This window comes from Lactuca sativa, chromosome 1 (genome assembly GCF_002870075.4).
Source record: "Lactuca sativa cultivar Salinas chromosome 1, Lsat_Salinas_v11, whole genome shotgun sequence".
NCBI lineage: Eukaryota > Viridiplantae > Streptophyta > Magnoliopsida > Asterales > Asteraceae > Lactuca > Lactuca sativa.
In genome coordinates, this window is record NC_056623.2 from 49,425,019 (window position 1) to 49,497,107 (window position 72,089).

Below are 72,089 nucleotides of genomic sequence, written 5' to 3' on the forward strand. Positions count from 1 at the left end.
AATAGATTTAAAACTTAAATTTCTTTTTCGTTTTTCATGGTGGAAATTGGTAAATCGTCATTTACCTACCTTCAAATATTATGCAACTAGATTACGGCATCCCTCTTCTAGGTTGTAGAGTATTGTGTAGGATCCTAGCCTCGATGTTTCATTTGGGTGTCACATCGAGGATTCTAATAAACTTAACTTGAATTTTCTCCCGTTTTGTAGATGTCAAAGTATGACAACTATGGTATTCCCAAATCTCGTGGAACAAGCTTTCCATATGAAGATGATATTCCACGATTCGATCGGCGAACAAGAGATCATGCTTCACTTCCTCCACCTCCTCCAATTATTCTCCCTAACCCACAAGTTCGATGGCTTGAAAAGTTCAAGCTCACTCAAGCCCTTTTGGCAAGTAAACATGGAAAACCTGTGTGTGTATACGTCTTAGAGATAAAGTCACACATTGATAGGTTAAGGATGTTGGGTGTCGAGATTTCAGGTAAATTGGCTGTTGACTGGGTTCTTTGGTCGCTTCAAGAATCATATAGTGAGTTCGTTAAAGAGTACTATATGATGGATCATGACGTGACCCTCACTGATTTGACCTATATGCTTATAGCTGCTGAATCAACAATGATTTGGCGAGCTGGTCGAGCAAATTTGTCTGGTAAATCAAACTCCCAAACTTCAATGGATATTGAAAATGATGACATTGGAGATCCAGAAAAGGTAGATTCTGAGATAGTTCCATGTGCCATTCCAAAGGAATCCATTTGCTTTTATTGCCAATAGAGAAGGGGCATTGGAAACGAAGCTGCCCTATTTACCTAAGAGATCTAAGAAATGGGAGAGTCAAAACGTATGGCTCTACTTTAGGTAAAATCCATTAGCTAACTCTTTAAAGTTCCTATTCTAGATTCTTAATACATGATGTGATAAGATTACATTTGATGTTTTGTAGGATCGAAGAAAAGAAAGGAAACTTAAGGGAAGAAGTGAGCTGAATCTAATCGTGAAGAAATGGATTTCGATCGCATTACTTGAAGATTAGATTTTTGAGCTACTACTTGGAGTTGGAATAGATTGCTAAGAAATATGTATTAACATAGTTTTTCAATTGAATTGCATTGTAAGGACAAATTTTTCCGCAATAAAGTAAATTTTGATTTTATATTATTTATTTATCCTTGCAATGGCGTGTATGAAAAATTGATGTTTGAAGGTTTCTATTATTAGCAATAATGGATTTGATTCTTAATTATGTTATTTGTGGAAATGTCAAGAATTTACCAAATAGGGAAAGTTTCTCATCGCCCAAGTTTCAATTGGACAGAAACTTGGAATCATACAACTTGGTTGCATGATGAATGAGAAATTTCATATTTGGAAATTAGACTAATTCGTTGACAAAGTGTCAAGTGAAGGACTAGGAGATCGAGTACACAAAGTTGTGTGTTGATCAAGTCCACCACAAGAGTGACAAAGATATTCGTCATGATTTACTGAAGATTTAGTAAATATGATTATACTTATAAGATTAAGTGTAATTTTGAATTGATTGAAAGAGTTTCAATCAATAGCAGAACGAATAAGAAGAATCAAGTAGGCAGAAAGATAAAAGTTTCTCTATTCTAAGAAGAAGGGAGAGTACTTTTTATTATGTTTTATGATAGGTCCTAATGATTAAGAACCATATCTCAATTGATCCTCTAAGTGAGTCTTAGTGCAATTGTATGTCTGAGAAGAGGAATCAAGAATTGAAGAAATGGTTAAATCAAGAAGTCAATCATACTTTGTTCCAATATCAAGTCTTAGAGTTAAGATTGTGAATTGAGTGACAAGTCTTAAGAAGGTTTATAACATTCATCAAATGTGGAATTTGAAAAAGGTTTTCTTATTCTTGCACATTTTAAATTGGAAAGTTGTGATGTCTTGGATAAGACAAAGACCAACTAGGACCAATTCTGTGAAGTGTTTTGTCTTGATAAAAGCTACATTAACTCTTGAATATTTGTTTGTCGAGAAATGTTTATTGATAAGAGAATCTATTATGTCAAGGAGTCAGTGGGAGTCTTAATGGTCTTGAAAGGTTTCAAAACAAATTAAGAATAAACCTTATTGATCATCACTAGCACACGACTTGAGGTTTATAACCTATCGAGTTGACGTTATTTTGTTTTTGTGCCATTCCAATTGAGTTAATTATGCATGTGAGTTATATGAGTTCTCATTTGAACGCATAAAAGGCAAACACCTTGATCAATGAAAAGTACATTGATAGGAAAGGGTGAGTTGCTTAACTACTTGGAAGACATGGTGGGCATTCGTGTTACCATAAGACAAGAAATCAAGATTGAGAAAGTTCAGTCCATATGAGTTTGGATTTGTCGCAAACTTTGGTTTTGACAAATTCACATGGATAGGAACACATACACCATAAAATCTAAGTGTCATAAGATTCCCTCCTTCATGAAAATGACTGTGAGGAAATGCTTTCACTAAGAGAGATTTTAAGAAGACAGTGATTGTGAAAATTGTATTCTTGAATTCGATTATGGTAACGGTGTCCCTTTCCATAACTCGAATTGTGAGATTTGGCAATTAGTATGAATTGTTTAGACACACATATGAGCTATCTAAGGCAGAGGTGTATAAGTTTAAGAAGCTTAGATAAAGGATTATCAAAGCATTAGGTATTAGAAATACGAACTTCATAAATTCAATAAGTATTGTTTTCTGGAAGTTCAGTTGTTTTCTAAAACATGTCAAAGCTAGTGGGAGCATAAGTGTTATGCTTATATGATAATAATCATCATGCTAGTGGGAGCATAAATGTTGTGCTTGTATGATTATTAAGGCAAGTATTGCAAGTTAGCAATATTAATTATAGAAAACAAGAGTTATACTTTGCAAAGTCGTAAGGGTTGAAAAGTTGTTTTGCTATAATTAAGGGAGAGAATATTGTACTTCGTTTCAAAATCTAAAGCTTGGATTGAGAAATTTTAATAAAGTTAGTCAAAGGATACATAGTGTGTTCTTAAATTTCGATTATGATTACGGTATCCCTCTTCATAGTTCGAATTGTAAGAAGATTGATAAAGTATCATATCTTTATGTAAGACATTATGCATTGTGTCCCATACATTTCGGGTATAGGATTGATTGCCAATGCTATTATATTTGACCATTCTAAAATTTTCCAAATGTTTAGCGCATTTAGAGGGAAAAAGGACTAGAATCGGTTTTTGACTAAAATAATTTAACAACTATCAAAGGACGATCCAAAGCTCGCTGAGGATTGGTTGCTTTTGAGTAGTTGGAAGTATGGCATTGGATGACATTATTATGAATAGATAAGATTCTATTAAGAATGAATTGTCATATGGCAAATATGGAAATGTTTCCATATTGGGAGTTGGATATTGAGAATTTATGTCTAGATTAGAAACTTTTATGCAAGAAGGATGTTCAAAGGAATGTAATTTGAGTGAGAGACATCATATCTATAGAATTGTTTCTGATAGAGATTGGCCAAGTCTTGGTGATTTTGATCTATGACTTTACGAAAGAATCATTGCATAAAATGTTAGAATCTAGCATAAGTAGCAAGAACTTGATATTCTTATACTGATGATAAGGATTGGGAGTTGTGAAATGAGTATGATTGGAAATTTCATTTGATCTATTTCACAAAGTAAGGACTGTAGGTAAACATTGTGTGCATGCTGAGAGCATGGGACAAGTGTAGTAATAATTCAAGTAAGAAGTTGATTACCCGAAACAACAAATAATGAGTAATCAATATGGTGATTAAATAAAATGTTTTATTTATACCCAGAGTTTGGGGCCATATGGGATTAGTATTATTCTTGTGTTTCACTTTGCATGTTTTGACTTCCTGAATAATTAAATTGGTTCAGAACAATCAAATTATTCGAATGGACCACAGTCGTTCATATGTTGGAAGTAGGTATGAATGAAGACTGTCGTGAATTGGTGTGTGGATTGTCTAAAGTGTATTAGACTTAAGAAAATGTTTGCTGCAACGTTCATGAGTGCTTATGAATATGATTTGAGCATTGGACTAAACCCACGCTCACTTGGATCACTTCATGGATTTTATCATGAGTGATTGGTGAGATGATAATATCTTATATTCTTGAAATCGAGATGTGCGAGTTGTATCTTGCGAGTCGGCTACACATTGATAATATGTAAACGCACCAACAACTTGGTGTCATAAAACATATTGTTGTGTGTGATTCGGTGAGTGAGTGCAAGCAATCATTGAATAAAAGTTTATCCGTTCCTTTTATCCAAATTAGGATGAAAGCGATATCTGTGGGCCCCTCGATGATTTAGTGATGACACCTAAGCGCTTGGCCAAGCGGGGACTAATTTGATGTGTTCAATTGTAGTCTGTTGTCAGTCGTCATAAATCGGAAATCAGGAAAACAGTATAGAGAGAATGATTTCAATCCATGTCTCAGTCTATACGATATCTATAATGGAGGAATGTATGATCCCTTATCTAAAGGACGCGTATCTGATTAGATCAGAGTTGACAGCGGCTTTTGAAAGCTACAATTGCAGATCAGGATCTGAAGTCATATGCATAATAGTTATTAGACTTATCCAAGTGGGAGACTGTTGGATTAGTGTCTAAGTCCATAACTATTTTGGTATTTACTTGACCCGATGGTGCATGGTCCTTTTGGGGTGCCTTCACCAAAGCAACCTGATAGGATGAATTATGGAGAGAGAGAGAGGAGTAATTATGATTTATTAATATTATGAGAACAATATATTAAAGAAGAAATCATATTGTTTAATTAATATTAGTCAATAGTTAATAAGAATTAATTTTTGTGGCTAAAAGAGATTAATTAAATAAAGGAGACTAGAACTGTCAATTGTGTGATGGTTGAATATTGGGCTAATGGACTCCATAGAGGATGGAGTGGACGAATTATATGGGGAAACCCATTAGAAATCGTCCAAGGCCTCTAAGGAGGGAGTTCATGGGTTGCTTAGGGCCTAAGCAGTCAAATCAGGGTTTCCTTGTTAGATAACCCTAATAGCCTCACTATTTAAGGATCCCCAGGGCACCAAAAACGTGGCCAACTAATTCCTTAGGGTTTCTACACGTTTTTGGGTGCCTCCTCTCTTATCATTCTTCATCCTCTTGCTCTTGGTGTTTGTGAGCCATTAGAGGAGTGACACTTGTGACTCTAAGCTTTCTAAAGCCATTACAAAGGAGGATTTGAGATTGTTATTGCTACATAACAATCAAGGTAAGATCTAAACCCCAATCTTATGTTAATATGATTAATTGTATGCTAGATCTGGGGTTTATAGCTTTTGGATATTCAATTGCATGTTCATTAGACAAACTAGATCCAAAAGCTATTAGGGTTTACATGTACACCATAGGAATGATGTTTTGCTAATAACCCATCAGTACACGATGTCAAACAGCGAGAGGGACAACAAAGAGGATAAGGGAGTGACGGTTAACCTTACCGACGACTTCCTAGTCGCTTATGACCCACGTATAACGAGCACAGCTTCAAACTCCCTCGACGGTTCTCCGGTTACCCATGACATCCGACAACAAGGTTGTGGTGGTGGCGCTTCGATGACGGCGCAACAGATGGAAGGGTGGCGGTTGGCTTGGTCTCACAATTCTCGATATCGCCGACAAGGAGAGTGGCGATGGCTGGAGGGGTTGGTGTCTGAAGAGTATAATCTAGGAATAAGGTTTAGCTTGGGTGGTGCTTCTATACACGGGAGAAAATGACGGGTCTTAACTCCCGTCCCATTTTAAAACTTCACCCAAATTGACACATTCGACCCCTCTTCCTCAATTCCTTATGATGTAACTCCCCATTTTACTCTTTGGCCCTTGTTTTCCAAAAATCCATTCACTACAAGTCCCTTTGATACAATATAAACTCCAAATTCCCGTAATTATAATATTTAATTCCCATAGCTAACACTGATATATTATTATGGATCTAGGACCCCAATAAAATAATATGAAATATACTTCTCATCCCGTGGTTTATTTATTTATTTATTTATTTAATCTTATTTATTTAAATTCCAAAATAGAATTGTAACAAACACGTTTTGAAATTGTGTATTGTAAATTATAAAATTGAATAATATTATGAAATATTATGTGAAATTGAGTGTTGAGTTCTAACGGATAGTTTTTACTAGAAATGAAGTAAAACTAAGTTTAAAATCATTCAGAAAATATTGGAAGTCTTATGAAATTCCAATTAAAAGCCAAATAGTGAAATTTAGCGAAAATATAAAATTTGAAATAAGTAAAATTTTATTATTGAAAGTTGTAAATAATCTCGTTAGAAACTTGTAGGCGAAAACCTCATCGAAATCCGAGTTATAATGAATACGTTATGACCAATCGAAGATCCGCGACAAAACCGGCACGTCGCCGAATTACGTAAAAAGTGAGTTTTTGATAAACTACTTTTAGTCTTAGTGATCTAAATGAAAGTCGTAGTATTCGTTAAACCGAGAAGTTCGATAAAAAGAACGCCAAAATCTGACTTCATATGAGGAAGTTATGATTTTTCTAAGTTTCAGTCTAGCAGACAACTAAAAACTCGAATTTTAGATCGAGTGATTTTTAGCCGACACAACCTAAACGAGAATTGAAGATTTCGTCAACAGTAGTACAATGGTAAAAAGTCTGATGAGAACGGATGTCGGATGAAGAAGTTATGAATTTTTAACGGATTTTCCAGTCCCGCTCTGTTAAAAATAATAATATTAAAAATAAAGTCAAAATTAGCCGACGAAGTGTAAATGAAAGTTGTAGAATATATTCCCGCCTACGAGTGCATATAAAGAACATCAAAAACGGAGCTCGTATGCGAAAGTTATGGATTTTAGAAGTTTGTGGCACATTTTCTGAGAATTTTCGCATGGATAAGATCAGCCACGTCACCTCGCATGAACAGTAGCCGCGTGTCACTTCCGGATTCGACCGAAGTCGCAGCCAACCGGCGTCCGATGCGCCTCGCCCTGTGTTGCGTCCAAGCCTCGCTTGTGAGAGACCTGGAGACCCTCGCAGCCTGCCACCTGCTGCCTTCGCATATACGACGCGTGTCGCGTCCGAGCCCCTCGCTGGCACCGCCTCTTCTCGACCGACCTTCGGACCTCACTCCTATAAATAGGAGACCTGTGAGATCTCCCGGGTAAAGTTTAAAAATTACCATTTTTCACCCCAAATTTCATATTTTTACTATTTTGACATCCCCCAAAGCCCCGACATCAATTTTAGCACCCGAAACACGTCCCGAAGTTCCCGAGAAGCCCGAAAAATTTAACTTTTCGATTTTGAAGCTCTACCTTCGCAGAGCCCGGTTTTTCAATAAATTTCTCGGTTTTCAACAAATAAAGTCATATTTGGAGCCAAAATGCTGCTCAAATTACTATTTTAACCTTCGGTTATTTCAATGTGAGTTTAATATAGAGAAACAATTGTATGTTATGTGTTATATGTGCTATGTGCTTTTCAGTGTTATTATTCCAGGTTATTTTCCCGTGTTATTTTTATTCGCTATTTTTAATAGCAAAGAAATACCTTTGACCATGTGATCAGTGAAAGGACTTAGATTCACGTTGGTACTGGTATGTAGTCTCTGGCCATGTAGAACATGTCTCCGTAAGAGAATGATTTCTATTCTATAGCATTGGCAGAAGGTTAGACAGGGCTGAAAGCCTGAAATCTACCAAAATGTATAATAAAAAAGTGTATGTCTTCTGTGCCATTTGGGCTGAAGCTTTATTGATGTATATCAAGTATGGAAATTGTTATGTCTCATTGATTGTATATATTTGAATCAAATCAATGATTGATATGGAAAGTTTGTCACATGATTCACACATGCCCTTGTTATTCCTTGTTCCTCTTTGCTTCTGTCATATTGAAGTATATATATGGCATAACGTTATATTGTATCTATTACTGAACTCACTAAGCATCACCGCTTACCCTCTCAATGTGTAACGCCCTGTTCTAAAAGTACTTGTTTATGAATTTCTGAGATCAAGAGTAAGGGCGTTTCAATCTTTTGTGGGCAATGGGTTTCATTCGAGAAGGTTTTTGTAACATCCCAAGTTTGTCATTTGTAGTCTATGGGAATGGATGGGGTAAAGTCTTGAAGAAACTAAGGGCTAATTTGTAAATTAGGATCAGGAGGCGTACGCCGTGTGTACATAAGGGTACGCTAGCCGTAATCTTGTGTACGCTAGGCGTACTTATAAAAGATGAAAACCCTAATGTCCCGGTTTGAGAGCTATATAAGCATCCTTAAGGTTCATTTCCTCTCATCACTCTCAGCCTTCATCCTTTAGAAACGTCCCAAACCCTAGATCTTGTGTGAGAGTGTGAGTTGGTGGGTATTTTGAGCTCATGGAAGTGAAGGTGTAACGTCCCAAAATTCAAGACTAAAAATTTCTTTTAATAAAACATTACTTAAAGCAAGATCATCAAACCAAAACATAATAAGAGTATCAATTTCCAAAACACATGTTCGTTATCAGAGTAAAACATTCCTAGGTTGTCTAATCCATGGTGTGTGCCATTCGATCACCCCGAGCTCTTCCCTCCGCTACTGGAAGTACCTGAAACCAAAACTGAAAACCGTAAGCACGAAGCTTAGTGAGTTCCCCACCCTACCACATACCATGTATAGCCACATACTGCACATACTGGGCCACGCCCGCTATCCTGGGCCTCGCCCCCTGCCTAGGGCCTCGCCCGATACAACGACCCCGCCGCTCCATGCCCCGCTTGGCTTCGAGCCCCGCTCGGATACAAATCTGTTTCACTTAGGCCTCGCCCGCTAACATATAATAGCACATAAACATATCACATCACATAAGCTAAACGTATACTAATGGATCTTGTCCTAAGGCCTCGCCTGTCTCTAGGCCTCGCCCTTGTCCTGCTACTGATGAGTCATGGAACCCCGTCCATACTCCTGCTGTTAGTGAGGTACGGGCCCAGCCCACACTCACTCCTTCCCTAACTTAGGCCTCGCCCCTGATCTACTGCTAATGAGATGTGGAACACCATCCACACTCTGTTATTGGCAAGATACGGGACCTCGCCCACACTCACCTCCCTACCAGGCACATACAAGTATCACACAGACAACAAGTATAAACTATCACATAGACCATTGCTTGGGCACCCGCCCGCTATCATTGGACCTCGTCCTGAATATCGTACTAGCATACTGTGCCTAGGGCTAACCCCCATGTCTTCTACTTATAACTACATGGGCCAGCATTATGGCCGTAAACCCATTCACACAAAAGGGAAACTCACTTGCACTTGCTGGACTTGATGATAATCCCTATGGCTGCTGCCCGACAACTCTCTGAACTCCTGCTCCACTAGCTCCCCAAGCTACCAATATCAATGCAACACTTAGTCTAACTGACCCCCAAAAGTCAACTAAGTCAACTATGGTCAACGTCAAAGTCCTGGTCAAGGTCAACCCTACTCGCCGAGTCTGCCTACTGACTCGTCGAGTTCATAAGCTCAGAATCTTTCCATTCACGACTCGACTCACCGGGTCAGTCCATGACTCGCTGAGTCTACCGATTTCCGAGTCCTGACTTGTCCAACTCACCGAGTCTCCAGTCGACTCACTGATTCGAGTCTCAACTCGAAGGGTTTGGGGTTTCGCGACCTGACTCGCCGAGTCCAAGAACAGACTCGCCGAGCCAAGACAATCTTCAACCGACTCGACAAGCTGTTCATCCCACTCGTCGAGTTCCTCCTAATCTTCATGCTACTCGCCGAGTCCACTCAAAGGACTCGCCGAGTCTATTCAGATCTTCACACATGCAGAGGGCTTTTGAGTCATGCATGGACTCCAAACTGTAGATCTACCCTTCCCAAGCCTATTCCTCACGTAAAGTTGCAAACTTTACGTGTAGAGAAGGAGATCTAGGCTAAATACACCATGAACTAGTGTTTAAGGCAAGGAGGCTCTATAATCAACTCAAGGGAAGTTACTTTATGCTTCACAAGGCTAAAAAATGCTTAGATCCGAAGTATCAACTTCAGATCTGGCTTCTAACTCAAATGGATAACTAATCATGGCTAAAAAGCCCCAAAACTCACAACTATAATAGATCTAAATGAAGGAAACGACTTAGTACCTTCAATAACTCAGAAAGGTTCCACAAACTCCATATCTAAGGCCAATCCTTGAAGCTTTAATGATTCCCCTCTTTCTTCTTCCTTCAAATCACCCAAAAATGGCTTGGAAGCTTGAATGAGCAACAATGGGGCTTAGGGTTCGATATTCTGGGCGAGAGAGGTAGTAAAGGAATCCTAGGGGAGAGAATGAGACGTTTAAATAGGCTCCAAGTCCTGGATTTAGGGTTTTCCTCATTCATACCAGACTCGCCGAGTCTCCTTTGCCGACTCGCCAAGTCGGTCACTTACTCCTTGACCCGGATCCCGCTCGAACTCGCCGAGTTCCTCCTTGGACTCGACGAGTCTTCCCTTAAACTTAGGGTTTCCTTTCCTTTCCTGGCCTTCCTGACTTTGGGTGTTACAGAATGCATTGCACCAAGAAGTTGGAGAAGAAGATTGGCTTGTAGATCTGAAGTTGGTTTGTGTCTTTGAAGCTCCAGAAGGTAAAAAGCTTGGAACTTTATGCTTGTATATCATAGATCTAGCCATTCTAGCATTTTGGAACCATTTCTTGTCCCAAAAGTCCCAAGACGATGTATGTTGTGTTTTGGACGAAATGATCTGTCCTTTTAGACTCTTGATGGGGTGTTGAGTGATAAAAATGAGGTCCCAATGGCTTATGAAGTCCCCTGCAAGTAGTAGAAAGGTCTTAATGGATTAAGACCTTGGATTAAGAACTTTCTGGTCGTCCAAAGTGATAAAGTTCGAGACTTTATGAGTCCTAGGCATAATTGGTCGATGGATCTGAGGTTTGGGCTTAAGAGCTTAAGCCATTAAGCACTTATGAGGATTTTTGTGGAACTCGCGTACGCCCCGCGTACGAAGTTGTATGCCCAACGTACAGGGTCAACAGCCCGTTTTCCAGTCAACCTAAGACGGGGTACGCCCCGCGTACCAGAGGAGTACGCCCAGCGTACGCCCTATGTTGGGTTTTTGTTTTTGGGCCTTAAGTGATTGGGCTGTTATTGGGCTAGTGGGGCTTGGGCCGTGACTGAACATTATGGATGGAGTATTTTGGACTCAATAATTATTATGCACCTTGGATCTAGGCCCATTTGGTGAGGTGGGCCTAATTTAGTAAATTGGGCCAATATTGGGCTTTGCATGAGGATTTGATTTTGAGACTTGGTCCAATAAGAGGATGATGGACTTAATGAGTGTTGTGGGCAAAGTCATGATTGGACTCTAACTTGGTGATTATCATGTGATAGTTGGGAGTCCCGGTGAGTCAGCGGTCGAAGATTTGCAGGATTTCGACAGTTGCAGGGTGAGTTATCCTCACTATATCGACAGGGTCTACGGCACCAAGGCCGACCCTTTATCGCATGGAAATCCGGGTATTGTTTGTTACGTTATTGTTTTGCTAGATCTGCATCCTGGTATTTAGGATGGTGTTATGTTAGTGACCTGGTTAAGTTCGGTACCCGGGATATAGGGTAATGTTATGCTAGTGACCGGTTAGGTCGGAATCCTGGTTAGGATGTTGATATGCTATGTGATTTGTTAGACTGTTGTCTGGTTAGATATTTGTTATGTGATTGATTGTTTTATGTGCTCATGGTTGTTTGACGGGGGTTGGGTTGAGGCGGGTCCTGCTTAGTGCTGCAGGCCAACATACCTAGGGCGGACCAAATATTCCGAAGGCCCAGCTGGCGGTCCGGATAGGTTGAAGGCCCCAAGAGGGCGGACCAGACTTGCCGAGGCTCGGAGAGTGGACCAGGCCGACTGAAGGCCCGGTACGGGCGGACCAGTCATACTGTAGACTCAGAGAGTGGACCAGGTGGACTGAAGTTCCGGTGCGGGCAAACCAATCACACTATAGACTCGATGTACATGGCTAGTCTCGGAGGGTGGACCAGGTGGACTGAAGGCCCGGTGCGGGCGGACCAGTCACACAGCAGACCCGATGTGAACGGTTGTTCTATTTGTGATATGATATGAGTATGTTCTGTGTGGTTGGTATTTTGGGGGTAACTGACTAAGCTTTCAGGCTTACAGTTGTAGTGTTATGTTTCAGGTACTTCAGGAGATCGTGGCAAAGCGAAGGCGTGATCGTACCGCTCCTCATGTTTATGATTTATGTGATATGGTTCTGGGGATGCTCTGATGTTTAAACTATTTTAAAAACGAAATGTACGAACTTAATGGTTTTGAATGAAAGAAAATGTTTTAAATTTGGTTGAGATTTTCGGTTGTTACAAGTTGGTATCAGAGCCTTGGTTTGAGTGAATTGGAGGAACATTCATGTGAATCCAGTCTCAAATCAACGAGGGATTTGCAAAATAGTTTTCAAAAAGTTTTCGAAATAAGTAAAGGAGGATGCAGAGGGTACGATTAGCCAGAGCCAGTAAGTTGACCTCAAAATACCATGCAAGTGATTTGAGTATGTGATATGTTAGAACAACATGCTAGCACTAGGCTAGGGATCTTCAGGAATTGCATGATAGAATTTCCTAAATTATGATGCTTGCTAGGCTAGGGTTTCCTTGTTATGAGCTATTCAGTGTTCTTCTAGGGGTGAGGATTGAGTGCTTGTTGTGTATGTTTGTGCTTAGGGCGTTGTGGTGATACTTTAGACAAATATGGGTAGGTGTGGAAGGTAGTATGGGTCAGTACTACTGAAAGCACAGGACCCATACGCGTGTCAAGGATGTCACAACCCCTAGGTTGCTGATTTGAGGTTAGTTCTCGGTGGTTATGTGAGGGATCTAAGATTTTTATGGTGCATTCCAGTATGGCGGATGCGAGAAGTTTGGAGGCAGGATCCGGTTCGGGATCGGGATCAGGAGAGGGTGGCTGGGATGGACCCATATCACCTGAAGTCATTGGCCAAATGAGTACGGATGAGTTGGACGCTAGGATTTGTGATATCCTACATGAGGAGGTTGTTGCTATGTTCCGAGCTGAGTTGTCGGAACTGTTTGGGTTGATCAAGACCGCCATGGTTGAGTATTTTGATGAGCGCTATGCATCTCTTGCAGAGACAGCGGCCGCGGCAGCTACAACGGTTGTGGCAGCGGCAGGGGGAGGAGCCAGTCGGGGTTTTCAGTATCGGGATTTCGACAATACGAAGCCCCCTATTTTTGATGGAGTTCAGGATCGGATCGTTGCTATGAGGTGGTTGTCAGACGTGGAGGTTTGCTTATTCACGTGTTCATGCCCTGCGGATCAGAGGGTGAGGTGTGCTCTGAACCTTCTAAGGCTCGGGGCGAAGGATTGGTGGAGGTTGACTACAGGATCTTATTCTGATGCGCAGCGGACCGCGGTTACTTGGGATCAGTTTTTGGAGATGTTCAGTATTCGTTATGTTCCGCAGGTTGAGAGAGAGAGAGAGAGAGAGAGGTTGACTCAGGAGTTCCTGGAGCTGAAGCAGGATCCAGAGTCGGTGACGGAGATCACCAGGATGTTCACTGAGAAGGCGATGTTTTGCCCAAAGTTTGCATCGGAGCAGGCTCAAATGTCCCGGTATCTGAGTATGCTCAAGAGGGATATTAGACAGTTTGTGTCCACGCAGAGATGTGATACCTTATTAGAGCTGCAGGAGGCCGCCAGGCGGCGTGAGTTGGAGATTGAGTTGCAGTTGCGAGAGCAGAGGCAGGCCTTGGTGCAGTCGCAGCCGGCGACGAAACGGTTCAAAACCGTTGACTCTAGGATTGGGGGTTTGGGTAGCCACACTAGTGAGAAGTGTGGGAAGGGTCATACCGGAGTTTGTAGGGATCATGTATGTATAAATGTATAGTATCCTGGGTAGTTGTGTAATATATAACACTTTGTAATAGTCGGTTTGTATCCAGTCATTTGTAATCTCTTTATCAATGTAAAATATTGTTTTTATGAATATGCAAGTAACATGTTTGAAGTAACTATATTGTCAAGTATGAAAGTTTGGGTCTTTCAAAAATATGAAAGTGAGGGTCTTTCAAGAATGTTACAATTAAGGACCAATCTAGGACAAAGCCAAAACTTAATTGTGTTATAGTGTCATTTTTCCAAGTCTAAAATCATAAACATAGGAGATGCGCACACGTAATGCTCCAGCTGGAGCCTTCCCACAACCAGAAGCACAACCTGTAAAACATTTAATCCACATATGTAAGCACAAAACTTAATGAGTTTACCAAAATACCATATATCAACATTACACATACAATGCATACAAAAGGCTTGTAGACTACACCTTAGAGGGCCTACATGCATAAAACTATTATCCCAAAGACTAGTAGAACCTTCAACTAGATGCAATTCATATGCAACACCTCAGTGGGCCTATAGTCACATAACCATCATCTCAAAGATTTATTGAACCTCTAACTTCCATTCCAGTGGCATGTAGGCACATAACCATCACCCCCTATAATCAACACATACCAAACATATAGATTAACTAGCCCAACACATATTCGTACTCTAACAACCTATCACACTAGATATACATGTCACATACATTTTAGTGAGAAAACTCACAAGAATCAAAAGTTGAACAGATAAACACTCGTAACTCAAAAGAATTAGTAACACAAACCACCTAGAAACTAAATGGAGGTCCATACTCAGCCTATAACTCAACACCAACAAGTTTGACCAAAAGTCAAACATGGTCAAATAGTCAACATGATGGGTCAAGGGAACCCTAACCCGACTAAAAGACAAAATAATCGATTTTTAGAGTTGCCCCACGTTTCATGCCAAAACAATTGAACAAATGACTTAATCCATTATGTCAGAAATCCCAAATATCATATATGAATCTTCTTAGTGTCTTAATGGATAAAGTTTCAAACTTTAGCAATTTGGATGGTCCAAACAAATAATATATAAAACCACAAGTCCCAAAAGTGCCCAAAGTGCACTTATATTCATGCATGGAGCAAAGAGAGCCCCTGCATACACTCTTTACTCTAGCAAATGATCAGATCCTGACCCAAACCATTCATGAGCTATGAAGTTCTTCAAACTGCATGAAACAAACCTCAAAGGGACCAAAACCTGCTAAAATGGATTAGGACCCTAACAAACTCCTAAATTTATATGTGAAATAAGATAAAGCTTGAATATTTTGAACTTACAAAGGTCCAAAAAGAAAAGAGAATGCTCATTACTTTAAGTGCTATGCTCCAATAACCAACCTTTCTTGTTTCCCCCACTCAAGAACACAAAAACAACACAAAAATGGATTATATGAGAGATGATGAGCTTAAAACTCTTCAATGACGGCTAGGGTTTCACAAGGAGCGTTTTGAGGGTGATTAAAGCTTAAAATGACGAAACCTTAGAGGTTTGTGCCCCTTAAATAAACCCAAAACACTAAAAATGACATCAACCCAAAAGTAAAGGGCGCCCCACGCCTCCATCGATTTACAAAAAACATAAATTAAAGATTTAAATAATAATAATTCATATCGGAAACTCGAGTGTTATAGAAAATTTTTTCGTCACATCTATCGACATGTTTTGATAATTACGTTGAGATTTTTGTTCATAGTTGCTATTTTTCTGAATATTACTCTAAGCTAGATGCCTAAATTGATTTTTTAAGTATATCACCATGAGTTTAACATCCAACTTAATACCACCAGTCGACGAGCGAAACATCTACTAAGGTTATCGCGAACGTAAAAGAAAGAAGTTGAAAAAGCATACGAATAATTTTTACACCTTTTTGATTCATCATCTGAAGAAAAAAAGACACTATAAATTTAGAGCAATACATGACTTATAATAGCGAAAGTAAAGAATTTGGGGCATGAAGGTTAGACCTACAAAACATCAATTTTAAGCTAAAAGGACAATTTCTACACTCACTCAAAGAAACTCATTTTCAAATTTTATTCAAAAACAATAAATGTAGTTCATTGATTAATGCACTTCAATATTTTAAAAATTACAAGCCATTTAGTAATTTTGAAAGAAATTCAACGGACGCAAAATAATAAAAAGGGCATAAAACAATAAAAGACATTTGCGAGTTCTTAGAAAGATGATTTGACTATGAATTAGAGAAACAAACCATAACTTTCATGTAACGAGATGTAATGTTTCTCTAAATGTTCATAATTAAGGGGTCACAATAATATATGACATGTAAAAAGACGTAATAATGACATTTGTTTTTTTAGGCAATATTACATTTAAACCATTTATTACCGGTTACAACGATGTTTTCCGCACGTCTTGAAAACCTTAATGATATAATATGCAACCTATAAACATTAATAACATTTTTTGAATAAAACTGCAACTTTGTTTAACGTGCAAGAAAAAACATTAATAATACCTTTTTGAATAAAACTATATCTTTTTTGTGATTCTTTAAGACATTTTCCTCAATAGATAATCAAAATATCTTAAGACTTTTATTGATATTTCGGTATTGCCCTACCAAAATGCCAATCCAGGGCCAAATTGTTTACAACAAGATCAGTCGACAAGAAATTAACGCTGAAAGCTGAATGAATTCATTATTAAATACGAAAACAAAAATAGATACACCACTTCACACACTTCATCGCACCGCCAAGGCCCCTTTGATTTTTCGTTCCCCCCCACTCTCTCTCATACAACCGTCCGCAAACTCTGAAAAAATCACAAATTATTCCATCATTTTTTTTTGTTTTTATTTTTTTTTTATCAGAGGCCACATCGAGGTTCCTAATTAGAACTTTCCTTTATCAGCGATTACCTGAAATTTTGGATTCATTTCATATATGATGCTTGTTCTTATTGATACGATCTCCATGGAGATGTGGTTCCCTATTGATTGAATCCGTGCCCTAAGTTATTCGCCATGTTCGAAGCGCACGTAAGAATTTATCTCGGTTTATTTCTTACATCCACAATATTTATGAATTCGTTTATGTTAATTTACGTTTACTTTGTTTTTTTGATGCTAATTCGAACCTATCATATCTGCTCCTCTTCCTAAGGATGAGCTACGCTTTGACTTTGGATGCATAACAAGTTTCTTGCCAACTTGATTTTAAACTTTTATTGATATTCTGCTAATTGCATTTGAACCTTGATAACAAGTAGAAACAGACAAATGCTTCTCTAATTTGTAAGAAAATCCGTATCTCTTGATTATTAAATGTTGCAGGCTTCACATTGTAAATCCAAGTGCAGCTCTTTATTTGTAATGGAAGGAGGATCAGTTGATACGTTTGTTGTTGCATTTTTTCTTCCTTTTGTTAGCTCTTTTTGAGTCCTACGTGAAATAGTTCCATCATGATATATTATCCCTCAGCTCCGTGATAGACTTTTAACCAGAAAAATGATATGGAGTCGTTAAACAATTGCAACATCTTGATAGCTAAGTTTGAGCTTGTAGAAAGCATTAGGACTGAAAAGTCAGGCTAAGATCTGAAGTAAATCCACATCAATTAACTTTAAAAGAATTAGGGTTGGCATTAAAAGTCACAATGCATCTCTTTTATCTAATATTTTGTTTTGGAAGATAGGTAGTCTTAATTGATGCATTAGATGGTCGAAGTGAACAGGTAGTTAAGAAGCTTGTTCCACATGCTTGATTGCTGTACAACAGCCACACTGTAACCATGAACTTACATTAGACCTTGCATTTAGTCTAGGAGATGTCCTCAAATGATATCAACTATCTTGTAGATGAATCACATTGTGCTTCTAATGGAAGTGTTCTTATTGTGTTATCTGGATGAATGTCTGTGTACACCTTAGAATGTCATGAAAGAAAGAAGTTGAAAGTTTGTTCTATAGTGAGTTATGGAAATTGATGGATTTTATTTAACATCTTTATGCTTTTAGGTATTGCATTTGCTTCGACGATATTTGGGCGAATATGTCCATGGACTTTCGTCAGAAGCCTTAAGAATCAGTGTCTGGAAAGGTTTGTTAATAATTTATGTACATTTCCTTAATAATCTTTAAGGATGGAGGAAGAGGTTGCTTAGTATTTTCAATTGTTGGGTTGAAATTCTAATAGCCAGTTATGTCTTCAGGTGACGTGGTTCTAAAAGACTTGAAATTGAAGGCAGAGGCACTCAATTCATTAAAACTTCCTGTTACTGTAAAAGCTGGTTTTGTTGGTACCATAACATTAAAGGTACCTCTTTACACAATAAAACTTGTTTTTTGGACCTCTTTATTAGATATGAACTTCTGATCCCTATTGCTTTAAATGAAATATAGGTTCCTTGGAAAGGTCTTGGCAAAGAGCCTGTGATAGTTCTTATAGATCGTGTGTTCATTCTTGCTCATCCAGCTTCTGATGGAAGGTCTCTTACGGTATGAAGAAATGTGTTCTTAGTTCACATGGTTCATTTCTTTCAAAGTTGATGGGTTGATGTTGATTACATGATTATTTGTTTCTTAAATTTACAGGCTGAGGAGCGGGAAAAGATTTTTGAATCGAAGCTTCAACAGATTGAGGTAAATATATTGCTTTTTCTCCCATAGTATCCTTAATATTTAAGCTGTCTCTAGTGAACTGTTGGTTAACTTTATTAAGTCTGGGCTGCTTACTGAATATTCAACTGTCTTGCAGGAAGCCGAGACAGCAACACTTGATGCAATATCAAAAGCAAAGCTTGGAAATGTATGTGCTTAAGTCTTATTGTGTTTAAAGCATAAGTCTTTATGTTGCTCAACAGCTAGTCTCTTTACATTAGTTGTCTTCTGAATGCTTTGTTCTCTGGTGTCATCTTCTGAGTGTGCCATCTTTTATTGTTTGTAGGCGCCTGCTGGAAATTCATGGTTGGGTTCTTTGATTGGTACAATTATAGGAAATCTTAAGATCTCAATCGGAAATGTCCATGTCAGATATGAGGATCCTATTAGGTTGGTGTCATTTTCCATCCCTAATTTAATGAAAGCTTCTTAGTCCATATTTCTTCATCTGCTTGATTTGAACAATGTTTTTTTTTTGTTCAGCAATCCAGGACATCCTTTTGCTGTTGGTTTTACTCTGGCAAAGCTTGCTGCTTTTACAGTGGATGAAAAGGGGAATGAAACATTTGACACCAGTGGTGCACTAGATAAATTGCGAAAGGTCAGTCCCATTTGCCATCTTTTGTATCCTGCTTTTCCATTTAAATATTTAGTCATTGACACCTTTTTAGGTCTTAGGAACAGGAAAGGAATTCTTAACAAAGTTCAATTCTTTATATCTTTTCCATCACTTACCGAAAGTTTGTTAATGTCTTTTTGATATCTCACATGTTTTTTCAGTCATTGCAACTTGAAAGGCTTGCTATGTATCATGATTCCAACCGACCTCCTTGGAAGGTGGATAAGAAATGGGAAGATCTCAGTCCTAAGGATTGGGTTGAGGTATGATCCTTGTTTCTTGCATATTTAAACGGTTGTTATGGAAGTAGTAAGTACCCATTGATGTGCAAGATTTCTAAGCTTCAGTTTTCATGAATGTTAGATATTTGAAGATGGAATAAATGAACCTGCCAAGGGTCATGCGGTTTCTGCATGGGCTCGAGATCGCCACTACTTAGTTTCACCAATTAATGCTCTTCTCAAGTATCACCGCTTGGGGAATGATGAGAGAACTGATCCAGAAATGCCTTTTGAGGAGGCCCATCTTATCCTTGGTGATGTTTCTCTGACACTCACAGAGGTGACAAGAACCTTGACTTTTGATGGAATTGTTCATGCTCTTTTAGTTTCTTCTTTGAAGTTGTTTCTAATTGGATAAGTTTGATATATTGTTTTACAGGCACAATATCATGATTGGATTCGCCTTCTTGAGGTCATATCAAAATATAAGTCATATGTTGAGGTGTCACATTTAAGGCCTGTGGTGTCAGTTAAAGAGGGTCCTAAACTGTGGTGGGATTATTTTGCTCAAGCTGCATTGCAGCAGAAGAAAATGAGGTATTCCATACATACATACATATCTCTTAATACTACCGGTATCTACTTGTTATATGATTTGGTTTATTGCTGTCCATAGCTAATAATTTGTTAATGGTTGTTGATTCAGCTATAGGTTATCTTGGAGCCAAATTCAGCACTTCTGTTGTCTTCGTAGGCGATATATTCAGCTGTATGCTGGTATACTCCAACAGTTGAAGGATTCTGATGACCCAGAAGCTAGAAGTATTGAGAGAGATCTTGATCCAAAAGTTATTCTTCTATGGAGGTTTGTGTTCTAGTTGCTATGCTGTTGATGGTTTTAGTTTTGTTTTTCCTTTGTTCTTTGCAACCCCTGATGGTTATTGGAGAAATATGTGTATTTTAATTGGTTCTGTAACTTTGGGATCGGTGAACAGAACCTCACTTTATTGTGTTAGTGGATTTAAGGATTGTTTCCCTTTTCTCCCATTAAGTCAAGATGGGTAAATGATGTCAGTGGGGGGAGCAAGTGCCAAACTGTTTCTTTTTTGGACCGAATAAACTGTTTGAATGTGAGTAAATGACCATTTTCCCTTGTAATGCTCCACAAACAAGTTTGACCATATCCATTAAATCAAAACAATTCAACAAATGAGCCAACCAAATCAAAATCGTATCAAACAAAAGTTAATTTACCCATATTCATTAAACGGAAATTATTTCAACAAATTAATGAGGAAACCAAGTCAAAAGGATATGCACATGCTACTGTTTTTGTTCTAGTTACACATTTTTCCAAAAGTTATTCTTCTATGGAGGTTTGTGTTCTAGTCACACAAGACATGCTACTGGTTTTTTGGTTTAATAATTAATTGTATCTTTTGTAATCTCTGATTGTGAGCTTTTAGAGATTTTGTGTTCATCTTTCAGGTTCCTTGCACATGCAAAAGTTGAATCTGTGAAATCAAAGGAAGAAGCCGAGCAGAGGATGAAAAAGAAGGATAGCTGGTTTTCATTTGGATGGTCTGTTACTGACTTGTCTCCTTTTCTTCTGGTTTATGCAACTGTTTTTATATTTTGTTTTACATGATCATTTATTATTGTGCATTGTTGGACTATCCAATGACATCCTGCTTTCCTTTAATTCAGGAATGGGTCAGAGCAAGATGCTCTTGAGGGAGCTCAAAGTGCTGAGAACGGATTGAGCAAAGATGAATGGCAGACGATTAATAATTTTTTGAGTTTCCAACCAGATGAAGAGATGGCAACACAGTCAGGAAAAGATATGCAAAATATGACACAGCGTATGATACTTGTGTCCGTTGGTCAGGCTGCTGCAAGGATCATTAATATAAATGAAACTGAAATTGTGTGTGGTAGATTTGAACAACTTCAAGTCTCTGCCAAGTTTAAACATAAAAGTATATATTGTAATCTCACTTTGAAGTACTATGGAGTTTCTTCCCCTGAAGGTTCACTTGCTCAGGTTTGTTAACGTTTCCTTTGGCTCCATTTACATTTTTATTTACATCTGAGTCACCGTTTGGATTCTGCTTTGAATGTTCTTCTATTTGCAGAGTGTCTGCAATAAGCAGAAGGCAAATGCATTGGGTGCTAGTTTTGTGTATTTACCTGCTGGAGAGAACCTAGAGTGGAGGGCTTCAGCAACAATATCTCCTTGCCATGTCACGGTATTTTATTGCAAATAACTATAATCCTTTTAATGTTACAATTTATTCGGTTTTCTTAGTATAATTATAATTTGGTGATGGCTTGTTATTGTCTTGAACATTATTTTTATATTTACCCCGTGGTCTATCTTTCTCTTCTTTACTTCTTCCTCTTTCTTTTGTCTTTTATTCGACTCGTTTTATGTCTGATTTATAGGTCTTGATGGATAGCTGTAACCGCTTTCTGGAATTTATGAAGAGGAGCAGTTCTGTTAGCCCTACAGTTGCTTTTGAAACAGCAACTGCTTTGCAGGTACAGTTAGATGAGCTTTAATAGTTTCAGCTATATCTTTGAGAAACTAATATCTCACTCTTTGATAATACAATTACAGAATAAGATAGAAAAGGCGACTCGTCGAGCTCAAGAGCAATTTCAAACAGTTTTAGAGGAGCAAAGCAGGTTCACTTACAGAATAAAGATAGAAATATTTTTGAACACATTTATCGTTCATTTGGATTTGCTAATTTCCTGTATTTCTTACTTGCATTGCAGATTTGCTCTTGATATTGACCTTGATGCTCCAAAAATCAGAGTTCCTATAAGATTAAGTTCCTCGTCAGAGTATAACAGTCATTTTCTTTTGGATTTTGGTCATTTTACATTGCGAACAGAGGTATATTTCAATTACTCTTTGGGATATTTTCTGTTCCCTCAATGTGATTTGAAGCTAAACACACCTTTTGTTGCAGGAGGACCAGCCTGATGATAAGGGACAAGCCTTGTATACCCGTTTTAATATTTCTGGAAGGGATATAGCTGCCTTCTTTACGGATGGTAGCTCTGAGATTCTTGAATCTCTGAATAATAGTAGTCAGCTTTCTGCATATCCTGTTGTGGATGGTGCTTGTGTTTCATATTCTCTGGTTGATAGATGTGGGATTGTTGTTATCGTTGAGAAGGTATTTTTTTTCTTCTTTTAAATTTTCTGATGGAATTCACCTATTACACACCCTGTTCTAAAGCTTTCTTTTGTGCCTGTCAACTAAAGATTAAAGTACCTCATCCATGCCATCCATCAACTCGTGTTTCTGTCCGAGTTCCTACACTTGGTATTCGCCTTTCACCATCAAGAGTCAGCCGGATTATGGAACTCTTGAAGGTACTCTCTGGTACCATAGAAAGTGGGACAAAGCTTGTAGAAGAATATCAAGCTGAACATACCCCATGGAGTTCCTCTGATCTTGCAAATGATGTTCAAATACTTGTTTGGAGGGTACGTGTTCTTTCACAAATTGGTAAATTTATCGAATCGCATCTCCTTCATTTTTTTAATAAAATTTTGTTTGGTTCAGGGGATTGGCTATTCAGTTGCTTCATGGCAGCCCTCACATCTTGCTTTGGCTGGATTGTATCTTTATCAGTTGGAGTCTCAGACATCCACCAACTATCAGCGGTGCACTAGGTTCACATAGCTCTCCCCCTTCACTTCTTTCAGTATTGTTGCTGCTCTTTTTAGTTTTTCTAGTCAAATAAGGATGTAACTTATGTTTGTTTGGCTGAAAAATGATGCAGCATGGCTGGTAAGCAAGTCTATGAAGTACCCCCCGACAGTCTTGGCGGTTCTTCTTCTTGTGTTGCTGTGTATAATAGAGGCATGGACATCCAGAAGGTAAATGATGCATGCTTTGAACTTTTCCTTTCTTGCTTACAGAGTATAGAGTTAAATAGCAACATCACCTTCTCAATTCCTTATGGCTAATTATGGTGCTAACATATATCTTTTTGGTGATATTGTGGCACTTTTTTAAGGCTTTAGAGTCTTCCAGTACGTTGGTTGTAAAGTTCCAGAACGAGAAGGAGAAAGCAAGTTGGCTTAGAGGACTTGTACAAGCAACCTACCGAGCTTCTGTATGATGCTAACTTGTCATATTTGATCCATTTTAATATCATCTTGTTTAGCTACAAGGTATGATGTTTAATGTACATGGTGTAGGATACTCCATCAGTTGATATGCTTGCAAAACAAGGCGAGGGTGTTAGTGATATTGTTGCAGAGACTTCTGAACCTACTGAACCTGGTTCTACTGAAACGAACGCAGCTGATCTTGTTCTTCATGGAGCTTTGTTGGAAACAAAGATCACAATATATGGGAAGGTTAGCTGTAGTTATTATCTTAGTGTACATTTAGTACGATGTTTCTTTCCTTCCTATTTCCTAATTCCTATCCCATTCATATATTATTGTGTGTAACAAATATATGCAAACATTGTTCAACCTTGCAGATGGAGACTGAGGGGCATGAAGTTGTGGAGACTCCGTTTCTTGAGATTCTTGCTGCTGGAGGAAAGGTTTGTAAACTAAAAAGATGATCAGTTTTTCTGCATGTAGTTTGTGATTATTGTACTTATAACTATATCTTTCAGGTGCATGTTGAATCCTGTGAAGGGGATCTAACAGTGAAGATGAATTTACACTTGTTGAAAGTCAAAGATGAACTTCAAGATTCTTCATCAGGCCCATATTATCTGGCTTTATCCGTTGTGGAGAGTTTCCGTCCCTGTCCTACAAACCCTCCTCAGGTGGAGGAGATATCGGCAGGCGTGGCCGATGATGACGATGATTTCGCAGATGCCGAAGATGATTTCCTTGAACCCGTGGTTCATGAGAAAGATCGTGGAGCTGGAGATGAATTTTTTGAAGCAGAAGGCATTGATGAAACTGATTTTGTGTCAGTTACCTTCTTGAAACGGACCCCACAATCCCCTGATTATAACGGGATAGATTCTCAGGTAAGTTGTTTCACACAGTTTTGATCTATGCAATGAATGTAATATAAATCAACAAACTTGATGATTTTTTAATTTCTTTTGTTGTTTTATATAATTGTAGATGAGCATCAGCATGTCAAGATTTGAATTTTTCTGCCACCGCCCTACTATTGTTGCTTTAATTGATTTGGGCATTGATATGGGCACTGCAAGTAGTGGGACAAGTGGTCCTGCTCCATCGCAGGAAGAGGATGCAACTTCAGTGCAAAAAGACAAAGCTGAAGAAAATGAGCTAGCAAAAGCTGATGAAAATGAGCAAGCAAAAGTCAAGGGTTTATTGGGACATGGGAAATCCCGAACTGTATTTTCCATGGCAATGAATATTGACAGTGTCATTGTATATCTTAACAAGGAGGATGGATCTCAACTTGCAACGATTGTGCAAGAAAGCTTCATGTTGGGTCTTAAGGTCAGGAACTACCACCCTTCTCTTTATTTTTTTTTCTCACTATTTTGGTACATATCTAAACACTTTATTTTACAGGTTCACCCTGGTTCTATATCAGTTGAAGGTACATTAGGAAATTTCAGGCTGTGTGATTGTTCACTAGGTACGGATCATGTTTGGGGATGGATTTTTGATATACGTAATCAAGGAGCTGAATCTCTTATCCAGGTACTTTTTTTATAGTTGATGTTATGTGTATAACTATAAAGGTTTACTGATTATTTACTTTGCCCTAATCTCTCTTTCTTTATATGTGTGTATATATCAGTTCTCATTTGAGTCCTACAGTCCTGAAGATGATGACTATGAAGGATATAACTTTAGCTTGAGTGGCAAACTTTCTTCCATTCGTATTGTTTTCCTCAACAGGTTCATTCAAGAGGTTAGTTTTGACTTTCTTTCTCTTCATTTCAATTGAATGACTAAGTAAACTCACTGTATGTTGTCTATGTGTATGTATTTTATTACTAAAATGAAGTTAATTCGTGTTGCAGCTCGTTACATATCTTGTGGCACTGGCGCCTCCAGTTTCAGAAGAAGCGATCAAGTTTGTTGATAAAGTTGGAGGGTTTGAATGGTTGATTAAGAAGTATGAGATGGATGGAGCTGCTGCAATGAAGTTGGACCTCTCATTAGAGACTCCAATAATAGTGGTACCACGGGATTCCAATGGCACAGAGTTAGTAGTTCTTCCATTCCAACTGCAGTTTGTTCATAATCATATCATATGTGTTGTGAAAATGGTTTCTCAGTGTTTCTTTCATGGATGCAGTTTCTTGGAAATTGATCTAGGCCATTTGAAAGTGACCAATGAAGTTAGTTGGCATGGACCTGCGGAAGATCCGGCATCTGTTCATCGTGACATTATGCATGCACAGGTACTACATTCTGGGATTTCCTTTTCTTCCTACTGGAATATAACATTAACATGAAGTAACGTGTTGCATATATATTATATACTGCTTCAGATCTTTGGACTCAATATGGCTGTTGGAGTAAATGGTATTGTAGGGAAGCCAATGATACGTGAAGGCCGTGACTTTCATATCTTTATCAGGCGCAGTTTAAGAGACATTTTCCGCAAAGTTCCAAATTTTGCCTTGGAAGTGAAGGTTTGGGCTTCAAATTAAACCCACTGTCACAGTTTTCTGTTTTTATATCTTTTCATAATATGATGGAACTCATAAACCCACTGTTGTAAACAGATAGGCTCATTGCATACGGTGGTGTCTGACAAAGAATATGGTATCATCACCAACTGTCTTGCCATGAATTTGGGTGAACAACCTAACCTCCCTCCTCCTTTCCGTGACATAAACTCTGACAACTCGGATACAATACGCCTCCTGGCTGATAAAGTCAACATGACCAGTCAAGTTTTCTTGTCACGTTCAGTCAACATAATGGCAGTTCAGATGGATCATGCACTGCTAGAGTTGTGCAATGGCATTCAAGAGGATACACCTTTAGCACATATCACTGTAAGTAAAGCAAAACATCAGACGTCATGTCCCTTTGTATATGTTTTCTGAAATCTCGGTTATTTGTTTTTGTTTTTTCAGCTGGAGGGCTTGTGGCTTTCGTATAGAATGACTTCTTTTTCAGAAATGGACTTATACATCACCCTTCCCCGGTTTTCGATTTTGGATGTTCGTCCAGACACCAGACCTGAAATGCGGTTGATGCTTGGGACAAGCACTGATGTTCTCAAACCAGCTTCTACTAAAGGTGGATTTGTAAGATGTGAAACTATGACCACCAACGTAGATGTACCACATTCAACCATGGTATTGATGGATCTCAGAATGAGGGCAGCATCTCAACTGCTTGTGGTTCGGATTCAACTCCCTCGAGTTCTTGTTGTTCCTGATTTCCTTCTTGCAGTTGGTGAGTTTTTTGTCCCAGCTTTGGGAGCCATAACTGGAAAAGAGGAAGTCATGGATCCTAAAAATGACCCAATCAGTAAAAACAACCCGATAGTTCTATCTAGCACAATGTATAAGCAGACTGAAGATGAGATAACCCTCACACCAAATCGACAGCTAGTAGTAGATGCTGCAGGAGTTGATGAATATACTTATGATGGATGTGGAAAAACTATAATTTTGAATGAAGATCTTGATCAGTCGCAATCTTCAGAATTCCGACCCATTATTATTATTGGAAGGGGTAAAAAACTGCGGTTTGCAAATGTCAAGATTAAGGTAATGCGTAATATATTATATAGTTGATGCTTATGAGCTTATCTCCAGTATGTGATATCTTATATAACTTTTTTCTTGATGTCAGAATGCTAGGCTTTTGACGGATTACACATACTTGAGTAATGATAGCAGTTTCTCGACCTCTGCTGATGATGGTGTAGAAATTGTGGTTCAGGACATTGTTGCTTCAATCAATGAGAAAAAGAGTTCAGATAAAGCTGAAAAAATCTTAAACTCCTCAAGTACTTCTGAAACCGCTCAAACCGAAACATCTAAACCTAGTATCAGTTTCGAGGCCCAGGTAGGTCAATATAATGGCCCCACCCCTACATCACATGTGTTGTTTTGATATTGATTTATTCTGTGTATATTCTATTTATTCCAATACTTCCCTAATCTATGTTCCATTCAATGTGTTAATATTGCATTATACTTTTGCTGATCTCCCAGGTGGTGTCTCCCGAATTCACTTTTTATGATAGCAGCAAACCATCCGTTGATGGTTCCTTTAGTGCTGAAAAGTTGCTTCGTGTAAGAATGGATTTGAGCTTCATGTAAGACTCTGCTTTTTGTTAAAACTGAAGTATATTTCTCCTTTTCCAAATGGAAGGGTAATTTAAATCTAATTTCTTCTATGCTCTTGCTGTTTTCAATAGGTTTGCATCAAAAGAAAATGATACATGGGTTCGAGCTCTTCTCAAGGATTTGACTGTTGAGGCTGGTTCTGGTCTTAGAATTCTTGATCCAGTGGATATCTCTGCCGGATTTACTTCTGTAAAAGATAAAACAAATATATCATTGATTTCTACTGATATTTATGTCCATTTATCTTTAAGTGCCATCTCCCTGATTCTTAATCTACAAAATCAAGCGGTCAATGCCTTGCGTTTTCAGAAAGCTGATCCTTTGTCTCCTTGTACCAACTTTGATCGCGTTTGGGTGTCTCCAAAAGGTGTTCTCTTCCTTCCCCTTTACACTCACTTTTCCATTTTTGCCCCTTTATTGTCATGCCACCTACTTGTTAGTTGTCTTAACTCTTTAACAAGAACGGGAAATTACTTTCTTTTGCAGTGAAAGGGCATCAGAATGCCATTACATTCTGGAGACCTCGAGCTCCCTCCAATTATGTCATTTTGGGAGATTGTGTGACTTCCAGGTAATCATTTTTTTATATATATATTTTTAATGTTTAAGCAGTTCTCTTTAGTTGTGTTTAATTAATAATCAACTTGAATTTAGGCCTATTCCTCCTTCACAAGCTGTTATGGCTGTGAGTAATACATACGGGCGTGTAAGGAGGCCTCTGGGGTTCAAGCTTGTTGGGTTATTCTCTTGTATCCAAACACCTGAAAGACCAGAAGATTGTCCAGGTGTTGATTCCGACTGTTCTCTATGGGAACCAATTGCACCCCCAGGATACCTAGCTGTAGGATGTGTTGCACATATTGGAAACGAACCGCCACCTAATCACATCGTCTACTGTATCCGTGCTGACCTGGCAACATCCACAGCGTATTCAGCATGCATGTTCAACGCTCCCCCAAACAACACATATACATCAGGATTCAGCATATGGCGACTGGACAACTTTGTTGGATCATTCGATGCAAATCCTTCTATTAGCTGTCCCCCACTCGACAGATGCTATGATCTTAACCTTCTTCTTCTTTTGAACTCGAGCTGGCGTCGTCTCTCTGGAAGAGAACCCAAGTCCGATACAAATGTTGACCAGGAGACTACAAACCAACAAACCAATAACAACAAGGATACAACTTTATCTTCATCAAATACGAAAGCTAGTTGCTCCATGTCAACTCCAAATTTTGAAAGAATCTGGTGGGACAAGGGCTGTGATACCCGCAGGCCAATGTCCGTGTGGCGACCTATTCCACGTCCCGGATTTAAGATTTTAGGTGACTGCATAACTGAAGGGTTAGTTAGACCTCTTTCTTCTCTCATATATTTCATTTTCTCATTGCTTTCTGAAAATCTTTATTGGTTAAGCATTTTTTTTTCTTCGCCTTCTCAGTTTGGAGCCACCTGGGTTGGGGATAATTTTTAAGGCTGACAGTGGTGACCTCTGTGCAAACCCTGTTCAGTTCACTAAAGTTGCTCATATTATAATCAAAGGTGTGGATGAGGCCATTTTTTGGTACCCAATTGCACCTCCAGGTTATGCTTCTATGGGCTGTGTAGTTACTCGTGTAGATAAAATGCCAAAATTGAATATCCTTTGCTGTCCAAGGAACGATCTTGTTACCCAGGCTAATATTCATGAGAATCCAATATCCAAATATCAAAGTTCAAAAGTAAACCAAAGCTGGAGTATCTGGAAAGTTGATAATCAGGTCTGGATTTATAATTGTTAAAATTGGGCATTAGATTCTTTTTCAGTATTTATTAACCGTTTTGTTTTTTTTTGGATAATTTTAGGCCAACACTTTCCTTGCACGGTCCGACATGAAGCAGCCTTCAAGCCGCCTGGCGTTTACTATTGGTGATTCTGTGAAACCAAAGACACGAGACAACATAATGGCAGAAATAAAATTGAAATGCTTCTCTCTAACCATTTTAGATAGTCTGTGTGGAATGGTATATTTTTCTTGTCTATTTTCAAAAAATTTATATGCTCTTATTCACTCATGTTGCATGCGTTTTTGCAGATAACACCTTTTTTTGATGTTACTGTCACCAACATTAAGCTTGCGACACATGGCGGAATGGACTCCATGAATGCTGTGCTGATATCCTCGATTGCTGCATCAACTTTTAACGCACATTTAGACTCATGGGAGCCCATTGTGGAGCCATTTGATGGAATATTCAAGTATTACCTTACCTATATTTTTTATTTCATTTTGGTCGTAGTACACTGCCTTTCATTTACTCTTCATTTCCTTTTGAAGATTTGAGACATACGACACGAATGAGCACGCAGGAAAAAAAGCTCGGATTGCAGCTACAAGTGTCCTTAATGTAAACATTAGTGCTGCAAATATTGATACTTTTGCTGAAACCATCCTTGCTTGGAAAAGACTGAGAGAACTAGAACAAAAGGAAATCAAGTCAAATGAGGTATGTTATCAGTTATCTTCAACAATTTCTGGTATTTCAATTACATAAATTTGATGTTTAATGTTTCCCTTTTCTTTGTGAATAAACAGGAAACTAGCAGTCGTATCATTGATGAAGATGATTCACTTTTTTCTGCATTGGATGTGGACGAATTCCAGACAGTAACCATAGAGAACAGACTTGGATGTGACATTTACTTGAAGAAGTTTGATCAAAGTTCTAATGCAGTTAGCCTGCTGCACTATGATGACAGTGCTTCTGTGTGGATTCCACCTTCAAGATACTCGGATCGATTAAATGCGGTTGAGGATTCAAGGGAGGGACGATGTTATGTTGCAGTCCAAATAATCGAAGCCAAGGTTGTATTATCAACATTAATGTCATGAAATATGTCTGAACATGATTGCTAATACTCAAACTTTCAGGATCTACCAACTGTTGATGATGGAAATAATAATACCTTCTTCTGTGCACTTCGGCTTGTTGTTGATACTCAAGAGGGAAGTCAACAGAGGCTGTTCCCTCAGAGTGCAAGGACCAGATGCGTTCAGCCATTGATTTCCATAGCTAATGATCTTGGCAATGCCACATGGGATGAACTTTTTATCTTTGAAGTTCCTCGCAAGGTATGTTGAAATTTCACAACTTATAGTAATTATTTGTTTATAATCCTCGAAAATATGTCATTTGGTATTGTTACAGGGGATGGCTAGGTTGGAGGTTGAGGTGACTAATCTTGGAGCCAAAGCAGGAAAAGGTAATTTAACTTTTAAAATTGAAATGTGATATATCTACATTGTGGTTTCCAGTATATCCACAAGCTGATATTATTTTGTTTTTCTATAACCAGGTGAAGTTGTGGGTGCTTCAACAATCTCAGTTGGACATGGTGCAAATCCCTTAAGAAAATTAGCCTCAACTAGAATGTTGCAACAGGCAACTGGGGGTCAGAAGGCCGCCACACACCTTCTAATGAGAAGGGTTAGTGATTTGTCATTTTCATTTTCATGTTTTTATCTGTTTTGAACTTTTGATATCTAATAATCTGCAACTCATGATGTTATTACATTAGGGTCAACAAAAGACCGATGATTTGCCTTTTCAAGGGTGTCTGGTAGCCTCTACGTCCTATTTTGAAATGAATACAGGTTCAACCCTGCAAAATGAAGAGGAGAAAGACGCAGACAACGATGTAGGATTCTGGGTGGGACTTGGTCCTGAAGGTGTTTGGGAAAGTTTTAGATCATTCCTTCCACTTTCAGTCATGACAAGAAAACTGGACAATGAGTTCTTTGCCATGGACGTAATCATGAAAGATGGAAAAAAGCGTGCAATTCTGAGAGGTCTTGCAACAGTCGCAAACGATTCAGACATTAAGTTGGATATAAACGTATGTTCAGTTTCCAAAAGTCATGATCCTGATCAGCCTTCTGAATTAGTTGAAGGCAATACTGCCATTGAAGAAATCTTTGAAAACCAAAGGCATAGCACAATTTTGGGTTGGGGTAACAAGCGCAGTTTCCGTGGGAATGAGCTAGGTCGTTGGAGCAACAGAAATCTTTCATATTCAACCAATGTAAGATACAAGTCAATATTTCTTTTTTTTTTTTTTTTTTTTTTTTTTTTATTTAAATTTCAAAAACATAAACTGATGTTTTCCACGTCAGACTTTCTATGAACCACCGCTTCCACCTGGATGGGCATGGGTGTCAGCATGGACAATCGATAAATCCGATTCTGTTGATGTGGACGGATGGGCATACGGGAAAGATTACCAAACACTAAAATGGCCTCCAACTCCTCAAAATGCTTTAAGAACAAATCAAGATAATGTACGCAGAAGACGTTGGATTCGTACAAGGCAAAAAGATGGTGAACAACAGACATCAAACACCGGTTCTGCTATCCGTGTCTTACAACCTAATTCTTCTTTAGTATTGCCATGGAAATCCATGTCCAAGGATTCCGATAGTTGTTTACAAATTCGCCCTTCTGCTGACCATGTTCAAGGGCTGTACACATGGGGTTGTCCTGTTGGGTCAGCTTCTTCTGGTCCTAGTGGGTCGAAAGAGAAAGACAAAGACAAAGACAAAGATCATTCTTCACATGACTCTAAAGACAATTTATTGAAACCAGGGAAGAAAACGAAGAGTTCCTCAATGAAGTTGAATCAACTTGAGAAGAATGACACACTTTGGTGTTGCCCTACGAGTGAAGGCACACAGTTTTGGCTTAGTGTAGGTGCAGATGCGTTAGTTCTTCAGTCGGACCTAAATGCCCCTGTTTATGATTGGAAAATTACGGTCAGTGCCCCTTTGAAATTGGAAAACCGACTTCCTTGTCCAGCACAGTTCACGATATGGGAAAAGTTGGGAAATGGAAATACATCTGAGAGACAGCGTGGCCTTATACAATCACGTGCTGTAGTCCCCATATATCATGCTGATGTCCGAAATCCTCTATTTCTTACATTATCAGTTCAAGGTGGATGGACATTGGAAAAGGTATGTCATTAATTGTTTTCATCAGAAATTTGTATTTAATTTTAATCAAAGATAATTCAGAAACGTTTTCTTCTCTGTCTCTCTCTCTCTCTCTCACACACACTCTTCTTTAAAACCAGGATCTTGTTCCTATATTGGATCTTTCAACTAATGCTCACGCTTCCTCATTTTGGATGGTCCATCAGAATAAAAAAAGGTTTGTATTTCCTGTATATTTATGATTATTTTCACTTGTTCAAAGTCTATGTATTTGTAAGAATACATATACATCTCTTCCATCTAAGTAGCAAAAAAATTGAATGAGATTGTTTCTAAGAAGATATTCTATTTGTTCATCTCATAATTGGGTATAAGAAAAGGACAATTGCGAGAAATAGCAACATACTTTACTCTTGCTACTGATATGGGCGTCGTACTCTAAATTTTGTTAATCCACAATAGCAACATACTTATATTTCTTTATAGATAATAGCAATTTACTTCACTTTTTACCAATAATAGCAATGTAAGTACATTTTGCTACCAATATGGGCATTGTACTTTATTTGTTATATATTGCTATTATTGGTCAATAAATGCAAGTATATTGTTACTGTGTAACAAATTGTGTGTATGTTGCTTTTATGGGTTATGTATTGGTATTAACAGTAAAAAGTACATTGCTATTATGGGTAAACAGATGAAGTACATCACCTATAGGGGTAAAAAGAGTAAAGTACATTGCTATTTCCTGCAGTTTTTCCTATAAAAATGCCAATTAATTTACATGATACAGGAGATTACGTGTGAGCATCGAACGTGACATGGGAGCAACTGCCGCTTCTCCAAATACCATAAGATTTTTTGTCCCATATTGGATAAGTAATGACTGTTCTATCCCCCTTACATATCAAGTGGTAGAAATCGACCCTTCAGAGAGTGCAGATGCAGATCCCTTACCAGTTACAAAACCTGCCAGATCTGGAAAATTTAGCTTTAGGGGTACTTTTAGTCTCTCAGAGCCAAAATCAACTGGCTCAAGGAGGAACATCCAAGTTCTAGAAGCAATTGACGACACTAGCCCTACTCCCAGCATGTTTTCCCCACAGGACTATGTGGGACAGGGTGGCAATATGCTGTTTTCATCTCGAAATGATGCCTATCTTTCACCTCGTGTGGGTATAGCTGTCGCCACTCAGAATTCTGATGTGTTTAGTGCTGGACTATCACTTCTTGAGCTCGAAAAGAAGGTGAGTCGCATTTTCTATTCTTGAAATAATTTTATCACCTTCACCTTCACCTTCTCACTCGAAAATCGATTTAGCTAATGGTAATGTCTCACTTTTTTCCTCTCATAGCAAAGAGTGGATGTTAAAGCTTTTAATACAGATGGATCTTACTACAGCCTTTCGATTCTACTTCACATGACATCCGATAGGACAAAAGTAAATTTACACCTTTTATGGATTCTCATTTTAACTTTACAGTTTAGACTCAAGATCTATATTTAACTGTACGATTTAAATTACTTAATACAGGTTGTCCATTATCAGCCACACACCGTGTTTTATAACAGGGCTGGATTAAGCTTATGTCTGCAACAATCTGGTACTCAGTCACTTACTTGGCTTCATCCTATCGATACTCCAAATCTTTTTAAATGGCAGGCATCCGTCAAAGTTGAATTATTGAAGGTCTGGATATGAAATTATGAATATATTATATCTCTAATTAATCCATCATGTGCTTACTTTTCTTTCATGGTCAAAATTTAGTTGAAAATCGATGGATACCAATGGAGTATGCCATTTAGTGTGGCAAATGAAGGCTCCATGCGCATTTCCTTGAAAAACGAAACTACTGGCAAATATTTATATCTGAAAGTTGAAGTAAGAAGTGGAACAACAAGCTCACGTTTTGATGTCATCTTTCGTCCCAATTCATTTTCCAGCCAGTACAGGTAATTTTGAATTTTTTTTTCTTGATATATGAAATAGAAATTGAATAAATCAAAATCTTGATAAAAACTAAATAAAACTGGGTGGATCTACATGGCAGGATTGAAAACCGTAGTATGCTTTTACCCTTCCATTTCCGGCAAACTGAAGGCGGTGATGATTCATGGTGTCGTCTTCCTCCTTGTTCAACTGCTTCATATTCATGGGAAGATCTTGGTAGACAAAAAATGTTGGAAATACGTATGGATGATGACACGAAAGAGCCAACTAAATACAATATTGATGATATTCGTGATTATCCACCTGTTCAAGTGGACGAGGGACCCACTAAAGCAGTGCGTGTTACTATAATGAAAGAAGAAAAAATGAATGTGGTTATGATATGCGACTGGATACCAGACAACAACGAATCCAAAGAAGATACAAGCAAAGCCATTGTTGCAGCATCTTCATCACAACAAACAAATAGTAAAGATCTCCAACCAGAAGCTACCACGTCAGATTCTGAAGTCCATCTTACTCTTGAACTCATAGAATTCGGATTATCAGTTATCGATCATACACCCGAAGAGATACTGTATTTATCAGTGCAGAACCTTCAATTGTCACATTCATCTGGTTTGGGCTCTGGAATCTCCAGGTAATTAATGTCTTAACATTATTAAATACTATCACTCCAATTTGGAATAAAGATTGGCTGTATTCTATTGCTAATCCCTGAAACTTCCATGTTCTGATGTATTTGTAGGATGAAACTAAGAATGCGTGGGATCCAAGTTGACAATCAGTTGCCTTTGACACCAATGCCTGTTATCTTTAGGCCACAAAGACTTGGAGTAGAGGCAGACTATGTATTGAAATTTTCCATGACACAACAATCTGATGGATCGGTAGATTTTGCTGCTTACCCTTACATCGGTTTGCAAGTAAGTCCTTTTTTCTCTTGTAGCAAATACTTTAATAATAATCATACTTATTTAACACCCTCCGTACATTTTGTAACAGGGTCCTGAAAACTCTGCCTTTGTGATAAGTGTTCATGAACCAATTATCTGGCGACTTCATGGCATGGTCCAGCAGATTGACTTTAGTAGATTCGGTGATAATAGTGAAACAACTGCTGTCAAAGTGGACCCCATCGTTGACATCGGGTATGCACTGTTCAACTTCAACCCCTTCCTCATTTCCCACCTCTTCTCTTGTATTAACATGTTTTTCAATTGCAGTGTTCTAAATATCTCAGAGTTTCGATTTAAATTCTCCATGGCCATGTCGCCAACTCAGCGCCCTGTGGGTGTACTTGGGTTTTGGGCTTCCTTGATGACAGCTCTTGGGAACACTGAAAATATGCCAGTAAGTATTTAACTTTTTCCCTAATCTATCATAATCATCTGATTAACAAGAATAATAATAATGTATGCATGCTGTAATTGCTCACAGATTCGTGTAAATCAAAGATTCCTGGAAAACTTATCTCTAAGACAAAGTGTTCTCATCACAAATGCCATCTCAAATATCACAAAAGATATCCTGAGCCAGCCTCTTCAGCTGCTCTCTGGTGTAGACATATTAGGAAACGCCAGCAGTGCATTTGGACATATGTCTAAAGGTGTTGCTGCTCTATCAATGGACAAAAAATTCATTCAAAGTCGCCAGAGACAGGTTAGTTTTGTTATTTTCAGTTGTCTTAAATGATAAAAGTAGTTATTTATTATTTAAAATAAACATGCAGGAAAACAAAGGGGTTGAAGATTTTGGTGATGTGATCAGAGAAGGTGGAGGGGCACTAGCAAAAGGTCTATTCCGTGGAGTTACTGGCATTCTAACAAAGCCTCTAGAAGGTGCAAAAGCATCTGGAGTTGAAGGTTTTGTTTCGGGGGTAGGTAAGGGTATAATAGGCGCTGCAGCACAACCTGTAAGTGGAGTCCTTGATTTATTATCAAAAACAACGGAAGGTGCAAACGCAATGAGAATGAAAATAGCAGCTGCCATTACTTCAGAAGACCTCCTTCTTCGCAGAAGACTCCCTCGCGTTATCAGTGGTGATAATTTACTTAAACCATACGATGAATACAGAGCACAGGGACAGGTATATATATATGGGAGTGGGACCCACAACATAAAAAAATGTTGAATGACAGCATTGCCCCTTACACATCTTTTTTTTTTTTTTTTTTTTTTTTTTACACAAATGCAGGTTATACTTCAGCTTGCGGAATCGGGTTCGTTCTTTTTGCAAGTGGATTTGTTCAAAGTGCGTGGAAAGTTTGCGTTATCGGATGCTTACGAAGACCATTTCTCACTACGTAAAGATAAAATACTTCTTGTGACACATAGAAGAGTCATGCTCTTACAGGTATTATTTGTTATTAGTCTTCAAAAAAGAGTAAATTACAGCTTTGGTCCCTATGTTTAACTAATGATCCAGGGACCAAAGTTGTTATGAAACATAAAAATAAGGCAAACGGAACATTATACTTTGTTGTTAATTGAGAGTGTTTTTGGGGCAGACATCCAACATTATAACACAGAAGAAATTCAATCCGGCTAGAGATCCGTGCTTGGTGTTGTGGGATGTTTTATGGGAAGACCTGGCAACCATGGAACTAACAACAGGGAAAAAAGATCACGCGAATGCACCTCCATCGAAGCTTATCCTGTACCTGAAATCCAAAACATCAGATAACGATCAGAAACGCTCTGTAAAATGCTACCGTGATACCAAACAAGCAATGGAGGTTTATTCATCTATTGAACAAGCAATGCGTACGTATGCCCCAAAAGGATCATTAAAGGTATGGATCATCAGTATCCTATAAAAATCTATTTCTTTAGTGTTTGTATCCTCCACAAAAAGCGAATGATTTTTTTTTTTTTTTTTATAAAAAATATTATAGGAAGCACATAAAAGAAAAGTGAAAAGACCGTATGCTGCAACAACGGATGTATCGACTGCTGAAGCAGTTTTCTTAAAAGAAAGGCCGTGGACTTCAGCTCAAGTACCTGCACCACTTCCTCCAAATTCAACTTTTGGCAGCAGCAGTGCCGGTGATGCCCCGTCTTAGACATATGTCCGTTGACTTAATTATTAAGTCATCTCTATAAAAGGTAAAGGTATGTTAATACTCCATATTTTTTCTGACTACCTTATCAATATTCTTTTGCTAATACACAAAATATAAAATTTGTAGAGGATTTCCATCCTTGAAGGTGGAGAGAATTTGGAAAGAAAGGTGCCGATTTTTGCTTGTACAAAACAGATGATCCATCGTTTTATTTTGGAAAAGAGTAGGGATGATGGTTTTTGGCGTCACTGGTCAGTGCTACTTGTGGAGAGAGAGCATATATATATAGAGAGAGAATAGATGCAAATATATATATGATTATGATTATATAAATATATATATATAAATTATATATATAGAGGTGATGGACATGGACATGTTTCCATCCATTGGTGTACTGTACAGATTGTAAGTTGATGTTGTATAGCTTTCTTTCTTTTCACATTCAAATGCAAAATCTCTACTCTTTATCATCAACATTTTATTACATAAACAAAATGACTTCATGATGTCATGTGAACAACATTCTCAAAACTAATAGTAGTAATACTTTGCTACAAAGTAATAATAAACTTGTATCAAAATGTAACAAGAAAAAAGGTACATATATATAAAATAAGTGAGGGATTAAATATAAAATAACGACAATAAATAGAGATACATTTTCCACTCAATGCTTTAAATTTTACATGTTAATAGATATATATGATGAGGATATGAATGATCATTTTTTCACAAAATGATTAATTTTTCAAAACTACTATGAATACTCATATATTTCTTATGCACTTATTATTATTATTATTATTTTTATCCTTCGTAAAGCTCTTTTTGCAAATGAAAGGCATTTTATGTGTTGCAATAATGAATGATAATATTGTAAATAATAGCTGTAAAAAAAATATGATCATTTATGATAGTCTTTCTATTATGGTGAAACGTTAAAAGTGAGGAGGGAGGAGGGTTCCCTCCCAACCCATACCCATGTCACATTAGTTTTGTTTTTGTTTTTTTTTTTTTTTTTCATCTTTTCCAACCCACAACATACGAAAATTCTATTTTTGTCAATCCATTCAATTAAAAAAAAATACAAAACTAAGGTATAAGTCTTAAAATACATGGTGCAAGAGAAGATGAGAGAGAGAGAGAGAGAGAGAGAGAGAGTCGATTAGTGAAACCAATTAAACAACCCACTGAAGAGGGAGTGATATTGGTGGTAACTCTATTCCTAATTAAAATTTTACCTTGATTGATTTGTATTTTTTTTAATCGAATGGGTTGAGTGGGTTGAAAAAGATAGAGTTTCCGTATGCGTTGAGAAAGATAAAGAAAAATGAAAAAGAAAAACTATTGTGAAGGGGATGACTCTCTCCTCCCTAAAAGATATATTTGAAGTTATTTAAATGGGATTTCTAGTTTTCATGAAAATGAACGCATCCCTAACCTTAAGTAAGTTTATGATCATTATTGTTGCCTTGTGCCACGTACTCTTACCATTTCATATATCTATCAACCTCAACCACAAAACTAAAGGCATTTTGCTTTAACTCTTTTCCATGTTACACATCTAAACCATGTTTACTTTTTTGTTTTCGTTACTCTATTAATGCATTCTTATTTATTTTGCCAAACAAAACTCTTACATCAAACCTTTTACACACCGCTATTAATTATTTATATCCTATAACTAATGGTATATTTTAAATATTATTTTTGATATCACAAAAGAATCTATAAATGTGTGGTTAATGGCTTTTTTCTTTTTTCATAGTTTGTCATTCTGTTAGACTTAGTTTATGTGGAAGAGAAATCATATTTCATAGTTCATATCACCTTGGTTATAAATTTGATTAGTTTCCCTTTCAAATCAAATAAACATAAAAAAACGTCCTTGTTTTAAAAAAAAAAAAATACTAATAGTTACACTAATATGTTTAGATTTTTGAACACACATAAATCATAACACTTCTATGTTGGTCCCGGATATAGACAAATTAAGTTCTAGAAAGAGGTTGAATCAAGAACATCAACATATTCTAGGATCTCATAGTAATAAGGTAAGGAAGAGCTAAATGTAGATGATCCAGCCTAAACCTAGGGTAAAACACAGATGTCCTTCGACATAAAAAGTATACGCATAAGACAATTAAATACATATGATTATATTTATTATAAATTTAAAAAAAATTCAAATTTCAAATCCATCCAAGGGGTAATATGGACATTTTGCCTATCATTATTTTAGGCAACACAATAATCAAATCCAAATTTTGAGGAATTGTTTTATTTTTTGTGTGTGCAAAAAATACAAACATTTTACGAAAACATTTTTGAAAAATTATACATTCTTGACTGATTACATTTTCATTATTGAAACAGATGAATTTTGTTAGAGCAAACTATTATTAAAAGAATATCAACTGAAAAACAAACAAACACATTCCTCAAAACAATTATATCAGAAACAAAAAAAAACCAAAATAAATCTAGAAATCATTCTTTAAAGCTGATACATTCATGAAAGAATTACATGCAAAAACAAACACTGTCACAACTAGCATTTTAGCTAGGAAATTCTATTCTCGTGTAATCATTCAACTATTGTAAAACGTATACTCTAAGTAAATATCACTTAGTGCTTATTTAAATTCACCTCTCATGTTCAACAAAGAGTCTGAAAACCCTAAGAATCCCGGGTTAAGTTCATATTGGACAAGGATTTCCTTATTGGGCCTAATGGACCAATAAACATTCAATTCAACTATATTGGGCTTAGAAACCCTATTTGGATTCTAAATGGACCCAATTTATAAATCTATAACATTTTGGACCATTTGGGTCTAGAATGATTCACTCTAACCCTAATGGGCCTTATTGGGCCAAAACAACTCCAATAAACCCTAATGGACCATAAAACCCATTCTTTTATACTATTTGGGCCGTGAACCATCAATAAGGGCCTAATGGGCCGAAAACTATTTATTGGGCTTCACAAACTCGAGCATAACCAAGAGTGGGCCAAGCTAATTCAATTTCATCCACCTTAAGCCCAATTCTCGGCCCATGATAAAAAAAGGGAAAACAAAGGAAAATATTATGGTGCCACCTCACTAATACATGGAGGTAATCCATGCAAATTACCCCCTAAATAAATACCAAATCCCATACATCTATGCACCTATCACATCTTCATCTCTCTTCCTTCTCTCTTTTCTTCCTCTCGGCCGAAGGTAAGCACACACACACACACACAACATCAAACTCTCTCAAACACTCACAAGAACACTCCTTCCTTTCTTCTCAAATTTTCGAAGATCTAGGGTTGTTCAAGAAGGTTTCCACCAAAAATCATCATTTTCTTGGTAAGTCCTTACATATCCAAGTTATATAACTTCATTCTCATGATAAATCACTCCTTCTAAGCAAATTTTTGGTGATCATACTCCTAGAAACCTCCTAAGTTCTAGATCCACTCAAGAAAGCTTGCTAGGACCAAAAAATCTCTTCATCTCTTCTTCAAAACCGAAACATCAAAGCAAAGGTGAGTTCATACCCCCTTATTTTTGGTTTTCATATGATTTTTGGGGGAGAATACAAGTAAAATGTGTAGATCTATGTGTTATATGCATGTCTTGTGTGATTTCTTAGTATATTTTGTAAAAAATGTGTTAGATCTTAACATATCTCGACATCTTAAGCAACATTGAGTAAAAATCCATGAACTAAGACACCTTATACATCATATTATCAAGTTAAAAAGTGTTTATATGTTTAAGATATAAATAGGTCCTACTTGTATAAAAAGGGATTTTTATGATAAACATACTTTCCAAAGGGCCAAAAATGTAAATTTTAGTTTAATGGGCTTAATATTTGGGCGTCATGGTTTTGGGCCCAAATTTGCAAAAAAATGAAAGTTTTGGGATTAAAAATGTTATTTGACAAAATTTTGAGTCATAAATGTAAATAAACCAAATTTAGGGGTGAAAATAACATTTATTTCTAAATTGGACCAAAAATGTAACTTTTATAAAAATTGGGTCGAAAGTGTCATTTTTAAAAACAACGGGCTGAAAATGTAGTTTTCTGCAAAACTAGGCCATAAATGTCAAAATATAAATTTTTGGACTAGATCCGTAAATTTCTAAACATTTGAGGCGAAATTACAATTTTTTATAAATTATGGACTAAAGTGTTATTTTACAAAACTTTGGGCCTTAATTGAAAATTTGAGGCTTATTGGCCAAGAACGTCGTTTTTACAAAAAGAAGACTTTTTATATTCAATTTGGTAAACATCGAGCTAAAGCAAACAACGAAATAATAACGAATGGACGAAATACATCGATAACAATTTTATTGGGCCTAATATTCACATTACATGGCCAATGGGCCTTAAGGGCCTATTCAAGTGTATATTGAGCCCAATATTTTCCATGACATGTTTATTGGGCCTTGCGACCCATTTACATGTTAATTTGGGCCTGAGTTATGGGTCTCATGTTTGTTGGGTCTTGGTGGTCCATTTACATGCCTATTGGGCCTATATTATCCTCTTACATGTCATTGGACCTTTGTGGTTCATTTACATGCTAATTGGGCTTGGACTGAAATGCACATGCATAGTAGATCGTAGATATACCTTTACATAATTATTGAACTTCGTATACTTATATATGTACCTTTTGGATATGAAAACATACAACATACACGTAAACATTAAAAATGGTATGAAAAGTTGAGAATCTAGTGAGACTTGTCGGTTGGCACCTTGAGTGTACAATCGTAGCTTGTAGTTATAACCAGAGTTTCCTGGAGGGAGAGTAAGAGTTTGTGTATAGATCTATACGGGGTGACCCCCTACGCTTTAGTTGTTCGCTACAGCTAGACTAGGCCAGTCTAGGGCGACAAAACCTTGAGCAAATACCGGCGTTTGGAAAATGCCAAGACATGCAACCTAGTCATTATCATGTATGGTTATAACGGCCTATATAGAGATTCAATACCAATTTAACATTTCGGAGATTAACCATTCGATTGTGTCAATACAAAACAACTTATTTAATGATACAAGAACCTCGACACTATTATAAATAAGAAAATATCGGATTTTCTAGGGAAATATTAATATTCTATTATCACTTACTTACAATATAAAGAAATTTAAACTGCATTCATATATGTTGCTGCTATGAAATTCACACATGCATTTATACTCGATTTTCACATCATTTTCAGACATTTTACAGAAAATATCGGATTTTCTGGATTTTACAAAAGATGCAAAGGCTTTTATTCAAACATACTTATGAACTCACCAACATTATATATGTTGACAGTTTTCAAAATAACTTGTATTCTCAGGTAATCGTTAACAGAAAGATTTTCAAGTGTGTATGGATCTATTTTGTGTAATATCACTCATCGTACTATTAATACTTTGAATTTATGTAATCTATAACAATGTACTTGATGTGAACAATGCTGGTTGTAATATGTAATGTTGGTGATGAATGTGTTATGTTTCATGTATATTCATTGTGATGATAATTCAATTGTTAGTCACACAAGCCCCCGGACGTTTCCGCCGTATGGTTCGGGGGTGTGACAAACACTCTTTTAACAGTGTGTTATTATTTTTGAAAGAATACAGAAGAATCTACACATTCATTATTTTTGAAAGGATACAAAAGAATCTACACATTCTACTGAAAGTTTAACATCAAAACAATAAAAATATATAAAATTTTATCCAAAAGAATGAGTATTACTGAATGTAAAGCTTCCATTAACCGTTAATTCTTGAAAGAACGTCTAGTTTATCATCTTGAAATGAGTCACTAATGTTTGTCTCATTCGTTTCTATCGAGTAGTGCAAGTGATGTTTGAATAAAAACGAAAAAAAAAACTACCTTTTTCTATGTGTACATACGTCCAAAGAAAAACAAGCATTTTTTTTCTCTTTTATGTTCTTACAAAACCAACACATAAAAACGTTTTTTTTGTTACTTGTCTTTGAATAAAAAAGAAAGGAAACCACATTAAAATATACCAAAACATAAACACATTTTTTTTGTTATTGTTGTCGGATCAAAAGAAAACAAACTACATCAAAATATTGTTGCCACTCTTCTCTCCATCCACACATAAAAAAAGCTATTTTGTTTGTGATCAAGGGTATAACCTTAAAGAAAAAGAAACAATCATTTTTTCTTTGTAAACAAACCAATTTGGAAATCGATGACCCATGAGCCTTAATTTACATTCATCATTTAATAATCATCATAAAATTTTGAAAATTAGAATAACAACTATTGAGGATTAACAAAATGACTAAATTGACACTGAATAATTAATTCAAAAAATAGTTAATGATTAGAAGTTGGTTATACATTGACACACTAATTGATCATTTACGAATGAACCTAACTCACACATTATCACCAATATATATATATATATATATATATATATATATATATATATATATATATATATATATATATATATATATATATATATATATATATACACACACATTTTCACCAATATATTTTTGTATTTACTATTTTTTTCACTAATTTAACTCATTTTTTATTACAGTATATTTCTAGATTGTATACTAAAGAATCTACAAAATTTAGTTAATAATGTTTTTATTTTAACAGAAAATGGAAAATACTATTAGTTATAAAATAAATTACTAGATCATGGTGTATATAAACGGCTAATCGGGTATATAAGCAAAAAGTTGGAATTTTATTTTAGAGTAAATTACATGAATGGTCCCTATGGTTTGGGTAATTTACGTGTTTGGTCCCTAACTAATTCTTTTAACTTAGAAAGTCCCTACTGTTTGTTTTTGTTACATGTTTGGTCCCTATTATTTGTTTTTGTTACGTGCTTGGTCCCTATCTTACCTAAAATTACTATTATTTAAATAGGGAAAAATGGTGAGATAGGTAAGGTAAGGTGAGGGAATGGAGTTCGGGGTGTGTTTATTTAAATAAATTAAAAAATCAATGGCAAAATAGTCTTTTTAGGTAAGACAGGGACTAAATGCGTAATAAAAATAAACTATAAGAACCTTCCGAGTTAAAAAAATAAGTTAAGGACCAAACATACAAATTATCCTAAACCGTAGGACCGTTCAATTTACTTTTTATTTTATCAGGAATCTGAAATCTAAATGTATCCACCTAAAAACTGTGGGAGTAATGGGCCTCATGTCATCATCCAACTATCATTTTAACTCTTAAGATTATATAATTACCTTTCACTATCTACAAATTTATAAATTACTTTATAACTTCTTTAGATTTTTTTTAATATCATGTTAGTGCTTAATCTATTTTTTCTATGATAATTAACTTTCGTCTTTCATATAGCAGATTATAATTATTAAACTTAAAACAATTATATATGAACGGATGTAAAAAAGAATTAAAAAAAATAAAAAAATTATACGAGAAAAATATATTGGTATAGATGTCGATTTATAGTATAAAAATCATAAATGTTGATATATTCGATTTATTTTTGAAAAAGGTATTCAAAAATAGAAAGACAATATTCGTTTTCACGCTTTCATTCAGGACAGCACATAAGATTTTATATTAGGGGTGACACGAAAAATCTAAGTGGTGGCACAATAGTATAAAAAAATCAATTTTTTTACATTATGTACGGACAAATTAGGCGTTGCCGCTGCCATAACGGACACCATAATAAAACCTCCCATGCTCTCATTTTTTATTTCTTTTGTGTTAACGGAGGTGGTGGTAAAGGTGGAAGAAGTGGAAGTGGGGAGGTGGCGGATAAGAGTGGACATGGTGAATTTATATATGAATACACGTAAATTTATATTCATAGATGAATATTATATTTTTACCTTCGTGTCTGTACTTTGGAGGGTTTTGCGGCAAAATATAAATGAATGTTCATTCTCAACCTATTTTTCTTAGTTTTAATTACCATTCTCTCTCTCTCTCTCTCTCTCTCTCTATATATATATATATATATATATATATATATATATATATATATATATATATATATATATATATTCCCAAAACCTTATAAGAAAAAACCTTTAAACTATTAGTTAAAAAAAAACAATATTATTACCCGATGTCTTTCAGGAAAACCTATTGTAGAATAAAATATCAACTTGTCTCAAAGATATGATGGTAGCTTTAATGACCCAATCTAAAAAATTAGTCATAAAATTATAATGATATAATAATGTTTATACCTAACATTATCTTTGCATATGTCATGATGAAAACCAAATCTGTAAAGGTACTTGAAGCACAAAGCTAATGATATAATACTCATTTCACTTTTACATTGTCCTAAACTAAATGATAATATATATATATATATATATATATATATATATATATATATATATATATATATATATATATATATATATATATATATATATATATATATATATATATATATATATATATATATATATATATATGTGTGTGTGTGTGTGTGTGTGTGTGTGTGTGTGAGAGAGAGAGAGAGATACATTGAGAACTCATAGTTTTTCGAGAACCCGAAAACTAAATGTGAAACGTTTGATTAAAATCAACTTATTAAGGACATGATCGTCTTCTTACCAATTTCATTTAATGTTTAATTTTTGTGTTATTAGAAATGTTAATAAAAAGTTCTAAAAATTCACATAACAAATTAAATATACGGATTTTTTTAAAATAATAATTTTTAATTTTTGAAAAAAATGCAATTTTTTTAAATGTTTTAGAAATCATGAATTTTCAAAAAATTAAAAAATATATATATATATATATATATATATATATATATATATATATATATATATATTTAAAAAAAATGCAAGTTTTTAAAAACACTAAATTTTTAAAAATCAACTAAATTTTTAAAAATCAGTAAATTTAAAAAAAAATATAATATTTATAAAAAAAACTATAAGTTTTTTTACCAAAAAAATCAACTTTTCAAGTGTATATATGCATATTTTTTCAAGTGCATATATGCATATCTCTTCTACTATAATATTTGTAAGTAATTCATAAAAAAATCAATTTTTATTACTAATCTATAAACATAATAGTACAAGTATTTTGTTCGATACAAAATAAAATATAAAAAATAAAAAATACTACAAAATTTAAAAGCATTTTCATGTATTCATGTCAAGATTTTCATATATTTATCATTTTCACCTCTTCAATATTTTTCACAAATTTATCCAAATCTACAAGAAATTTAAAAAAAAAAATAACAATAATTAATGCTAAAACATTCACAAAAATGCATATGTATATATCATGTAAGATTCACATTTGATTATATAATGTAAGATTCACATGTGGTTATATAATGTGGTATTCACATGTGATTGTATCTTTTAAAATTCAAATGTGAAATTCACAAGAAAAAAAAAATTAACAAAAAACACTCACACAAATGCATGTGTGTATATAGATGTTATTCATATGTGATTCACTTGTAATTTAAATGTGAATCATATGCAATTCATATATGGTTCACTTATGATTTACATGTGAATCGAATATGATTCATATGTGAATTACAAGTGAATCACATTTAATTCATATTGAATTACATGTGAATCACATGTATGTAACATCCCGAGTTCAGGAGTGCAAGTTCAGGGTTCAAAGTGTAAATGTGAAAGGGCAACTCGGCAAGTCCATGGGTGGACTCGGTGAGTAGAGTCGCGACTCTGGTCGCGTGTTAAGTGGCCAACTCGGCGAGTCGGCGGCTGGACTTGGCGAGTTGGTGCTGTGTGGAGAAAACCCTAATTTCGGAGGATGAGCCATATTTAAAGGACATTATACCCTCTCCCCAACCTCTTTACTCTTCCTTGAAGTCCAGAAACCCTAATATTCGCTTATGAGTGAATTAGTGAGCTTTGGGGCCTTGAAAGAGTGTTTGTGGAAGAGATTTTTGGAGGCTAAGAGGCTTGGAGCAAGGGGCTTTGCAAGGATTCAGATTTCTCTTCTGTTGGAGCTTCCTTTTGAGGTATTATTTCGTTGCTTGGGCTGTTATTCATCTAGATTCATCATTTTGGAGCATTTGGAAAGAATAGTTTGTGATATTTTGAGTTTGGAGGTTAGATCTGAGGTTGCTACCTCATATCTGGAATGGAGAAGGTCTAGAGTGCATTAAAGTCCCTGTTCTTGAGTGATTGGTGAAGCCACTTTGTCCCAAACCCTAACCCTAGAGTGTTATATGCCTAGATCTCTTTGGATTCACGTAAAGTTTGCCACTTTACGTGATGGATGGGTTGTAGAAGGGTAGATCTATGGTTTGGATCATCTGCATGGCCTGGAAAGCTTCTTTATGAATTAAGATCTAGGGGTACTCGGCGAGTCACAAAGGTGTACTCAGCTAGTCGCTTGAAGATGGGCAGGAACTCGACGAGTTGGAAGAACAACTCGGCGAGTTGGTTGAAGATAGCCTTGGACTCGGTGAGTCTGTTCTTGGACTCGGCGAGTATGGTCGTGAGGACCTAACCTTCTTCTGGTTGAGCCGTGAATCGGTGAGTCAAGGGAGGACTCGGTGAGTTGAGTGCGAGGGGACTCAGAGTTGTGGGACTCGGCGAGTCTCGGGGTGACTCAGCGAGTTGAGTCGCGAATTGGGGAAGTTCTGAGCATGGGGACTCGACGATTCATCGGGTTGACTCGGCAAGTAGAGTCAGTCAGGAGGTTGACTTTGACTTTGATTTTGACCAAGGGTTGACCAGTTGACTTCCAGGGGCATTTTGGTAATTGTTGGCATTTGTTTTTGATGGGTTTTGGTCATAAGAACATCCTATGTGCTCATACAAACCCTAATGCTTGGATCTAGGTTTCTCTGTTGTACATGCAATTCATCCAAGACTATAAACCCTAGATCTAGTGTACAAGTAATCATATTAACATAAGAATGGGTTTAAGATATTACCTTGATTGTTATATAGCAATAACAATCCCAAATCCTTCTTGTATTGACTTTAGAAAGCTTAGAGTCACAAATGTCACTCTTCTAATGGTTCACAAACACCAAGAGCAAGAGGATGAAGAGGAGAAGAGAAAGAGGCTGCCCAAAACATGTGGAAACCCTAGAAGGAAGCTTGTCCTCGTTTTTGGGGCATAAGGGCTCTTTAAATAGTGAGGCTATTAGGGTTATCTAACAAGGAAACCCTAATTTGGATGCTTAAGCCCTAAGCAACCCATGGACTCCTTTAAAGGCCTTGGACGATTTCTAATGGGTTTCCCCATAGAATTCGTCCACTCCTTAATATAAGGCAATCCATAGCCCAAATTGCAATTATCTTATAATTACAATTCCAGTCCCTTAAGTTTAATTAATCTCTTTTAGTCACAAACTTAATTCTTATTAATTCTTGACTAATATTAATTAAACAATATGATTTCTCCTTTAATATATTATTCTCATAATATATTAATAAATCATATTTAATCCTTTCTCTCCATAATTCATCCTATCAAGTTGCTTTGGTGATGGCAACCCAAAAGGACCATGTACCATCGGGTCAAGTACATACCAAAATAGTTATGGACTTAGACACTAATCCAACAGTTTTGAGTTCGGTGTTGGTGTTGGCTAGTGGTGGGGATCGTGTCAGTGGTCGGAGCAGCTCGGTCTTATCTTTTCAGTCGACAGTTGTGAGGTGAGTTATCCTCACTATATCGACAGGGTCTACGACACCAAGGCCGACCCTTTATTGGATTGTGATCCGGGTATCGTTGTTATGTTATTGCTTTGCTATGTTTGCATCCTGGTAGTTAGGATGGTATATGCTAGTGACCGGTTAGGTCGGTATCCTGGTTAGGATGATGTTATGCTATGTGATCTGCTAGATCGGGTGTGAATTGTTATATGATTGAATGTTTATGTGCACATGGTTGTTGGACTGGGGTTGGGTTGAGGCGGGTCCTGCTTTGTGATGTAGGCCAACATACCCAGGGCAGACCGGTTATCCCGAAGGCCCAACGAGCGGTCCAGATAGGCTGTAGGCCCTAAGAGGGCGGACCAGACGTGTCGAGGCTCGGAGAGTGGACCAGGCCGACTGAAGGCCCAGTGTGTGCGGACCAGTCATACTGTAGACTCAGAGAGTGGACCAGGTGGATTGAAGGCCCGGTGCGGGCGGAACAATCACACTGTAGACACGATGTATGTGGCTAGACTCGGAGGGTGGACCAGGTGGACTGAAGGCCGGTGCGGCGGACCAGTCACACAGTAGACCTGAAGTGCATGGCTGTTCTGTGTTCTGTTATGATTTGGCGTGTTGTGCGTGTATGGTATATGTGGTTTGTATTTTGGGGGTATCTCACTAAGCTTTCGGGCTTACAGTTTTGGTTTAATGTTTTTCAAGTTCTTCGGGAGACCGTGGCAAGGCAAAGGCGTGATTGTACCACTCATCATGATTTTGTTTTATGATGTGGTTCTGGGAAGACTCTGATAATAATTGTATTAAAAACCTTTGTGTAATAACTTTATGAAAATGGGTTGTTTTTGAAAAGTTTAAATTGTTTGAAATTTTTAGAGTGTTACAAGTTGGTATCAGAGCCTTGGTTTGAGTGAATTGGAGGAACATTCGTGTGAATCCAGTCTCAAATCAAGGAGAGTTTTCAAAAGAGAATTTAAAATGGTTTTCAAAATAAGTAAAAGAGGACGCGGGGGTACGATCAGCCGGAGCCACTAAGTAACCCCAAAATACCATACATGATATTTGTTTTTGAGCTATGATAGAACAGCATGCTAGTACTAGGCTAGGGATCTTCAGGATTTCATGATAATGTTGCCTGATTTATGATGCCTGCTAGCCTAGGGTTCTTCTATGGGAGATTTCCGATGTTCCTCTAGGAGTGAGGGTTTAGTGCTTGTTATGTATGTTTTTCACTAGGGTGTTGTGGTAATACTTGATACAAATATGGGTAGGTGTGGAAGGTAGTATGGGCCCGTACTACTGAAAGCACAGGACCCATACGCGTATCAAAGAAACCATGACCTCTAGAGTTGGGTTGGGGGTTGGTTCCCGGTATAGTGGGAAGTATCTGAGATCTTGCGGTGTTTTTCAGTATGGTGGTTACGAGGCATGCTGGGAGTGGATCCGGATTGGGATCGGGAGCAGGAGAGGGTGGGTCAGTACCGCCTGAGGTTATTGGTCAGATGAGCACAGGCGAGTTGGATGCTAGGATTCGTGAGATCCTGCATGATGAGGTTGTTGCGTTGTTATGGGCCGAGTTTCCGGAACTGTTTGTGTCGATCAAGACCGCCATGGTTGAGTATTTTGATGAGCGCTATGTGGCTCTCATAGAGACGGCTGCCGCGTCGGCTATGGCGGCTGTAGCAGCGGCAGGGGGAGGAACCGGTCGAGGTTTTTAGTATCGGGACTTCGATAATACGAAGCCCCCTACCTTCGATGGAGTTCAGGACTCGATTGTTGCTATGAGATGGTTGTCGGACGTGGAGGGGTGTTTCTTCACGTGTTCATGCCCTGCTGATCAGAGGGTGAGGTGTGCTCTGAACCTGTTGAGGCTCGGGGCGAAGGATTGGTGGAGATTGACCAAGACATGTTGCAATCTGACTTGTTTCAACATTTTCTAAATGCTAAAATGTGATCAGAATGTCCTAAAAAGTGTTTGACAATAATTGCTTCCAATATTTAAGTATTATAGGATAGATTTCTGTAATAAACGTAGCTTATATTAGCATGCAACAAAAACTCTCAATAACTGAAATGAACATGGAAAAAGAAATCTAAGAATTTTCAAGAGACTACCTGCATTTACTCATTAAAATCTCTAAAATAAGTATATTATTCAACATCTAGACTTTGTGCATCATTTTCAGGTATAAAGCTTATAACTTGGTTAGTGTTCTTCTAGATCTCTTTAGTTTAAGATTTATGAGCTAAAAGTCCCAAAGTTTGGACTTTTTTGAGTTTGGGGCTCTTTAGAGGGTTTAAGTTGTCCTTTCATGCATGTTAAGACATCTAGATTGATAAAAATGCTTCCTTCATCTTCCTTTTTGACTCATGCATGAGCAAAGTAGTATATAATGGATGAAATGATGCTTTGGGCCTCTCCTAGCCATGCAATGGCTTGAAGCCCGCAACTTTATGGATTAATAAGCTTTAAGTTAGTCAAATGTATAGCTGTAACAGTTGCATTAACGGATTAAGACGACAAATAGTGGACTTGGAGATTTTTTTTTGGAGTACACCGTGTGTACTCCTAACTATGCACAAGGTAGTCTGATTTCCCCCCGACGCATGCTGATCCAGTTGTACGCCCAACGTAAACTATGGTACGCCCAATGTACTCGTTGGATGTTGAATTTTGCTGGCTTTGACCTTAGTTCAAAGTTTAGGATTTTGGACCAAGGGAAGGGCAAAATGGTCTTTTTTCCCTTAGTAGCTTTTGTCGTGGGATTTGGACTCGTGAGTGGTTTTGGACGTTAATTTTTACTTAAGGTTAATTATTTTGTTGACTAGGCGGAGTCTAGATCTGACAGTTCGGGTGCTAGGTTTTTCCTGTCATCTGTATCAAGTGATTTTCCTCACTTACTCTTACAGGTATGGTAAGGTAGTTGTATTATGATGAACAGTTGGGTCTAGCTGCTATGTTATCTTATGATATGATAATTATATGTGACTGAGGCTGCTGATAGCCAACCAGGGTTGTTGATAACCCTTCGAGCGTGCTGTTAGCTCACTGAGATTGCTGATAGCCCTAGGGTTGTATATAACCCATATTTGTTTAATTATGTTGTGTTATATGTGGTATCTTGGGGAACCCACTAAGCTTTATGCTTACAGTTGTTGATTTATATGTGGCAGGTACTTCGCAAGACCGCGGGAAAAGTGAATGTTTGATTGTACACACGCGCTGGGGAATTTACTATTGGGGACATGTTTTTTATGTACTCTGATAATTATGATACTTGTTGCTTTGGGATGATCCTACATTTGATAACTTGGTTGTGAAACTATGGGGTTTTTTTGTAATTTAAAAATGAAAAATTTGGTCTAAAATTTGAGGTGTTACAATTTGGTATCACAGCCCTGGTTTGTGTAACACCCATAAAATTCAAGCCAAATTTAAACTTTTGAATACATTTTAAAACCATTAAGTTATTACAGTTTGTTTTCAAAATGGTTCAAACATCAGAGTATCCCCATAATCAATCATGAAAATATGAGGAGGTGCACGATCATGCCTTCGCCTTCCCGCAATCATTAGAAGTGCCTGAAACAAATCAACAACTGCAAGCCCGAAGCTTAGTGAGTTTCCCCAAAATACCAACGCCATACAAACATAACCATATCATATAACCAGTATAGAACAACATGCATAATGGGTCATCAGTCTGACTGGACCGCCTCATAGGCCTTCAGTCCATCTGGTCTGCTCTTCGAGCCTTCGGCACGTCTGGACCGCCACGGAGGGCCTACAGCCTATCCGAACCACTCGTCGGGTATGTTGGCCTACAACACAAAGCAGGACCGCCTCAACCCAACCCCCAATCAAACAAACATGTGCACATAAATATCATACGCTAGCTCATTTCATATAACAGTCAAACTGATCTAACAGATCACCAATCATAGCAACATCCCAATAACCGGGATACATACCTAACCGGTCACTAATATAGCATCATCCTATAACCAGGACAATCATGTGCACATAGACATCATATAACACTAGCATGTGTATATATAAAAGTCAAACCGATCTAACAGATCACCAATAATAGCAACATCCCAATAACCGGGATACAGACCTAACCGGTCACTAATATAGCATCATCCTATAACCAGGACAATCATGTGCACATAGACATCGTATAACACTAGCATGTATATATAACAATCAAACCGATCTAACAGATCACAAAGCATAGCAATAATCCTATAACCAGGATATCGACCTAACAGGTCACTAACATAACATCATCCTATATACCAGGATATCGACCCAACCGGGTCACTAAAGCATAGCATATCACCATCCTAACTACCAGGATATAAATCAGTAAGCATAACATGCAATAATATGAATACAATCCATAAAGGGCCGGCCTTGGTGCCTTAGACCCTATTGATATAATGAGGAGAACTCACCTGACACTGCTGAATTCCTGCCGATAAAACTCCAGCTGCTGGATGACAGATTCCCGAACTGTCAACATCAAACAACACCCAATTAATAATTGGGTTCCAAGCCCAAAGTCCAACTCACACACTAATGGCTCAATAGTCAAGTAATGGGCCAAAGTCCAACATATGGCCCAATTTTCCAAATTAGGCCCAGACCTCTTCATGGTCTTTCCTTAAGGCCCACCCAATTATTCTAATATAATTCCCAAGGCCCAATAGCACATAATCATAAGGCCCAAATATGGCCCATCAATGGCCCAATTTTCCAAATTGGGCCCAAGACTCTCACATGGCCTTATCCCAAAACCCATATAACTGTTTAGTCCAAATTGCTATTCTTGGAAGCCCAATTCAAGGCCCAAGTAAGATTAGGGCTTTCACATGAAATGATGATTAGGGTTAAGTGTTTCTTACTTAACCCATTAAGGACTTAATCTATTAAGTCCATTGTTGCTTTCATTAATTTGCCAATGACTATTATTTTTATATTTCAATTTGTTAAATAATTCTCGTGTGCGTGCCGATCAATTCCCAAAAATTAGGGTTTTTTCCAAACCCTAATTAGGGTTTCCCAACCCAATACTATCCCATTAATCCATTGATTGGGATTTTAGGTCACTTTGGGCCTTATTGGGCTCATTAGGGTTTCAAGCACCCCAACCGAGTCACACAATGAGGCAAGGCACACCGCCACCCGACACGGCGGCAGGAGGCGGCAGCCACCACCTTACGGTGGTGGTTTGGAGTTTTCTTACTATTCCGATAAGTTCCAAAATTACACATGATATCTGATACACACAACACACACTACATCAAAAACACAACCACCACCACGCGGCGGCCGGTGGTGGCAGAACAACGAAAGCAGCAATAACCACCATGGTTGGCAGCCATAGTGGTCTTCCATGGTTTCCGGCCAAACACAAAACCGATCATGAGAACACAGCAAGAGACCATATGCATCTTGGACCGAAAAGAAACCCAACACCCACCTGTGGTGGGCGGCGACGACAACAACAATACGAAACGGCGGCAACAACCCTAATAGCCACAATCGTGACTAATGGCGACAGCTAACGGATGGCGGCGGCGGTTACGCCTTGGTGACAGCGACATTGAGACCCACAGCAACCGGTTCAACCTCATGACTAATTGTCTCCGACGGTGGCTCACGGATTCAGTCTCACCGTGAGACTCTTCATCGTTGACGAATGAAGAAGGAAAAGGGAAGGCAGCGGCAGCAAGCTCCGTCGACGGCTGCTCAGCGATGGCGGTCACTCAGCATCTTCGATGGCGATAATGGGCTATCATAGTTTGCATCCTCGAGTTCTTCGGTAACCGGGGCAGTGAAAGCTCACGCTATGGCGGAAGGATGGTAGCAGTGAAATCATGAAGAAGATGGTGGCGGCTGGACATAATGAAGTAGGGTTAGGGTTTACCGGTGATACTAGGCTTATATACCCGGACCCTTAAAATCTATCCCATAATTACAGAAGTGGCTCCTCCTCCTATATTCTTTTCAAATAAAGTCCGAAATTTACACTTCAACCCCTGACTCCATAAAATTCTTTCAATATAAGTCCAAAATTTACTCTTTAAACCCCAATCATTTAAGTCCTTTCAAATTAAGTCCATTATCCTTTAACCCCCGAAACTAACATTCCAATAATTATTAATTGATTTTGGACTATGAAAAAATATACAACAATAATAAAATTACTTTCTGAGACTCCTGCTTTATTATTTAATTACTCCATTAAAATTGGGATGTTACAGTTTGAGGGATTTGGATGAACTTTTGGGTGATTCCAAACTCAAAATAAAGTTCTGAACATTTTTTTAGAACTTAACAAGAAATGAAGACTTGATGGGCATGCATGACCCATGCATGTCCTTAACCCAACCTAGGTCAAATGGCAAGAAAATGACTTAAAACTCATGTAAGATCCACAAATCACAACCAAACTTCAGATCCATACAATATGATGCTCAAGGGAAACTACAGAGCAATAAAGTTGCCAACTTTATTCTATCCATTCACTCTAGTACTCTTTGTGAACCAAAAAAGGACAAAAACAACCTAGATCTAAGAGAATCACTCAAAAGGTAGAGACTTGAATCGTTATAATGGCCCAGAAAGTGATGATAATTTTGATTCCTTGCAAGCTGCACCAAAAGATCACCTTCTTCTTCTTCTTCTTCAAGCCAAGATTTAACGCCCGTAGATCCGGGCTAGTCAATTTAGAGATAATAGGGGTCGAAAATGACTTTTCGACAAAAGATTATTTAGGATAAATAATCTTAACCAAGTTGTAGAATATGTCTCAAGGGTTCCGTACATATAAAGAACGCCGAAATCCAAGTTATAACGAAGAAGTTATGGCCCGTCGAAGTTTTTCGGCAAAACCCGCACGGCACCGGGAGACGTAAATAGTGAATTTAAGATAGAGGACTTTTTGGCCTTATTAATCTAAACAAAAGTCATAGAATATGTTAAACCGATAACATACAAAAAAGGAACGCCCAAATCTGACTTCGTATGAGGAAGTTATGATTTTTCAAAGTTTCGGCTTAGCAGTGTACAGCCCGAAACTCGAATTTTAGTTCGAGCGGTTTTTGGCTTATGTGACCTAAATGAGAGTTGAATATATCATTAATAGGAACTCAACGGTAAAAATACAGACGAAAACGGAGTCTGTATGAAGGAATTATGAATTCTTCGCGGCCATTTAGCAGTCTAATCTCCTCCTACTGTTAAAAATTAAGATCGGTCAAGAATTAGCCGACGGAGTCAAAATGAAAGTAGTAGATCTTTTTTTTACCTACGCGTGGATATAAAGAACGTCGAAAATGGAGCTCATATTCAAAAGTTACGGGGTTTAGAATTCGACAGGGTGCTGTTGCAAAAGGGGTGACGTGGCTGAATATGGGCCAAGACTTTCTCCCCAAGAAAAGCCATCAGGTGATGAAACGTGGAACCGACTCGCCGAGTCAGTGAAACGAATCGGCGAGTCCATCAAGAATTCAGCCTATAAATAGAGGTGTCGGGTTCCTCCATTTCCCACACCTTTCCCCACTTCTTTCTCTCTCTAAACTCTCTCTCTAAGCCTCCCTAACCCCCGAAAGCCTAGGGTAACTCCCTACCACGAGGCGGAAGCCCCGGAGCGCCTGAAGGCTCCGACAAGAAGAGCCATCGGCTCAGAAACTCTGCTCTGGCAGAGCCCGGTTTTCGAGAAAACCCGCTGTAAGTGAGTTATGCCTACCCTATCTTTAGTATAACATATGTTTCAATATAGTAATGTTATTAGGGCCTTATAAGGAGTATTTGGGCTATTATTATGGGTTATATAAGTATTGTTTAATGCTTATATAATACTAATAATAGCTAGACTATTAATTAGTCTCAGTGAATATTAGACTAAACCCTAGTGGTAATGATACTAGGTTTTGTCGAAGGAAATTGTTTTAAGAGTAACGAAGTGATGTCCGAGTGTCAAGTCACCACCTTCTCAAGTGAGTGCATAGTTACTTTCATCTTACACATAGATATGAAGTATTTTATATAAACTACGTGATATGCGTGCATATTATCTGTATACTTGCTATCTATGTTGGATGAACGAATTTATACATGTTTTAAATGATTTAAATTGTATATGTATTTTATATCTACAAATTTGTTGGGTATGACATGGGTAGATGAATAATGAGAGATAAAAGATGATGTGAGTAAACATTGACAACTATAGACTTAGTGCCTAATAAATAACATCGGCAACTATGGACTTAGTGCCTATTGGACAAACACTGATAGCTATGGACTTAGTACCTATTAGATAAACACAGGTGGCTATGGACTTAGTACCTGTTAGGTGATGGTAGCTATGGACTTAGTACCTGGCAGGTATGGACTTAGTGCCTGTTAGATAAACGTTGGTAGCTATAGACTTAGTACCCACACTGGTAGCTATGGATTTAGTACCTGATAAATAAACTTTAGCATCTATGGATTTAGTGCATTGGCAGCTATGGAATTAGTGCCTGTCTTATAAACCCTGGAAGCAAGTGACTTCAAAATGAACGAATGCAGGATAGATGACTCTTAGGGTAGACTCTTAAGAGTAAGGAAGATAATGGGGATGGATAATTTGGTTGATTGCTTGATTGTTTAAACATAATAATTATATTATTGTGGGTTGAAAACCCTATGTACTTACCGGGTTTCCCAACCTGACCCACTCAGTTTATTCATATCACAGGTGTTGATATGAAGTCACATTACACTGAGAGATTAAGGAGATATAAATCACTAGTGATAATGAATGTAAGTTCTGTTTATGCTTATGTTTTTGTATTGACGATGACATCCCAATCTTTTAAAAATGAATATAATACATTTCTTCGGAAATGCTTTGATAACGTATATATCATGTTTTTCTGGGAACAAATTCCGCAACATTTTTATTAAAAATAGGTACTCTGACTTTTATAAAGCCTAAACAAAATCGGTCTTTTCTGGCCATAAAATGGGGATGTCACACAAGAAATCCCTAAAAGCTCAAGAATCAAACAAAGGATGGAGGCTAGGGTTTTTCTGAGGTGGAAAAGGTCTTGGAGGCTGAGAATGAACCCTAAAATGGGTTTAAAATGTTTAAATACAAAGGGATCCTTAAAAGAATGACGGACTTGGGCTAGAATAATTGCCATGCCGTGGAAACTCTTGGCCACATCGTGGTGGCTAAAAAATGTGCATGCCATTTATCCATTGCTATGCCGTGGGCATCCTTGCTCCACGCTGTGAAATAGATTTTTTCCCAAAAAACTCCATCTTTAGCCCTAGATAATAAAAGCCAAACCCTATTGGAACATGGGTGTTACATTGGCCGATTTGAAATTCGATTTTTGTATCGCAAACTGTTACGCTTAAACTTTGAAGAGACATAACTTCTTCATATGAATTCAGATTTAAGTGTTGCTTATATGTACGGAATACTTGTCACATCTACTATAACTTTGGTTAAGATTATTTATACTTAATAATATTCTATCAAAATTATGTATTTATTGCTTGTACGATGAATAATTATTACTTATTATATCTTAAATGTATAGCCCAAATCTGTGTGCTTTACACTCAGATCCTCTAGAGCGTAGCTAAAAAATTAAATTTTAAAGAAAATTTCAAACCAAAGTGAAGGGAATTTTCAGAGGAGGATTAGAATAGGTGTGAGGATGAATGAGGCTGAAACCAACTATTTATAGCCAATAATTGAGAAAGGCATGCCACGTCTAAACCAGAAGCGTGTTGCGCCTATGTACGCGCGACATCGATGAGAAATTTCAAAAAATTGTATCTTTTGCATACGAACTCCATTTTTGACGTTCTTTATATCCACGTGTATCTATCGACGGGTACTACAACTTCCATTTAGACTCCATCGGCTAATTCTCATTTTATTTTTAAAGATATATTTTTAACAGACTTAAACTATTTAAGTATGTATAACAATCATAAATCTTCTATACGGCATCCGTTCTTGACTGTGTAACACTTGATTCAAGGTATTTTCATTTTGACCCTTGGTATGTCAATACTTTGCAGATTTGGTTCCTAGGGGCCAATTTTTCCATTTTCGGAAAATTTGTAGTACCCGGGGTGTACGCATGCAGAGGGCAAACCGTAAATTTTAGGGTTTGGACCCTATTTAAACAACATTATGAACCTTGGACCTCTCATTCCTCAGCCTCTAAAGCCTTTTTCAGTCACATTTCGAAACCCTAGCCCCCTTTTGAAGAGATTTGACTCTCTTGTGTGTGTTTTAGTGTGTGTTGGTGAGATTTGAAGAAGAAGAACTTGGAAAAAGGAGCCTTGATCAAAGGAGAGCTTGTAGATCCATATTTCTCACATCATTTACAGCTTCATTGAGGTATAAAGCTTGGAACTTACTCCTCGTTTGCTTAGATCCAGTCTCTATAAAGTTTTGGTCCTATTTTGGTCATATGATGAGATCTAGTGGATTCCTTCCACTCCACAAGTTAGGAGTTGCTTCTCTTGATGTTTTTAAGGTCCTTAGTCCATGAAGTTAGCATCTTGATGGTTGTGGATCAACCATGCATGAGTTTAGATCATTATGGTGAAAATAGAATGCAAAAAGTGAGGTTTGGGTCCTTTTGAGCCATGCAAAGGCTCCAACTTCATGAATTTATGGATTAATACATTTAATAAGACTTGGATTTGAAGTTTGGGCTTTTGGTTGCAAGTATTAAGCACTTAATGGGAAAAGCTCTTACGTTGGGCATATGTATGTGTTCGATGCGCGTACACTGCCCGGTCCCCCGATCATGCTCTTTTGCTAATATGTTGGGCATACCCAGCTTGTACGCAATGCGTACTAGGGATCCTTGTAGAACGTTGGGTGTAAGCCTGAGTACGCCAGGCGTACTTAACTGCCGTTTACTTCTGTTGACTTTCTCGGTTTGGACCACTTTTGTGCTAAAAGATTTTTGGGCCCTATTGGGCATTAGCATTCTGATTTTTGGGCCATTTCCACGCCTTGGGCCTTCTTGGAATTAGGACCATGATAGGTTTTGGGCCTAATTAGGAAGTTGGGCCATATTAGGCTTTTTGGTGTTATTAGATTGGGCCTCAGATTTTGGGCCAAGTTAGGAAGGGTAAAATGGTCTTTTATCTTGAGTGTTGGAAAATTCGACTAGGATTCCAATTATGGGTTGTAACCTAATTATTGATTGGATATTATTTGATGGTATTAGCACGAGGATTTTTTTTTCCGGATTAACAGTCCGAGTTTTTATTTGAGAGATACAACAGTTTAAGGTGAATTTCCTCACTGTGCTTGGTGGGTCGAAGACACCAATGTCAGACCATGATTTATTATGATTAGGATGCTAGTTGTCTGTGTGACTCTTGCATGTATGGTATTTGATATGTATACCTGACAGAGTGCGATGCCAGGTGGGGCCTGATGAATATATTGTATGTTATTTATCTTTGTGATTCTTGCATGTGATGATGTATTTATATGTACACCGAGCGGGACCCGATGCTAGACGGGGTTTGATAAGTGTGATGAGGCGGGGCCTATCTCATATTTCTTATAGATTTGTTCCGAGCGAGGCTCGATGCCGTGCGGAGCCCGTTATATGTTTGATATGTATGGTATGTGGTATTTTGGGGAACTCACTAAGCTTCGCGCTTATGGTTTTCAGTTTATGTTTCAACCGTTTAGGTACTTTCGGATCTAAGGGGAAGAGCTCGGGGTGATCGCATCGCACACACCACATTGTTCCACTTTCTATTTGACTCGGATGTATTTCGATGTTTTGGTTATACTTTGGTTCTATTATGGTTTTATGAACATGGTTTTATTATTATTAAATTTCAAATTTTTGGACATGCTTTTTGGGACGTTATAGACTGTCTTTATATCGACAGACTCCTATTTACGAGATCTTTAATTCTTGTTTAGATTGTTTTGACTAACAACCGACCGATTCTAGTTTTGGTTTCTGTGTCACACATTGCTGTGCCGAATCTTTGAAAATCATAATTTCCTCATATGAAGTCAGATTTGGACATTCTATCTATCTCCGACTCACTATTTACAACACATATAGCTATGTCTGTTTAATTACGCAATTTTCAAGAAACATATGTAACATCCATAAAATTCGAGCCAATTTTTTTTAAATCATTTAAAACCATTCAGTTATTACAATTTGTTTTCAAAACAGTTTAAACATTAGAGTTCCCAGAAATCATAATCACTAATCAAGGAAGTGTACGGTCACGCCTTCGCCTTCCCGCGGTCATCCGTTGAACCTGAAACAATAAACTGAAATTGTAAGCTCGAAGGCTTAGTGAGTTACCCCCAAAATATCCATACACACAACAATACACATACAATAACAAACAACATACTATGGGTCCAATCATCCATCGGGATGGAATACCCCTGACCCTCAACCATCGGGTTGGAATGCCCACATACTACGAGTCCAATCATCCTCGGGATGGAATACTCTCGGCCCACAACCATCGGGTTGGAATTCCCACACACAATACATATATAACAGATACTATGGGTCCAATCATCCATCGGGATGGAATACCCCAATCCCTCAACCATCGGGTTGGAATGCCAACATAACCAATCAAACATGTGCATCTATATCAGATAATCATATAACAGTCTATAAAGACAACATACTAGAGTCCTATCATCCTCGAGATGGAATACCCTCAACTACTAATCAATCATGTGCACATATAACATGTAGTATCCTAGCAGCATATAGACAGTCAGACCAAACTATAGGTCACTAAGCATAACCACATCTGATATACCAGGATACCGATCTAACGAATCATACTGGCATATAACCATCCTATTTACCAGGATACCGATCTAACAGATCATACTAGCATATAACCATCCTATCTACCTGGATACCGAGCTAACATATCACAATAGTAACAATCCTAAATACCAATTCAAAGGGTCGGCCTTGGTGCCTTAGACCCTTGGGTACAGTGAGGATAACTCACCTCGCAATGCCAATCTGAGCTAAAGAGTCAAACTCCCGAATCGCTATCTCACCGGAAATCCTAAACTATCACATAATAAATACCAAGTCGTTACACAACATAACAATCTTGACTAAGGATCCACACAATCCATTCTCTTTATTGGGCCAATGCCCAATGCCAAGTCTATAACCTTGAAAGTCCTTATGTAAAGCCCATTATTGGCCCAATTTACCAAATTGGGCTCAACTCCATAATTGGGCCTCATTCTAATATCCATTATCTAAACTTAGCCCAAAAAATTATATTCATAAGGTCCAACAAAGGTCCAAATCCAACTAGTCCATAGACAACCCAAAACCCGAAGCCCAATTGTCAAAGGCCCAACAGAGGACATACGCAGGGTGTACTCACCTGATGTTGACCACCATCGGGGTGGTTGACCCAGTATGTTGGGTGTACTAGATTTACGTTGGGCGTATGCAGGGTGGTTGACCCAGTGCGCTCGACCAAATGTGCCATAAGAATATAAAGTCTCGAACTTTATCACTTTGGACGTCCAGAAAGTTCTTAACACATGGTCTTAATCCATTAAGACCTTCCTACTTCATGCATGAGACAAATATAGCTATTGGGACACCATTTTTATCACTTAGGACCTCTTCTAAGGTCTGAAAGGACAACTCATTTCATCCAAAGCATAACATGCACGATTTTGTGACTTTTGGGACAAGAATGCTTCCATAAAGCTAATATGACTAGATCTGTCTCATAAAAGTATAAAGTTCCAAGATTTTTACCTTCTGGAGCTTCTAGGGCACAAACCAACTTCAAATCTACAAAGATGATCTTCTTCTCCAACACCTTGATGCAACTCAAGGAGATGGCTAGGGTTTGGGGAAAAAGACTCTAAGCAGTGGAGGCTGGGGTAAGGGAGGGTTTTGTGCTCATAATGTTGCTTATATAGTCCCCAAACCCTAAATATTAGGGTTTCCTTCTGCCATGAGTACGCCCATTGTACACAAGTTTACGCCCAACGTACTAGGGCGCGCCTAATACGCTCAACGTACCCTTATGTACGCGTAACATACTCCTCCTTATCCCAAAATTACAATTTAGCCCTTGGGCTTTTCATAGCTTTACGCTTCTATCCCTAGGGACTATAAATGACAAATCTTGGGATGTTACAATTCTCCCCCACTTAAACTAGGCTTCGTCCTTGAAGCCTGCTACGACGAATAATTCACGATAATGCTCCCGCATCTTGGACTCTGGCTCCCAAGTCTTCTCGGATCCTTTCTGATGTTGCCATTGGTTTCCATACATAGTTTAAGTGCTCTCCGACTTGAACATCACCCAGCGATACAACCGCCTACTCATCTAATATGTGCCTTTGCAGCTGTCAAACGTGAAAAACGATGTGAATTCAACCGAACATTTTCAAAAGGTCTAAACTACATGCCACTTTGCCAACCTAACAAAAGAATCTTGACGATCCAAAGTATCGGAAACCCAACTTTCCCTATTCCTGAAGCGAACCCTTTGTGCTAACAGGATAATGCGTCCTTCAGCTCCCAAAATATCATACAAAATCAATCCACTAATAAACACGAACACTCATGCCTAGCCCAATCAGCCTTGGGCTGGAATACCAGGCATGCCTACAACGGGTCCAGTCATCCCTAGGATGGAATACCCTCATATCCCACACATGTTTGGCCCAATCAACCCTCGGGTTGGAATACCAACATATCAGGTCTAATCAATCATAGGGTCCGGTCATCCTCAGGATGGAATACCCTAGATTGGAATACCTCTATGAACATAACTCGGGTCTACTCATAACTTGAGATCCAAGGATCTATCCTTGCGTCTCATCCACAATCCTCTGATTCGTCAAAACCGAGTGCAATTCCCCCGAATCTCTTCAATACATCCACTCCGAACGCGCTCCTACCATAGACATAACCAACACAATCTCTATGACCACAACCTATGACTGGAATACCCTTACATGGTCCTCAGCATAGGTCTGGATTGTCTCTGAGCCAACAACATGAGTCTGGTATGCCCTCTACGACCCTCAACTCTTGACTGGAATGCTCCTGATAACCTATCGGCACCGCTGTCGTCACTCCAGATGTCCAACACTCCATCTTGGAAGTACTCACCTCCTCCATTGCCCAAGAAGGCCTAATCAATGTCCTTCACAACACCAACAAGTGTCACAATGCTGAAACCTCACCCTACACTATCCACTTGCAGAACAAGTTGCTACCCCATAACACACATATACTTAGAACCTGCTCATATAACTAACAAAACCCATACAAAGTCTTCAACATACTCCATCAACATGTTCAATACTTGGGGACAGACCTACTGATTGCTATAGCATAGCAACATACTCAATACCCGCACATAGATCTACAAACACATACAAAGTCTTCAACATGACTGGACCGCCTCACCAGGCCTTCAGTCTATCTGGACCACTTTCAGAACCTTCAGTATGTTTAGACCGCCTCTCTGGGCCTTCAGCTTGCCTAGACCGTTCTAAACGGTTGGGCATCTCCCTGGACCACCCCTCCTGGTGATTTTTCCTATGCTGACTGTTCTCACTCACTTGGGGTTCCGAACTCCTGATCCATTCTGTGGACTCTAACCTCGGCATAACCCTAGGCCTCATGTCAATCGTCCACCCTCTCGGAAATCCGTGGTCTGTTCCCTGACCCGCGTGTCTACCACATATGCTAAATAACCCCCATACCCGTGTTGAAAGTACTGCTGAGCCCTAACAGCTAACAAAACCCTCAATCTATCAATCTAAAAACCCTCAGAGTCGAGCACACCCTCGACCGAATACTCAAACTGAACTCAATTCATGAATAGAACTCCAACTTGTTTCCCCAAACTTCTGCTATCAAGCACCAAGAAGACGTGTTTCTTATGCTCGGGAGTTTTACCGAACCCCCAACCAACACAACCCTCAAACCATGCAGCCACTGGGGGCCTTCATTCTCCCTGTTGGGTTATGAAACTTGTCCCCGTTTCAAAACCTCTCCCGCTTTTGCATCCCAGGGTAACTCTCCCCCACTTAGATTCGACTAAGCCTTCACAAAACATGAAAATTAGAGGATTCCCAATCCTTCTCACTTCCCAACGATCGATCCGATGGCAATCAACTCTTTACAACTAGGGCTCCATTACTAGCCAATCCCAATGGATCCCACACTTCTAAGAACAAGATGAACATTCCTGAATCCCAGTAAACTCGACAATCTCTAATGCTTGAATGATCCCACACTCAAATCTTGAAGACCAAAATACAGATACTCCAACTAATACCTCAGCAACGAGCTACTTCCTTTGGCGCCTTCACCCACCAATCAATAACGGTTACTAAAACCACTGATTCCTGATAATGCCGAATAACCATCCTGTGGAACCCTGTCTGTAGACCTCCCACATAATACCCATCTTACCAAGATGCTCCAAACAAGTCTCCCACTCTCGAGTTCTAGAAATCATTTCATTCAGGGTTCGCACCCTGTCTCACTCACCCGCTCAAACATCCCCAGCTGAATTGCAGTAGCTGAAACAACCTCTGCCCTAAACCGGGCTACAAAATACTCCCAAGACATAGTCTACAATCCCAAAAGTGCAATAGTTCACATAATCAATCCTTACCGCTTGATACAAGAGATCCAAGGAAAACCGGACCTCACAAAATACTTATTCCACATCGACCCACCTGCGCTCACCGACGCTGAAATAATGTCGCCAATCCCCGCAACCAACCGACCCCGAGCTGGAATACAACCTGATCATGGGGTCACAAGCCTGCTCACTCCTTTGAACTCGATAAACTAAAAGGTCACAATCCTTGCCCTAAAAAACGACAGTCCAATCCTTCACTTAACCATTCTACTTCTAGCTACAAAACTCTAGCTGAACATAATCATCACTCCCTTCCAAAGTCCCCGCGACTCGCATTTTGGCCTCGAGGAAAACCCTCGAAGCCTCAATCCAGAAACTCCTGTGATAGCCACTCCCGCTCAGCCCGCAGAATGTAATGAAGTACATAATATCTCCCTGGTCCCAAGTAACTGCAGCCATCTGCTCATCAGAATATGTCCCAGCAACAAGTCCCGGTACTGGAAAGCTCAACCAACTCATCCTTTTTCCATCGTTACAGCTACTATAGTTGCCACGGAAACCGTCTCAACAATGGCTGCATAACGCTCATCAAGATACTCAACCATGGCAGTCTTAATAGACCCAAACATCTCCAGAAACTGTCCCCGTACAACGCCGATTACCTCCTCCCGGATGATCTCACTGATACGATCCTCTGAAGATGTTGGCCTATCCTGGCTGCCAACTCCCGATCCTAACCTGGATCCGGTCTCAAGACGTCTCGTAACCACCTTTCTGGTAAGACACCAGAAAGATCTCTGATAATCCATATAATGACCGGGGACCAACTCCCAACCCAACCCTAGGGGCTGTGACTTCCTTGCTACGTGTATGGGTCCTGTGCTTTCAGTAGTACGGGCCCATAGTACCTTCCACACCTACCCATATTTGTCTCAAGTATCATCACAACGCCCTAACAATATACATAATCATAGCGAGCGCTCAATCCTCACTCCTAGAGGAATGCTAAATATCTCGTTAACTGGCCTCCTGGCCGCACACAACCCACCCATCCATGAAACTTCCACCAACTCTGCAACACTAGTGTATGCTAGCCATACATAACGTTGGACCCTATAGACTTTCGAATATCTGATCCTAACCAAAGCCCCTAATCAACAAGAACAGAACATAAGGCCAAATCAAACATTCTCAGGCTATAAGATCTTAATTATGTACAACCATGATACATACACAAACAATCAAAATAATGATGTCAATCTCATATAAGGAAAACCCTAGGCTAGCAGACATCATTTAATCAGGAAATTCTATCATGCAATTCCTGAAGATCCCTAGCCTAGTACTAGCATGCTGTTCTAACATATCACAATATCAAATAACTGTATGGTATTTTGGGGTCTACTTAATGGCTCCGACTGATCGTACACTCTACATCCTCTTTACTTATTTTGAAAACCATTTAAAAATCATTTCGAAAATCTTTTTCCTTAGTTTAAGACTGGAATCACACGAATGTTCCTCCAATTTACTCAAACCAAGGCTCTGATACCAACTTGTAACATCCAAAAAATTCGAGCCAATTTAAAACTTTTTAAATCATTTAAAACCATTCAGTTATTACAATTTGTTTTCAAATAGTTTAAACATAAGAGTTCCCAGAAATCATAATCACCAATCGAGGAAGTGTACGGTCACGCCTTCGCCTTCCCGCGATCATCCGATGAACCTGAAACTATAAGCTCGAAGGCTTAGTGAGTTACCCCCAGAATACCCATATGCACAACAACACACATACAATAACAAACAACGTACTATGGGTCTAATCATCCATCGGGATGGAATACCCCAGGCCCTCAACCATCGGGTTGGAATGCCCACATACTACGAGTCCAATCATCATCGGGATGAAATACTCTCGGCCCATAACCATCGGGTTGGAATGCCCACACACAATACATATATAACAAATACTATGGTTCCAGTCATCCATCGGGATAGAATACCCCAAGCCCTCAACCATCGGGTTGAAATGCCAACATACTATACATATATAACTGATACTATGGGTCCAATCATCCATCGGGATGGAATACCCCAGGCCCTCAACCATCGGGTTGGAATACCAACATAACCAATCAAACATGTGCACCTATATCAGATAATCATATAACAGTCTATAAAGACAACATACTAGGGTCCTATCATCCTCAAGATAAAATAACCTCAAATACCAATCAATCATGTGCACATATAACAGGTAATATCCTACCAACATACATACAGTCAGACCAAACTATAGGTCACTAAGCATAACCACATCTGATCTACCAGGATACCGATCTAACAAATCATACTAGCATATAACCATCCTATCTACTAGGATACCGATCCAACAAATCATACTAGCGTATAAGCATCCTATCTACCAGGATACCGAGCTAACATATCACAACAGTAACAATCCCAAATCACAATTCAAAGGGCCGCCCTCGGTGCCTTAGACCCTTGCGTACAGTAAGGATAACTCACCTCGCAATGTCGATCTGAACTGAAGAATCAAACTCTCGAATCGCTATCTCACCGGAAATCCCGAACTATCACATAATAAATACCAAGTCGTTACACAACATAAAAATCTTGACTAAGGATCCACAGAATCCATCATGTCCATTCTCTTTATTGAGCCAAGGCCCAATGCCAAGTCCATAACCTTGAAAGTCCTTATGCAAAGCCCATTATTGGCCCGATTTACCAAATTGGGCCCAAATCCTTAATTGGGCCTCATTCCAAGATCCATTATCAAAACTTGGCCCAAAACATTATATTCATAAGTTCTAGCAAAGGTCCAAATCCAACTAGTCAATAAATAACCCAAAACCCGAAGCCCAATTGTCAAAGGCCCAACAGAGGACGTACGCGAGGCGTACTCCTCTGGTACGCGGGTCGTACTCGCCTGATGTTGACCACCATAGGGGTGGTTGACCCAGTATGTTGGGCGTACGCGGGGCTTCACCAAAACCCTAATAAGTGCTTAATGGCTTAAGCATTTAAGCCCAAACTCCAGATCCATCGACCAAATGTGCCATAGGGCTATAAAGTCTCGAACTTTATCACTTTGGACGTCCAAAAAGTTCTTAACACATGGTCTTAATCCATTAAGACCTTCCTACTTCATGCATGAGACAAATCTAGCTATTGGGACACCATTTTTATCACTTAGGACCTCTTCTAAGGTTTGAAAGGACAGCTCATTTCATCCAAATCATAACATGCACCATTTTGGGACTTTTGGGACAAGAGTGCTTCCATAAAGCTAAAATGACTAGATATATCTCATATAAGTATAAAGTTCCAAGCTTTTTACCTTCTGGAGCTTTTATGGCACAAACCAAATTCAGATCTACAAGCTTGATATTATTCTCCAACTCCTTGATGCAATACCTTCTTCTTAAAACACTCAAGAACTCTCCAAAAGCTCAAACACTCAAGGAAACGGCTAGGGTTTGGGAAAAAGAATCTAAGCAGTGGAGGCTGGGGTAAGGGAGGGGTTTGTGCTCATAATGTTGCTTATATAGTCCCCAAACCCTAAATATTAGGGTTTCCTTCTGCCATGAGTACGCCCAACATACTAAGGCGTGCCTAGTACGCTCATCGTACCCTTATGTATGTGCATCGTACTCCTCCTGATCCCAAAATTACAATTTTGCCCTTAGGCTTTTCATAGCTTTACCCTTCCATCCCCATGGACTATAAATGACAAATCTTGGGATGTTACAACATAACTTTTTCATACGAAGTCGGATTTAAGCGCTCCTTATATCACCGAGATAGTCATTACGACTACTACATCTTTAGCTAAGATTATCTATTTTATATTAAATGTCTAACCCAAATATACAGGCATTACAAAAACACACAAGTTTAAAATTAGCTAAATGTCATTCATCATATCATATGTTCATGTCCAGAGAGGGCATGTTTAACAAATAGAGACCAATTCAGTTTGAAGATCGATTGTGGTGTTGGAGGGTGTGGGTGTGATGGGTTTGTTGGTGACACTGTGACACTGGTCCATGTTGTAGAGGTGAGATTGGAAGGGTTGCGTTGTTGGATGGTTGTCGGTGTTATTAAAGTGGAAGGGGGGATCGACGACATTAGAGTGTGATGAGTTATCATGCTAGTATTGACCGACCCCCGTTTGAGATGTTGTATGAACAAAAGTGCATGACTCTTGTATGCTGGGGTGAGGTAGGGCATCGAGTCATGGGAAGCATCGAGGTGGTGCTCAAGACTACCGAGTTGATCTAGCAGGTGTGCGACATGTTGCGAGTCGTGCAGAGCCATCAGAATAGTTATGCTGACCAACGCCGATCGGATCTCGAGTTTCATGTGGGAGATTTCGTCTTACTGAAAGTCTCACCATGGAAGGGTATCATTAGGTTTAGGAAGAGGGGCAAGTTGGGGCGCCGATTTATTGGTCCGTTCAAGATTTCTGCTTGAGTCGGCAGGGTTGCTTATCGATAGGACCTCCCGGGTGAGCTAAGCCAGATTCATAACACCTTCCATGTGTCCCAGCTTCGGAAGTGTGTCACTAAAGAGGCTACAGTTATCTCTTTGGACGGCATTCAGGTAGATGGGAGCCTGAACTACATTGAAAACCCCATTGCGGTTTTGGATAAGAAGACTAAGGTTCTTTGTAACAAGGAGGTGATGCTAGTGAATGTGGAATGACAACACCGAAAAGGATCCAAATGGACATGGAAGTTGGATGATGAGATGCGGGAGCATTACCAGGATCTGTTTGCGTCTGCGGACTTCAAGGACAACACCGAAAAGGATCCAAATGGACATGGAAGTTGGATGATGAGATGCGGGAGCATTACCAGGATCTGTTTGCGTCTGCGGACTTCGAGGACGAAGTCTAGTCTAAGTGGGGGAGAGTTGTAAAACACCCAATTAGGTAAATACCCTTTGTACCCTTGAAATGAAAAAGTATAACATAATGGTCCCTTAAGTACGTTGGGCGTACTTTAGAAGTATGCTTGGCGTACTAAGGATATATGATCACGAAGGGTCAACACGTACGCTGGGCGTACATGACGAATATTCAAAACCCTAATCCTCGGACTTGACACCTATTTAAACATCCTTAAGTCATTGCGACTAAACCCTAATCAACCTCTAGAGTCTTATTTCATCCCTTTACCTCAGTTTTCCTTTGAGAGTGTGATTTTGGAGCATAGAAGTTTGTTGGTGGCCATTTTGGAGCTTATTCAAGAAGAAGAAGTTAGTATGAAAGCTTGGGGTGGCATTGGGCTTCAGGATCCAACATCTAGTTCACCTTGAGGAGCTTCTGGAGGTTTAAAGTCTTAATCTTGCCATCCTATTCATTAGATTGAGCTAGAGTTTGGTATATTGTCCCCTTTTGTGTTCATGAATCATATCTTGGGAGTTTGAGCAACTCCAGAGCTTAGGAAGAGTAGACCTGAGGTCCCTTAGTTCATTCATACCATAAAAATGTAGTCTTGATGAGTGTTTTGACCTCATGCATGAGTTAAGACCCTTGCAAAGGTCTTAATGGGTTATAAGGGGTTGTTGGGAACATATGGAGCATGCAAGGGCATAAAGTTGCCAACTTTATGCCTTCGAACGTCTTAATGGACTCAAACCTAAAGCTTGATGTTAATATCCCAAGCATTAAGAGCTTAATGGTCGTTTGTGCATGCCCGACTTGTACTCTGTGCGTAGTAGCATGTACGCAACGCGTACGGCTTGCGGAGCTAGTACGTTGAGCGTCCTGGAGTGGTACGCAAGGCGTACACACTTAGATAGGGTTGGGCTTGTTTTGGGATTGAAAGCCTATTGGGACTTATTCAACGTTGGGTTTGGTTCCCTTTT

At 38.3% G+C, this 72,089-nt stretch overlaps 1 protein-coding gene across 2 annotated transcripts; it reads left to right on the forward strand.

Moving 5' to 3' along the window:
* Positions 1–16,732: 16,732 nt before the first annotated feature.
* Positions 16,733–38,266, forward strand: LOC111909220 (uncharacterized). 2 transcript variants are annotated; one of them, XM_023905009.2, is made up of 64 exons: positions 16,733–17,039; positions 18,017–18,098; positions 18,211–18,314; positions 18,401–18,496; positions 18,593–18,640; positions 18,756–18,806; positions 18,945–19,048; positions 19,142–19,259; positions 19,439–19,540; positions 19,641–19,838; positions 19,938–20,095; positions 20,205–20,363; positions 20,987–21,079; positions 21,206–21,542; positions 21,634–21,747; positions 21,944–22,039; positions 22,119–22,186; positions 22,280–22,400; positions 22,477–22,686; positions 22,776–23,000; positions 23,080–23,189; positions 23,300–23,396; positions 23,537–23,635; positions 23,721–23,882; positions 24,011–24,076; positions 24,152–24,517; positions 24,618–24,965; positions 25,041–25,172; positions 25,273–25,386; positions 25,499–25,683; positions 25,777–25,882; positions 25,973–26,116; positions 26,210–26,485; positions 26,567–27,208; positions 27,294–27,509; positions 27,659–27,762; positions 27,865–28,160; positions 28,280–28,364; positions 28,448–29,140; positions 29,238–29,556; positions 29,642–29,800; positions 29,872–30,035; positions 30,115–30,283; positions 30,373–30,642; positions 30,709–30,909; positions 30,986–31,040; positions 31,134–31,264; positions 31,356–31,859; positions 31,951–32,787; positions 32,907–32,983; positions 33,563–34,016; positions 34,125–34,211; positions 34,305–34,460; positions 34,542–34,726; positions 34,825–35,364; positions 35,473–35,650; positions 35,730–35,875; positions 35,951–36,077; positions 36,165–36,386; positions 36,457–36,813; positions 36,922–37,080; positions 37,235–37,519; positions 37,622–37,832; positions 37,916–38,266. In XM_023905009.2, exons 1-63 carry the CDS (start codon positions 17,025–17,027, stop codon positions 37,787–37,789), a joined length of 12,690 nt encoding a protein of 4,229 aa, XP_023760777.1. In that variant the 5' UTR covers positions 16,733–17,024; the 3' UTR covers positions 37,790–37,832; positions 37,916–38,266. The 2 variants fall into 2 exon arrangements, with proteins under 2 accessions (XP_023760777.1, XP_023760778.1); XM_023905010.3 differs by lacking the exons at positions 16,733–17,039; positions 18,017–18,098; positions 18,211–18,314; ... (7 more) ...; positions 19,938–20,095; positions 20,205–20,363 and adding an exon at positions 20,846–20,874.
* Positions 38,267–72,089: the final 33,823 nt, after the last annotated feature.

Excerpts from the sequence above, each read along its gene's own strand:
- LOC111909220 (XM_023905009.2), top strand. Across the intron at positions 21,543-21,633 it reads CTGAAGGTTCACTTGCTCAG|AGTGTCTGCAATAAGCAGAA; the intron begins GTTTGTTAACGT and ends TTCTATTTGCAG. Across the intron at positions 22,687-22,775 it reads TTGTTGTTATCGTTGAGAAG|ATTAAAGTACCTCATCCATG; the intron begins GTATTTTTTTTC and ends TGTCAACTAAAG.